Source organism: Fundulus heteroclitus, chromosome 21 (genome assembly GCF_011125445.2).
Source record: "Fundulus heteroclitus isolate FHET01 chromosome 21, MU-UCD_Fhet_4.1, whole genome shotgun sequence".
NCBI classification, from domain to species: domain Eukaryota; kingdom Metazoa; phylum Chordata; class Actinopteri; order Cyprinodontiformes; family Fundulidae; genus Fundulus; species Fundulus heteroclitus.
In genome coordinates this window covers 34,205,735-34,277,823 of record NC_046381.1, presented here as the reverse complement: position 1 = coordinate 34,277,823, position 72,089 = coordinate 34,205,735, and the positions used below count along the sequence as shown (strand labels likewise).

The 72,089-nt window shown below is 39.3% G+C and overlaps 2 protein-coding genes and 2 long non-coding RNA genes across 4 annotated transcripts; all 4 read right to left on the bottom strand.

The window, feature by feature from the left end:
* Positions 1-21,824: 21,824 nt before the first annotated feature.
* Positions 21,825-31,091, bottom strand: LOC105922376 (myelin-associated glycoprotein; the record flags this gene model as incomplete). The annotated part of the gene is made up of 7 exons (XM_036125780.1): positions 31,010-31,091; positions 30,352-30,433; positions 29,823-30,200; positions 28,646-28,945; positions 28,312-28,569; positions 22,071-22,370; positions 21,825-21,994 (listed from the first exon to the last, which is right to left on the bottom strand). Coding segments are annotated over exons 2-7 (1,470 nt in total), but the record flags the coding sequence as incomplete, so codon positions are not given.
* A 7,435-nt stretch (positions 31,092-38,526) lies between these two features.
* Positions 38,527-40,499, bottom strand: LOC118556832. Its single transcript, XR_004927407.1, has 3 exons — positions 40,424-40,499; positions 40,284-40,314; positions 38,527-38,912 (listed from the first exon to the last, which is right to left on the bottom strand). It is a non-coding gene; the product is annotated as an uncharacterized LOC118556832 (long non-coding RNA).
* Positions 40,500-41,164: 665 nt separating this feature from the next.
* Positions 41,165-63,156, bottom strand: LOC105922348 (vascular cell adhesion protein 1-like). Its single transcript, XM_036125203.1, has 6 exons — positions 62,943-63,156; positions 61,664-61,963; positions 61,369-61,587; positions 48,841-49,140; positions 48,519-48,764; positions 41,165-41,523 (listed from the first exon to the last, which is right to left on the bottom strand). The coding sequence occupies exons 1-6, from the start codon at positions 63,085-63,087 to the stop codon at positions 41,216-41,218; spliced, it is 1,518 nt and encodes a 505-aa protein (XP_035981096.1). The 5' UTR covers positions 63,088-63,156; the 3' UTR covers positions 41,165-41,215.
* Positions 50,930-51,970, bottom strand: LOC118556831. Its single transcript, XR_004927405.1, has 3 exons — positions 51,912-51,970; positions 51,256-51,337; positions 50,930-51,103 (listed from the first exon to the last, which is right to left on the bottom strand). It is a non-coding gene; the product is annotated as an uncharacterized LOC118556831 (long non-coding RNA).
* Positions 63,157-72,089: the final 8,933 nt, after the last annotated feature.

Sequence of the window (72,089 nt, the reverse complement as noted above, 5' to 3'; positions counted from 1 at the left end):
AAATATATCCTATTAAAAAGTGTTATTTAAGGTAACTTTAGCTAATCCTTTATTTGTCCCACGACGGGGAAAATTATAGGATTAAAGCAACAGGCAGATGCACACAACACAGACAAAATTACATAAGAATTGAAAGATATAAGAGGTTGATTAGGGGAAAAAACACTGAACATAACATTATTATTATTATTATTATTATTTAATTGTAATAATAAAATAAAAATCACAAAACCCGAAAGGTCAACAGTTTCATGATACATCAAGCTTAAATGTTAAAAGTATCGGTATCAGATCGATATTGGCGATACTGCCCCTGTATTTACTTGGTATCGGATCGATTAAAAATTCCTGGTATCGCACACCTCTAGCAAACACTACTCTGTTGATTCAGCACCTCACTTTGCAATAAGATTTGCATTTTAATGGTTCAATATGTGGCCACTGGTTCTAATTTAGTTTTAAAAAATCAGATGTTTGTATTAAACCGTCTTTTTTCCCAGATCTGGTGGATAAGTTGACTCTCTTTGTTGCTATTTTTCAGAAGCAATTCTTCTCAAACTGTAATTCATTATAGAAACCCACTTCTAATCAAAGAAGTCTTTCAACTAATTTGTTATTTTTTTTGCTTGTTTTTGCTTTTTTTCCCTTTTTAATTACTTTTTTCTTTTCTTTTTTACACAGCTATCCAAACCCCACTCTGCCTTTGCAGATCTTTGTGACAGAGTATTAAACAGGTCAACTGTTCTGGGCCCAGGAAAGAAGGAAAGAGCTGGAGCTCTGATCATTAATTTATAGGCAGGAATCCATCCATCCATCCATTTTCTTGCTCACTTAATCCCTCATGGGGTCGCGAGGGGTGCTGGTGCCTTTCTCCAGCATTTCAATGGGCGAGAGGCGCGGTACACCCTGGACAGGTTGCCACTATGTCGCAGGGCAGCACATAGAGAAACAGGAAAAACAACCATTCACACACACACTCACACCTAAGGAATATTTAGAGAGACCAATTAACCTAACAGTCATGTTTCTGGGCTGTGGCAGGAATCATTTCTCAAAATATTTTTATTTATGTGAAATATATTTTGGCCAAGACAAGTTTTTGTAAATTTCAAATTCCTTTTATCGTTGATGTCCACATTATTCGTTGTAAAAATATTTTTTCAATATTTTATCTTGCCTTTTTGTAAAACTGAAGATATTATACTCCATGTGTCTTTTGTACTATTTTAATTATTACCTAATGGTTTTCTGAAGTAATCCTTTTTTGTCTCCTTATGATTCCAACTACCTTGTTTTGCATAATTTTTGTACCAAACTCCAGAATTATGATTTTGTTTTTTTGCGGGCATTTTTAAGCGCACCCTTCCCCCTTTGTATCTATTTGATTGACATAAATCTTCAGTCTGGACATCATTTCTCTTTGTAATTCGGACCAAAGAGAGTAGCAGTAGCAGCGTATCGTAAATTCACTAAGAAAATTAATTTTTACTAAATTATATTTAAAACTGCGACTATTGAACTGCATGATGTATAATGCTTTCTCAAGAACAGTATCTAATTCAACATTGTATTGCTGTACAGTATAATAACTGTAATACCTTTCCTCATTTTACTGTATATAATTAAGTTATGTTCAGTAAAATTATCTATATCATATATTTTATAATTGATTAAGTCAATCTGTGTTTCCATAATTTGATGTCTATCAATATCAGGGTAGGTTGTTTGTATTGCTTGTGTGTTACCACTAGGTAGCCACAGGAGGGCGCAGTTGAGCTGAAGCTGAACAGGGTACTGTTCCACACCTGATCCTCATCACTATCAGCTGGAGTATAAGAGGAGCTGGCTGCAGGTCTTTCCATGCCTGAGTGTTCTCCTTTGTGGTTCCTCAAGCCTGAAGAAAACCGCTGATTCTTTCTGTTGCTCTTGTGCGTTTTCTGACCAGATCTGTTTTCTCTGGCCAAAGGTACCTCCTTTATTGGTTGCTGGCTTCCGTGGCAGGCCACTTGGATTTTCTTTGCAACTTCTCCTGCTCAATAACTTACCTGGAAATCAGACTAGGACCTGCAACCTCAAGGTTCCTTTGCCTCAGATCTTGTGCCCTGTCTGGTCTCCAGCACCACCACCACTACACCTAACTGACGTTTCAGCGTGGCCACCATTTTGGATGGGTCTCTCACGTGCCCCATATGCCCTATTTGTACCGAGGAAGCTGTTTGCCCATCTAAAAATCATATCTCCCTGAATTTTTACCCGATTTCCACACATTTGTTTTTTTACCAACGGCAGAGATGTGGTCCATCTGTTGGGTTTCTGCATTGTTCAGCAGGCTGTTTTGTGTTGCTGCTCAAATACTGTAGGTGAGAAGGGACGTTTAGGAGCCATGCTACATTTTTTCCATTCACACCCTTTAGTTCTGTTTTGAATGTTTAAAATGGATCCCAGCTCGAGTGACAGGCCATTACTTTTCTTTTTTTTTTTTTTTTTTTTTTTTGGTTTTTGTAACCAAATCAAGATACTCAGAGTCCTGATAGCAGTTTACTATCAACCAGAATTTATTAATATATTTCTGGAACAGAAATACATCACACCTCAGTATCCTTTAACATTTATTAATACACAATAATAAAACAATATTGTGGATAACGACCTTATAATGACATCCAGCGCTGCAATTCACAGAACAACTTAAAATCTTCAAGCAAAGGAGATAACTCCGGTAATTTTAATTTTCAGGAAATAGTGTCCTTCCCTTCTGGAGTATCTACTCAAAAAAAAATAAAAATAATAGTTCGCCCGTTCAGGAGTCCAACAAAAAGGGCTCTTAACTGTCCTTTCAAAAATAAAATAAAATAAAAGCTGGCCAACAAAATAAAACAAATTAGAGCTCTTTTTTAGGCAGTGTTCATGTGTATGTATTGCAGAGGGGAGTTGGGGGATGTGTCTGTGTGTTGCCTGCAGGATAATCGAGAAATTTCCAGACGTCCTCCGTGAGCAGCGGGGCACTTCAGCCTAGCACTCTCTCTCTCCCTCTCTCACCCGTGTCAACCGACCGCCATATCTTTGGTCTCTCTCTCTCCCTCTGTTGTGTCTCCATGACCGCCGCCACTAACAATGAAAAGTCACAGTTGTGAACTGGACGAGAACAGATGCGTTGCTCTGGTATCTCCTACGTTGCTTAAAGCCCGCGATTTTCACTCGGGGCAGCAAACCTCCAGACTGTCCATTAAAATATATATATATAGCAACGGAACAGCATAAAGAAATCAACATTTATAAAATCAAATAACACTGTTCCACAACATGGCTGGGATTAGCATTCCGTTACCTTTTTGCCACATTTAACAGACATATAAAACATTACATCCCTTCAAGAAATACATATCTTTAATTCGGCCATTAAACTCAGCCTTATTAACATTAATAACGTTACCCAGAACATGTTATTGCTCACCTAACAATGAAAAGTCACAGTTGTGAACTGGACGAGAACAGATGCGTTGCTCTGGTATCTCCTACGTTGCATAAAGCCCGCGATTTTCACTCGGGGCAGCAAACCGCCAGACTGTCGCAAAACTGTCGTAACATGTTGCAAACTGTCGCAACAGTGCAAAAAAAAAATGATGCACCTTGAACGCACCAAAGAGTAACTCTAGTTACCTCTGGGTTACATCCTCCCCCACTTAGACTGTGACGTCCCCGTCACTACTACTTGCCATAGCATGTACTACCCAGGCAAGTTGCTGCTGCAGAGACAAAAAGAAACAATGCAATAGTTCCTGCTGTGTGTGGGGATCTACACTGTGGTGTGTACAAAATGCTCTGCCACCTACTTGGTAGTCACTAAGGTAAGAAGGCGGTACCCTACGTCTCTGTGGTCTACCCTGTGGTGGAGTAGAATCAACCTCTGCATTACTTTCTGACAAAATTTGCTTGCTCTGAAATAAATTCAGGGGCTGCAGGATTCAGAGACTTATCAACTTGAGATACCGACTGTTCAGAGACTCCAGGCATCAAGTAATGGGACTCCACATTTATGTTGTCCTCCACAAAAGACAAAGCAGCCGCATCACTCACTTCCTCAGGTGTCTCCGGCACCTGAACCTGACTGCCCAGCACATCATTAACCTCCTCAGCCTCCCTCACAGCTGCAGGTAAAAACCCACAGGGAAGGAGCATGTCACTATGCAGAACCCTCTCTCTTCCTTCTCCATCTTCCGGTTTTACTACATAGACAGGGATACTCTCATCAGGCTGTTTGACAACGACATGAACAGTATATTCCCACTTGTCTGAGATTTTGTGCTTTTTCCTGAGACTCAGATTCCTCACCAAAACTCTGTCTCCTACTTCTAAGGGCAGAGCAGTCACTTTAGCCTCCCAGCGTCTTTTGTTCAACAGCTGTCGCTTTTCTGCATTTCTCGACGCCAGTTCATATGCATGCCTGAGTCTTTTCTTCAAATCTCTCACATACTGTGTGTGTGTCTTGGGATTGTGGCCTGGAGGGCTGATGCCAAAGCAAAGGTCAATGGGGAGACGTGGCTCCCTCCCAAACATGAGAAGAAAAGGAGCTTCCTTAGTCACATCATGCTTCGTACAATTATAAGCATGCACGAGAGGTCTGACATACTTCCTCCATTCCTCTTTCTTTTTCTCCTCCAGAGTTCCCAAAAGATCAAGCAGTGTTCGATTGAATCTTTCTACTGGATTCCCTCTCGGATGGTAGGGAGTTGTCCGAGATTTTGAGATTCCAGCATGCTTACAAAGCTCTGCAACAACCTCTGACTCAAAACAGGCACCCTGATCGCTATGCAGTCTGCGGGGGAAACCATAATGACTAATGAAATTCTCCCACAACACTGTAGCAACAGTCTTTGCTGTCTGATCTCTGGTTGGGTACGCCTGTGCATACTTTGTGTAGTGATCAGTTACTACTAGTATGTTCCGAGTGTCTCTTGAATCAGGTTCCAATGTCAAAAAATCAATGCAAACTAATTCCAAGGGAGCCGTGACCTTGATGTTAACCAGTTTGGATGCCTTTTGAACCCTAGACTTACGCCTCACACATCTTTCACAACTTTTGCATTTACTTTCGATGTATTTTGACATCTTCGGCCAGTAAAATCTAGCTCTGGCTAACTCCAATGTTCTTTCTATGCCCATGTGACCGACATCATCATGAACACCTTGGAAAGCCCTCTCTCTGTGACTACTGGGCATGACAAGCTGATTTTAAGCCTCACCCCTTTGGTTGAGAACTTTACGAAACAGTACACCATCTACCAAAAGTAACTTTGTCCTCTCCCTCAAAAGGAGAGCTACCTCTGGTTCCTCTGACCTTTTGTCTACTGCCTCAACATCTAACTCCGCTTCTAATATCTCAATAACTCTCCACAAGGTGGCATCTTCCCTTTGCAACATATGCCAATCCTCCATAGTCATTTCCGGCAAAGCTGAGTGACCCGGACCTGGGACTGGGTCTTCTAAATCCTCCGGAACAGCACTTTCATCACACAGAAGTGTCTCAACTGCTGGTACCCCATTTGCAGGATCTTGCTCATTTTGTGTGGCTGTATGGACATAGATGCTGTGACGCATACAAAGAGTTTGAATTGTCTCTTCATCTAAGAACTTGAAATCTTCAGTTGCCAGGTTAGCACGATCCATCATACTAGAGATTCTTCTGTCTATCTCTTGAGACTCTTCATCATCTTGAGACTGCTCCTGAGGTCTCCTAGAGAGCCCATCAGCATCAACATTCTGCTGACCACATTTGTAACGAATGTCAAAGTTGTACAATGACAAAGCAGCCAGCCACCTGTGGCTTGTGGCGTCCAGCTTTGCGCTTGTTAACACGTACGTTAACGGGTTATCTGTCATAACGGTGAAACTAGCCCCATACAAAAAGTCATGAAACTTCTCACTAACCGCCCATTTCAGGGCCAAAAACTCTAACTTATGCACAGGGTAGTTTTTCTCACTTTTGGACAGACCACGACTGGCATAAGCTACCACACGAGTTTGTCCGTCTTGAACTTGATATAGAGCTGCACCTAAACCCGTTGTGCTAGCGTCAGTGTGAAGCAAATATGGTAGCTGCCGGTTGGAAAAAGCAAGCACAGGTGCTGAGGTCAATTTTTCAATTATGAACTCAAATGCTGCTTGGCACGTAGGAGTCCAATCTGCTCCAAGAGGTTGTGACTGTTTCCGCAGCCAGTGTTTAGGGCCTTTGTGCCTGGGGGCTAAGTCACCTTTTAACAAATCATTTAAAGGTCTGACAATTTTAGCATAATCCCTGACAAAGCGCCGATAGTAACCAGTGAAACCTAGAAATGATCTGAGCTCTTTGGCTGTTTGAGGCCGAGGCCATTCTTTGACAGCTGCAACTTTGTCAGGGTCAGGCTGAATACCCTGAGCAGATATCACGTGGCCTAAGTATTTCACTGAGGTCTGGAAAAACTTGCATTTGGAAGGAGACAGTTTGAGACCAAAATCTGCAATACGTTTAAGAACTTTCATAAGTCTTTCCTCGTGTTCCTCCAGCGAGCTGGAGAATATTATGTGGTCGTCGAGGAAAGCAACAACCTCCTGAAGGTTAATGCCTTCCATCACCTTCTCCATAGTTCGCTGGAAGGTTGCTGGGGAGTTGGTCAGGCCCTATGGCATCCTTCTGAATTGCCATGTGCCAAAAGGAGTTGTGAATGCTGTCTTTGGTCGATCAGCTGTTTCAACCTCCAGCTGGTAATAGCCGCTCTTAAGGTCCAAGACAGTGAACCATTTTGAGCCCAATAACAGGGTGAATGTCTCCTCTATACGAGGCAATGGGTAAGCATCCTTTTTTGTTAAATTATTCAGTCTGCGGTAATCTACCACCATCCGCAACTCTCCATTTTTCTTTCTAACAAGAACAATTGGAGAGGCGTAGGGACTGTGTGATTCCTCTATGATGCCTGCGGCCAAAAGGTCTTGAAGATGCCTTTTCAAATCAGTAAAGTCGGCAGGTGAAACACGTCTGGTCCGCTCTTTGAATGGTTCATGTGGCTCTAGCTCTATCCGATGAGTGACTCCTGCTACACTTCCCACATCCAAATCATGTCTTGAAAATGCACTGGGGACTTCTTTATTTATTCTAGCCTCTATGTGCTCCTTTAACTGTGGGGGTATGGGGCTCTCATCAAAGTCAAGATGGAGAGTGTCTGCTACAGAACTGTTTTTCTCATTATGGGAGACCAGCAAAGACTGTACTTGCTGCTGAGGCACCTCCGAGTGGACGTTTGGATCGGCGGGAAGAACAGGCACCGCCCAATCAATGGCAGAACACTCAGCAATGACAGTCTTTGGATACAAGATGATGTCATGTTGAGAATCATTTTTGATGGCAAGCTTAAGCCTACTGTGGGATTCAGTTTTTACCTCAACTACCTGATCATAGACAATCAGGCCTCCTGGTGTGGGAAACTCCTCTGCACCGCTCACAAGAGCTTGGAAACCACCACTGCCAGGTTTAGTGTGACAGATGGCTTTCAATGTGTAAAGCATGCCGTGCTTCAGGCGTACGGGTACTTTGCTGCTGAGCGTCACACGCATGACTTTAGCATCTTTGTTTTGGGAATCAATCCGTTTATGACACTCTGCATATGCCATTTTCCAATTAGCCTGGATGGGCAAAACTTCAAGGAACTTTGGTCCACCCTGCTTTATGCATTCTTGTCTCATTGGGCATAGGATGTTTGTGCCAACTAAAAGTGGATACTTGGCATTGTATGACTGATCTGGGCTCACTAAAGCCAGAATGTGAAAATATTGGTCCGTGCCACACACATTTTTTGGAAACTGGACATCAACTTCCACATATCCCACATAAGGGACCTTCTGTCCGGCTGCGCCTTCGACAGCCAGTGCCCCTTTAACGGAGAATAACTGCCGGTGAGAAAGATACTTGGAATAAAATGAATGAGATATGATTGTAACTTGTGATCCTGTGTCAATAATGCAGTTGCACTGGATGCCATCCAGCCAGGCTTCACTGTCACAAAGTTCTCCCACAAGTCCGTCTGGAATGTCACTAATTTCTGTCACATTTGCGGGATGCATGGAATGACTCAAGACAGAGGAACTAGTTTGACAGCGAGCTCCTGCTTGTTCCACAGCAGGAGCCCCTACATGTTTAAAGGCAGGTGCGATTGGGGATGTGTTTGTGGTGAGCTTAATGGGCGTTGATTTTGTCTACTCTGATGTCTCTCACAAAGTTTATTTTGTACTAGCACAGCATTAGTGGGATTAGTGCATTGGGGTAGCATATGTGAGTCTTCACCACAGTTGTAACAGAACTTTCCAGTTCTTGTGAGAGTTTCAACAGGAACAGTTGAGACTGGGGGAGCTAGAGTGCTGCTTTTAGTTCTTTGGGGAAACCTCCACCCTGCTCTTTCATTTCTGAGTGAGGGGTCATTTTGAGCAGGAGTATTCTTCCGCAACTCAGCCTCAAGTTGTCTGACCCTCTCTTCAAGCTGCTCCCTAATAGGGTCTGACACTATGGGAACATTGGTGCTAGGAGGTGCGGCCTCAGCAGCAGCTAAATGTGCCTTAGTAATGACTTTGGTAGAGCTTCCCCCGGATTTTCTCCGCATTTCCTTTAGCTGGCTTTCTTTCTCGTAAGTTCTGAATAGCAGTTCTGAGAATGGGATATTCCTCTTGGGAGTGCCAGTCAGGGGTTCTTTTAGGTGCAATGTGGTTAGCAACGTGTCATCCCAACAGCCCCTGAGAAACTGCTTTAATAGCTGAGAGTCAGCATCTTGTTTGGTTACTCCATTACTTTCTACAACTTCTTGTAACAGCGTTTGAAGTCGACGCAGATAGTCGGATGCTCGCTCCCCACTGTTCTGATGGGTTTCTAAAAACTGAATATACAACTCCTCCCCTCCTGTTACATTGCCATAAGCCTTGTCTAATTCTTGTAAGTAGGCACTGGGTGAGGCTTGTGCTCCAATAGAGAGAGCCACTGTTAACGCAGGGGCTAATAAACTATCAAGCAGTGTGCGGCGCTGCTGTACATCTGGAATACTGGGGTCGTTTAGTACCTGCTTAATCCGGAGCCGCCACACACCATAGTCCACCTCAGGGGGGGGGCTTGGGGAAGTTACCTGAGAAAAGACGTAACTCTCTTGTAGTAGGAAGATGCACAGGTGTGTCGTGCTTCACAATGTGCTCTACTATGACTTTCTGAACATCTGCTGGCAAAGGGTTGATACGGAGAGAGTCATTAGGAGTCTGTTTACTACCACATGGCTGATTAGAACCACTGGAGACTACCACTCTTGGATTGTGAGAAGACTGTGCTTTGAGTACAGCAGCTGGGGTCGACGCTATTGGCCCCTTAGGATGATCAGTTTTTCCACAAATCTGAGTCGCTGCTACCTGATTCAAAGTAACAGAGCTGACATTATATACCGCAGCTAACTCATCCATTTGTTCCTTAAAATGGACTGTCATGTCACCAATAGCTTGGGCAAGGGGCACTAGACCATCTCTAAGTGGCTCACTATCTGGCTGCGGTGGACAGAACTCATCGATCTGGATAATCTCCCACCGTGAATCATGAACTACATGCTCATTGTCCAGTAACAGTGGAGTTATAGACTCACTGAACTGGCACAAGATGGTGTGACGAAGATTATCAATGGGCTGCACTCTAACAACATCATCTAATGTTGCAAAGGCCTCTTTTACTTCCAGTAGTCCCAATTTATCTGGATCACCCCTTATAATTACAGAGAACTCGGGGTCAAATCCATACATGTCACAAAACTCCATTGTTACCCTGAAATGGTTAAACTCTCAAAAATTTAACAGAAGAAAAAAAATGAATACGAGGTGGATGCACTTCTGGTCCCTGTTCGGGCGCCAATTTTTCTTATTTCTTTTGTTGTAACCAAATCAAGATACTCAGAGTCCTGATAGCAGTTTACTATCAACCAGAATTTATTAATATATTTCTGGAACAGAAATACATCACACCTCAGTATCCTTTAACATTTATTAATACACAATAATAAAACAATATTGTGGATAACGACCTTATAATGACATCCAGCGCTGCAATTCACAGAACAACTTAAAATCTTCAAGCAAAGGAGATAACTCCGGTAATTTTAATTTTCAGGAAATAGTGTCCTTCCCTTCTGGAGTATCTACTCAAAAAAAAAAAAAAAAATAGTTCACCCGTTCAGGAGTCCAACAAAAAGGGCTCTTAACTGTCCTTTCAAAAATAAAATGAAATAAAAGCTGGCCAGCAAAATAAAACAAATTAGAGCTCTTTTTTAGGCAGTGTTCATGTGTATGTATTGCAGAGGGGAGTTGGGGGATATGTCTGTGTGTTGCCTGCAGGATAATCGAGAAATTTCCAGACGTCCTCCGTGAGCAGCGGGGCACTTCAGCCTAGCACTCTCTCTCTCCCTCTCTCACCCATGTCAACCGACCGCCGTATCTTTGGTCTCTCTCTCTCCCTCTGTTGTGTCTCCGTGACCGCCGCCACTAACAATGAAAAGTCACAGTTGTGAACTGGACGAGAACAGATGCGTTGCTCTGGTATCTCCTACGTTACTTAAAGCCCGCGATTTTCACTCGGGGCAGCAAACCTCCAGACTGTCCATTAAAAAATATATATATATATAGCAACGGAACAGCATAAAGAAATCAACATTTATAAAATGAAATAACACTGTTCCACAACATGGCTGGGATTAGCATTCCGTTACCTTTTTGCCACATTTAACAGACATATAAAACATTACATCCCTTCAAGAAATACATATCTTTAATTCGGCCATTAAGCTCAGCCTTATTAACATTAATAACGTTACCCAGAACATGTTATTGCTCACCTAACAATGAAAAGTCACAGTTGTGAACTGGACGAGAACAGATACGTTGCTCTGGTATCTCCTACGTTGCTTAAAGCCCGCGATTTTCACTCGGGGCAGCAAACCGCCAGACTGTCGCAAAACTGTCGTAACTTGTTGCAAACTGTCGCAACAGTGCAAAAAAAAAAAAAACGATGCACCTTGAACGCACCAAAGAGTAACTCTAGTTACCTCTGGGTTACATCTTCATTTTGTTACAAGTGCTCTTGCTTCCTCCCCTATCCAGATGTGGTGTCCTGGACATTAAGTCATATTGCCCATATTGAAAATGATCACTGATAACATTGTGGACTAAATCTGTCAGAGGAAGTGTTCTCTTCCCAAAAAACAAAAACAGAAGAAGAGATGTCATCTCTGTTTGTGTGTTCTCTGACAAATTGTTGTTGAGTATCTGTGGGCTTTCTATCAGATAGTTTAATATATGTGGGAATGTAAGTGTGTACTCTTTAATAATGCTTCTCTTTAAAGTTCATACTATAAAGGTCACATTTGCAAAACCACATTTTCCACCCCCTGTGTGTTTTTACTCTAATGTCCTAAAATCCCTTCACAAGTTGTACCTTGCTTGGTGTAACACAGTTTTTTATGTCTCCCAGTCACAAAAAAAAACAAAACAACTCATGCTGACATTAAATGGTGTACGTCACTCCACTCATTGTCACCACTCAGATGTCTCTAGATAGTACTATATTGCATTCAGTAGCTACAATCGGTCTAGGCTTTAGCATGCAAGGAGTACCAACATTTACATTTAGTAACAACACCCGTCTACACACACAGCACTAAGTCACCATGTCACCAGGTGACTATAAACACATTCAAGTGCTGAGTGAATGCTTAGAAGAATTCAATACATGGATGTGCCAAAATTTTCTTCATCTGAATGAAAACAAAACTGAAGTAACAATTTTTGGATCAAAGAAGGAGCGATCAAGTGTTAGGATCTGGGTGTAGTGATGGACTCAGACCTGGGGTCCGTTTTTCGTATGTCGCTAACTCAGTTAGCAGGATTTCATTGTTGACGATTTGGCATGATCTTGGATCGTTTGGTTCTTCAAAAGACATCCTGCACTTGTTGTCATAGCAACATGTGCGCCAGCTTAAACCTGCTCCAGAGCAGGCTTATTTCATGTAAACAAGATTAGATCACGGCTGTATAAGCAGAGGAGAGGGAGAAGTCTGCCGTAGCCATGTCCATTTTTACGACAGCAACCTGTTGCGGAAGGTGCAAGAATAATTTGCAGAGTTTTTCAAATTAATCGCGTACTGCGCAATAGACAGGATCCTTTAGCGCAGCGCAACAGTGTAATTGTAGAGAGATCTTTCTTGGTGGCTGTTATAAACAGACAAACACATAATTTAACAGTGGCTTTTAAAGAGGAAAAAGTGGTGTTAGAGTCATAAATCTAAAATATTTAAGTTATTTGTATGATGGTTTGCTTTTTATTTTTATCCTATTCAGCAAGAAGATTTGTTCGGGCCATTTTATTGTGAAGTTTAGTTTACTTTGAAAGGCTTGCTTCCTGTCGAGCCGTATATTGTATTAGAAAAAAACTATGGATGGATTATCTAGCCACGGAGCAATACAGTTTTACCGTGTAAACTGTGGATGACTTGGAAAAGGAAAATTTTAATTTTTTATGGATAAAGATTTTCTTTTGTTAAAATTCCCAGTTTGCACGTGTCCTTTACTTCCCGTGTCTAAGGAATGACACTGAAATTTGGATCTCTTGACATAACAAGTGCCTTTTTAAAATAAAGTATAATAATTAAAGGCTACCATTTTGTAGAATATTCTTGTATTTCACTTTTACTTGTCCCCATGTTCTAGTGGGTCCCGTGGACGCTCTGATATAAAAGAACAAAGTAAATATGAGATTATTAAAATGCAAAAATTCATACTGTAGAAAGTGATAGAAACATCTACCATGGACAGTATTTACGCATTTAATTTGTCTGCTGTTTTTTGCCAGCCCTCTCTCCTGGCTTTAACAGATTTTTAGGTGTTTTAATTAATGACTCAAATTCGGCATAACCTTCCATTAAAAGCTCTTGTTCTGCTTGGGAGAAAAACTGTGGGCGTTCTTTGTCCATGCTGAACAGCCAATAGCAGCGTTGCTGATCATTGTTTCTACTATCGATACATTTCCCCTTTTAAACAAACGCATGAACGCGCAGTTGTCTTAGATAACTCAATCCAGCCATACTAATCGTAAACAACAGGTGTGTTCGAAGAACCCAATTAGCCGGATCAGGATTAGCCGGATGAAATCATCTTGGATGTCTCATTTGATCTTGGATGTTTTAAGCAACGTACGAAGAACGGGCCCCTGAACCTTCAAAAGCGTCTGAACACAATTACAAGGTCGGCCTTCTATCACCTGAAGAACATTTCCAGGATTAAAGGACAAATGTCTCAGCAGGATCTGGAAAAACTAATCCATGCATTTATTTTTAGTTGAATCGATTACTGCAACAGTGTTTTCACAGGTCTGCCTAAAAAGTGGATCAGACAGCTGTAGCTGATCCAGAACGCTGCTGCCTGCGTCCTCACTAAGACTAAGAAAGTAGAGAACATAACCCCAGTTCTAAAGTCCTTACACTGGCCCCCTGTATCTCAGAGAATAGACTTTAAAATACTACTTAGTCTATAAATTATTGAGGTCTTAGCATGAAAATACATTACAGACATAGCAAAAACAAACATTGTTTCTAATGTCAAATCAATTTTTTGGAATACTATGCCTGTTTACAAAAAAAAGGTAGTCTTTTGTTATGCAAATATGAAGACAAACCTCATAGGAGCATCAACTTTTGCATCTTAAACATGAAGGGTTTTATTAGGATTGCTTTGGCGAAAAATTTAACAAAAAGCCCTTATTGTTCATACATTTTACCTAAGTAGCTCAACCACACACCCCATTAGCAGAACCCCAAAGACCCTTCTGCAAACTTTCTGAAAATATGTATTTGTTCCAGTTACTCAGGACAGACAACTTAGCAGTTACAAAGTATATTCATGTTTTCTTCCTGCAGTGAGGTGAACAAACACTTATGTAGACAAATAAGAGAAAACCTCTATATAATGTGGATTAACAATAACTATGAGAGGAAAAGAAACATAATTTCTGTTTGCATCTGTGACAAGTGCACAGTAAAACAATATGGTAAAGTGAACAATAAGCTTCCACTCAGCCACTGCTGTTTAATCTCTCTGGATTTTTGTTTTTTTAATGGCCTAGTGTTGACACAGAGGGTTGAGAAATCTTAAAGAAAACTGTCAGCCCAGCCTCCCTCAACATCACTCCATAGTTAATCAAAAATTACAATCATGTGTCAGTAGAAAAAAGCCTGATAACATTAAATGCTTGTAGAAGATCCCTTATCCCTTAAAAACTTCTCATAATCCTCACAACCTTTTACAGCATCTAACTGCACGAGACAAAGAGAAAATTTTGTAAATGAGCAGCTGAAATTAAAAGATTTCAGACGTAGAGGAGGAGCATTCTAAGGCTGTCGGAGAAATCACACTCACTGTGTGAAATTTTGAAGTCTGCCTTTTAATATTAAAAGTTTATTAAGTACAGCATATTAATATTAATATATTTCTTACTGAACTTTACTTTTTCTTAAAAACAGCTTTGTTAATGACTTATAAATTCAGCATTTCTAACCATTACTTTTGATTGCTCAGAATGTGCAGAGAAATAAACTTGATGCTTGGGTTTTTGGTCAATTAAAATTCTTTAATCAATAAAATGAGCATGTAACATGAAAGGCAGAGAAGAATTTAAAAGCAGACAAACTTCCATGTATTATTATACAGTTGATTTTCGAGGAAGAGAGAACTTCTGCATTGTGTTTTACATGGCGACTCCAAAATCTGAACAATTACTATTGGTCATCCTTGTTGCACAATGCCTCTTGTTGCATTTACTGTACCGCACAGAAATAGGAAGTTAGTTACAATACTAGTAACAGCAAAGAAACTTTACAGCACATATAGTTCACACAATGCATTTTGTTACCCAGTTACTGTCTCAGTAAAAAGAAAGTCACTCTTTCAGTCTGCATGTGTTACATTTTAGGACATAACAGAAATGATCTGGTTCAGAAATAATTTAAAGCCACCTTAAAGAATGGAAAAATGCAACAGATTTACTGTGAATATTTCATGAACAAAAACAAATGCAAAATCGAAAAGCTGTGTATAGGGAAGTAAGTACACCCTGAGATTAAACAGCGTGGATGGAAAAAACTGCATCTACAAATTTAAGTAATTTTCTATCTGACCATGGCTTTGTTAGCATGAGGTATTTGTGCTAATGTGCTGCATTTAGTTTTGCCCATGCAATGTTACTGTACATAGTGACTAAAATCTCCTGCTTTGGTCTCTTTAACCAAGTTTATGGTCAGCTAGATGTTTACATAGTGCTAAGGTTATGTGGTTGTAAGACAAACCCAAATCATTACCACTCCATCGCCATGCTTAAACATTGATATAAGATATTTGTGCTGGGTTTAGATCTGACCATACAAGGTGCTGTGAAGTATAAGCAGTTTTTATAATTTCATCTAATTTTCCCAAAGTATGTAATTTCAGAAAAGTGTAAAAAAATATATATATAAAATTTAGCATACTAACTGAGCGGTAGCATCTGGAATTTTTGTGTTTTCACATTTTGGTTAGAGTAAACTGAATGGGAACAAGCCAGGGACTGTACATCATACACCAGATAGAGAAAATGGTCTGTACTTGTATAGCACTTTGTCAAGTCCTGAGAACCCCAAAGTGTTTTACACTAAATTTAGGCATTGACCCATTCACATGCTGATGGTGGCAACTATAGCCACAGCTATCTTGGGTTAGACTGACAGAAGTGGAGCTGCCACACAATTGCCGCCATGGGCCCTCTGACCACCAACAGCAGGTAATGCGGGTGAATTGTCTTGCCAAAGGACACAACTACTGAGACGGTCGGAGCTGAGTTTCAAACCGACAACCCTCTGGTTATTGCCCAAACTCCACTGTCGCTACAGAAAAGGGATATTTTTTAGCTATATTTGAAGCATCACGCATAAGACAATTGATCTGAATAATTTAAGCAGGCTGGTTGAATGGAAAAGGTTTTTACTGAAGATATATCAAATATATCATAGTAAGATGAAGAGTAAATAGTTCATTTGTCAGATTTTTTAAAGTACCTCCTACAAAGAAGGCTGTAAGTTTTCTGTTACATTGTTTGGCAAAAAAAATAACCAGAAAACAAAATTGTATATTGACAACTTGATAAAGGTCATGATCAGAGGTGGGCACAGCCATGCTAATCCTCAAACAGATAATTGTAGTGCTTACTTTTGTTTTATTGCATTACCGTTCACAATACGTTTTGCAGACCAGTTAGCATCCATTTTATTGGGTTTCAAAACCTGTAAGTATGATTAAAACGTTCAATATATTCATCTGCCGTTTACGTCACTGTCCTGGCTTTTGCTACACATCCACAAATACTTCTTTACACAACAGTAGTAGTAACGGCTACAGAAAAACACACATTGTTAATTGGTGGTTAGAGGGCCCATGGCGGCAATTGTGTGGCAGCTCCACTTCTGTGCTGTTTTCTTTGTACTTTCTTATTGTTATGATCTGGTCTTAATATTGTCAGCTCCCACTGCTCAAAGAGATGCCAATATCCACTACTTTTTCTCTGTATACAGTTTGCTGCTGTGTGACCTTAACCCTTTAATTAGTCTAACTAAGCTTTCTAGGTTTGTTACTGGCACCACATGATGAGGAAGGAGACTGAACTTGGAGCCTGGCTTTTGGGTTTCTGCATGGCTCAGCGGGACAACACTTCCATACAAAACAGCGGCTGGCTGACTGCCTAACCTATGGCACTCCTCAGGGACAGTTAACCAGCATGTCTAGGATAGGAAAACATGTTTCTACATAGCAATAATGATTTTTTATTGCTTTTAGATTCAAAATAGTGCACCATAAATGTAACAATATTGATTTATTAACCCAAAAAGTCAAGATTTCTTGCATGTTTGTTAAAGAGTCTGATGACAGGGGGAAAAAGGGACTGGAATTTCTCACACTGTTTCTGGCTTCCAGCTGTCACTGCCACATCCACTTATCAGTGACATGGAGCTTTTTCATTTATAAGGTAGATGTAATAGAGTTTGTTACCAGTTGGATAGAATATTATTTTTGATGCCTCCGCTGCCATGTTACTCTAAAACATTTATAGTAATTTATCCTGAAACAGCTATTCCCTCAAACATGCAGTGCTGTGCAGGTCTTTCATGTGCCGTGTGTGCGTGCAGTATCATGTCAGAAGATGCGTGACAAAGTCTGAGAGACAACCATCGGTTAGCAGCTAGCGCTATCCACTTCAGAGTTTCCTTATTTATCTTTTTGCTTATGACGGGCGTACACGGTACAATATTTTCAATCGTTGTACTCAGATACAGCTGAAACTGCAGGGTTTAAAAGTTCACTGCTCACAATATCTGTTCTCACACTGTATGGCCTGATGCGACCTGACTGTTCACACTGTACATCCAAAAACCACACGTCAGACTCAGCCCCGTAGAGAGATGCCGCTTGTCGGCCTCGTCTATCCGGAAGCCAAATGTAAACAGTAGAAGAAGAAAAAGACGGAAGTGTCGATGCTCACTGTTAAATATGAGGCTCACTAGAGCGAAATGCGCTGCCTTGGCAATTCTACAAGTCGCTCCTCCATAGTTTGACTCCATGTCACACGTAGTGCCGCCATGCTTCTCTCCACTCCGGTGTTTTTGTCAGAGAAGAAGAATTCCCTTGTTTGCACATGCGCAGAGCTTGAGGTTGGGGGAAGTCGGCTCATAGAAGCTCGTAGCTCTGCTTCAACATTAGGATGCGCTCATGATCACCTCACGAGGGCCAACTGAATCTCAAGATATTATGATTTTCATCCGACTGTACTATTCTTGATTGGGAGGTAGTCGAGAGACTAATCGGCCCTCGTTACCCCCTGTATACTAAATGATGCAGGACCCATGATGAAGCTGAAACTCAGCCCAATCCAAAAACTACTCCCACAACTGAAGAATCGTCCAAAAAGGGAAAAAAATCATATTCTGTATGCCCAGCTTTAGCTGAGCCCATCAATGGTCATGATTAATGATGAGGGAAAATGTACTTGTTACATGACAACGTCAGCTAAAACATACCCTAAAAGACATATCTTATGTGATAAGCATGCATGCTATAGACTTCAAGTTACGACATTTTATGAGAAAATGTGGCTTTGAATATCATTATTACATTATAAATGCACAGCTTCCACTGTCCCTGCTGATTCTTCAGAACACATGTGATGGTTTAATCAAACAGTTCTCAAATGATTTCACATTTTTCCCAGGACAGCCAGTTTCCCGGCTGGTTGGACAGGAAACTGCAAATTACATTGGCAACAACTGCAATATTAATCATTTTGGAAGATGACAACGTCCCAGGAACTTCATTTCAACCTGCTTCAATCGATAAACCCAATATTTTACAGCCGAAACATTGCTTGAAAACATTACGTTTTGTTGGACATTTTTCTGGACTTCTGTCTTCCGTCAGCCATGACTCATCCAGCCCGGTTGCCTCCAGTCATCACTCCACCCTAGATCACTTCCACCTGTTGCTCCTAATATAGGTTGAACTCAGTCCACCTGTCCACCAGCCTACATAAACCCTCCACAGTCTGCTCATCTCCGCTGGAATGTCTCCTCACTCTTTCTCTCTCACTCTGCCTCGCTCGTCCTCACCTAGTCCTGCCTACGGACTCTTCAAGTGCCAGTCTTGAGACAGCTCAGGGTCCGATCAGTTAGTGATACAGTGTACCGAAATGCTCTCGATATCCATCGAGCGGCTGCATTCCTTACCAAAGTCGTACTTACACATTTGAACAGATTTTTGAGTGCATTGTACCAAATAAAATTGATCAGTAATCATATATAAGGCGCACCAGATTATAGGGCGCACCATCAACTTTTGAGAAAGGATTTTAAGACGCGCCTTATAGTCCAAAAAATACAGTACTCAAAAAAACAACACAATCCCATTAATAGGGTTACTATGAAATGATATCAAAATCCTCAATGAGCAAATATAATACCACTTACTATTATTGTGTCTTTTTTTAAGGCTATAAGAGTTTTGATTTGTGCACCTGCAGCCATACAATCTTTTGCCAGGAGAGACAGCAATGGATTTTTAGATCATTTTCCCATCACTTTTACTGTTATCCTAATAAATACCACAAAATATTTTGATAAACTTAAGACCATTTTCCGCATCCCTAATAACTGACAAATCTATGTGCATTGAAAGAAGAGGTCTTGAGATAAAAACCATCTGAATTTTTTATCATAAACCATCCACTGCAAACTAAAAGTAAAAGTTTGTCATCACATAACAAAGGTTATTCTATTTTTTCTTGATTACACTGATCCTCTGGACTCTCAGTAGTGTGCGTTGAGTTGTTTTCTGGCTTAGTCAGTTTTACCTCTGTGTACACAGTCTCCTGCTCTTCATTGTTTTGCACCATTACAGAGGAAGTTTCAGGATTCTTTTTGCCAAAGGTTATTTCTCCATAATGCAGTTCTTCCTCTTGTTTCTTGACTGACATTTGGACATTGCTTGTTTGACTCTGAAACAATAAATGTGTCTTCATGCAGAGGCTGTCCAAAATTTGAAAGTAGTATGCACTGCAAAGCTGTAAATAAATGTTCAATATTTACCCACCTGAGTCAACTGAGGAGCTGAATGTTTGGCATTAAAGCACCTGGAAAACACAAATAACATCAGACAATAGAAGACAAGGCAAGTTTAACTGTATGACATCATTTATACTCAAAGCTATCAAATTATAAAAGACAGAATGAAAACAATGTAGCATAAAAATAAAGGCATAAACAAAAGATTTTAAAATACAGATGTTAAAGGCAAAAGAAAACCATTTTAAATAATTCATTCATTTTATCAAAAGTTACACTGCACAAAAACATTTTCAGTCAGACTTAAACGAACCAACAGTTTCTGCACATTTTAGGTTTACAGGGAGTTACGTCATTGCCACCTTTTTGCATTCCAGTTTCCCTCCGTCGGACAGTTGGAAAAAACATGGACGTTTGCAATGTTGTTAAAACAATAACGCTGTTCTAGGAGGTATTTTGTGCAAATATCCAGAAGTGAAGTATCCTGTCTGATAAACACTGAAAGGTAGCACCTGTACGACTGACTAAATGTTTTCTGGACATAGACCTACGAACCAGTTCCTTAACATTGGCCTCTGCGTTTCCCTCTAGATTTTTTTTTTCCTTCTTGCCTCTGTCCACTGTGTATGACTCACGCCTTCACTCTGATTACCTGTTTACCGTATTTGGGAGACTCTATGTTTGCCCCACTTTCTGTGGCTGTTTCCATCAGAATTCGCTTTAAGCCCCAGGTTCTAATTATCAGATCCAGAGCAAGCTCCTAGACCCAGAGATGATTGGCAGCTTTCAGTAATCTTCTCATCTCACAGATTACTGGTAACCGCTAACCTGTTTCTCCTTTTTTAAGTGGCTTTAGTGAGCACTTCCAGTTGTTTATTGCCTCACACCCGAACTTTAAATTGACTCTCCCCAGATGGATTTCATCCCCTGACACCGATAGTGACATACGGAAAACCAAAACAGAACAGCCGCCATCATGGATATAGCGAGATGTCAGTAAATTACTGATGTTGGCGTTCTTTTAAAGAATTACCCTTAGAGAGAGAGAGAGAGAGAGAGAGAGAGAGAGAGAGAGAGAGAGAGAGAGAGAGAAACTCAAAACAGCAAAAACATCGGCCGTAACATTGCAGTCTTCCAGGCCAGGCTTGCCTGTCAGCGGGTCTCTGCCGCTCCTGACAAGTCTAAGCAGAATTAAAATAAATTGTAAATTGAATCGTTGGGTAAATATGTATAAAAACTCTACACATGATTCGCAAAGCCCCAGGCTGGCCATGGTAAAGTGGCTATTGTTACTGATTGCTTCCTTGCTGCGAGCCGCCATTGTTGTTTGAATCCAAACAGTCACTTCTCTGATACATCACATCAACGAAAATCCTGCCCGGCGATCCTGATTGGCTCATCCATTTTATGTGGTATTGAAATCCCTCCCAAAAGCAGAGATTCCAGATGGATGTGTGGAGACGTGTGGAGCTCGGCAGAACTACATCCATCTGGCGAGAGTCGGGTTCCCCGAGCTTATTCTTTTAATAAAAATCCAGAAAACTCACCTGCTGTTAAGATTTCCTGTTACCATAGTTACAGATTGTTTTTAAAATGAATGCAGTCCACAACTACTGTAAACTACTCCTGTTGTACCACAGGATAAATCTCAAGTGAACCACCTTCACTCTGCAAAACTCCAGACAGAAAAAGTGGAATTTCCAACGGTCATATCACTTTGGTTGTAATAAAGTCACACTGAGGAGGGAACAATGTACACATGGATCTGAAACATAACATTTGGAAAATCTGACTTAATTTTAGCTTTTCACAAAAATGTCCGGTACTCACCAAAGAATAGCAAACAGACAGGCAAACACTAAACATCCCACTGGAATCGTTCCCCAATAAAGAGGCCCATACAGCGACCCTTAACGAAATAAACAGAATGTGCTGAATGAAATATGGTCTCAGATGGTTAGTTTAAATGTTTGAGGAAAATAGGTTCAATATAGTTAATAATTTACCTCTGACAGAAAAATAAATGACTGAAGATGTCTCATTTCCCAGATCATTCATGGCCATACAGTAGTATTCTCCTCCCTTAATGGCTCTGAATTTGAGAATATTTCCTACAAATACTTCTCCCTCTCTGCCGTTCCTGAACCAGGTGAAGCTGTAAACCTGCCCCACAGATACATTAATGGCTCCATGTTTGCTGTTCCTAAACCAGGTGAAGCTGGCAGGAGGCTTGGCTCTGCTGGAGCAGCTCAGCTCCACCCAGCTACCTGCTGACACCAAACCTGATAGACTGATGGATGCTGAGGTGTCTTTAGGAGCATCTGAGGAAAATGGGACACACATTAACTTTACTGATCAGAAACAGCTGAACCATGACGTGCTGACAGGATCACTTACATGAAACACTGAGAGTCACTTCTGTCTCTGCTGTCTTGTTTCCTCCATTCACAGGATATGTGGCAGAACAGCTGATGTTGTATCCATCATGTGTGTCTGACAGAGTGATGGTCTCCTGGATTTTAGTTGTAAAGGTTCCCTCTGTGTTGTTCTCTGTTTGTCTGTGAGAGTCTTGTTGGAGATTCCAGGTGAGTTCAGGAGGTGAGTGTGGACAGGGAGTCAAAGCTGAGCAGCTGATAGTGACAGACTGATGCTCCTTCAGATCAGCAGGGATGTTAATGCTGGGACTCCAAGGAGAATCTGAGGTTTAACATCAGACACACATTTAGCAAAGCAAAATACAATCATATGGAATAATCAGCACAACATTTGAAGCATGTTTCATTTTTCTTAACAGTTGGAAATATGTTTATTAGATTTTTCTTATAACCATACTTGAAACCAAAGGAAATATTTTGAAAATGCCTGTGATAAAAGGCCATTCCCGAAAAGAGAGAAAGAGAGAGACAGAGACAGAGAGCGAGATTAGGGCATCCCAGCATATATTATCATTTAAAGTTGCTAAACTTGCACACAGACACGTGACATCAGGTGCACAGGATTACAACATTTTAACCCGGCATTTTGAAGAAGTTACTCCAAGTTTAAAACCTCATGCTCTTGACTATTGAAGTAGGGGTGAACACAATGTCAAAATAAAAAGAGTTCTCATAGACCTTCAGAATGAAGACTGTAGCACCAAATGAGTCTGGTCAGGGAGTTACCTATGTCTCAAAAAAGTTTAAATTACCTTTTACACTGCACAGAAAATAGTCCACAAATGGAAGACAATCAAAACTACTTCCAACATACGTTGGTGTAGATTCTCAGTCATCTAGGTCATGATCTTTAAAAATAAAACAACTGGACTTCAATTCTGAAGCTGAAGATGTTTTACTTCCCATCCAGGAAGCGTTCTGAATTCAAAATATCTGGAGAGTGGAGTTCCAAGCTTTATAGCCCTGCATGCAAAGCCTCGTTAGAGCTTGGATTCGCATGTTGATTAACCTAGAATTGATCGTCCCTCGCAATGGCTCATCGTTTGCCTGGCTCACAGGAGAAATGTTGCGTTCACGTGTGGAGGTGTAAATTTGTGTGAAACTTGACAGGAATCAAACCTATTGATGAGCTGTAAGTTTTTGAAAGTTTAAACCTGAGCACTCCTCCTCTGTTTAAAGTTGTTTTTTCTCGTTTTACGTAGATGGCTTCCTTCACCCCTCTCAAACCATCTGTCTTCTCTGTCCAAAACGTGAATATTTTGGTCCTCAAAAGCATGTCCTTTGTTCTCACGGTGCAGGTGGACAGCTGAGTCCTGTCCTGAGGAGGTAGGTCTCCTGTGCCATTTATCTGTGGAGAGGTTGTTTGGTTTCTCCAATATAAAGATCAGAACATTCCTCACTGCATTGAACTGCATAAGCCACTCCGCTCATTTTAGGCTTGGATTTTTTGTCTTTAATAATAATAATAATAATAATAATAATAATACATCAAACTTATATATAGCTTTTTGGATACTCAAAGATGCTTTCCAAAAAAATTAATACATACAGAAATATACAAAAAAGTTTAAAAAGGTGGGTTTTGAGATGATATTTAAAGTTCTGTAATGAGTCTGAGTTCCTGATGGTTTGGGGCAGTGAGTTCCAAAGGGTGGTAGCAGCAAAGGCTCGGTTCCAAAGGTCCGGTGTTTAGTGCGGGTGATGGGTGTGAGGAGGTTTGTTAGAAATTATGAGATTACAGAGACTGGACTGCAAAATTGGTTGCCATGGAAATTACAGATAAACGGACTCTGGAGGCACAGAGTCCGACATACTTGGATTGGAAAGAATGATTGGGGAAAATGTGTCAGCAAAGACATGTCTGCATTATAGCGAGATCTTCTCCACCAATGTGATGAACAGAACACTGATATCATACTGGGCATGCCCCTGAATGGGTGTAACCCTACTTAATGTCTGTGTGAGGAATGAACGGGGCGCTCTGGCACCTGTTGCGTTGGGTTGTTGTAAGAGTCCAGTACTGAAGCTGTAAACATCCCTCTGCTTGTTAGATTAAATATGGTAAAATATAATTACGGTTTCAAGAGTCTTTTTATTACTACAGAAGTCTACAATAGAAACACCACATTATCAAATAAAAGAACCTGGGGTGACCGTAAACAGGTCAATTATTTAACAGGTTGGTGTCTGCAGAGCGGAGGGAGCAGAAGGGGCGGTGGGATTTCAGGAGATCAGTCAGATATGGAGGGGCCATATTATGAAGGGACTTGTTGGTGAGGAGAAGAAGCTTGTACTGGATATGGTATTGGACAGGGAGCCAGTGAAGGTGTTGGAGGACTGGGGTGATGTGATCTCTGGACCGGGTACGGGTGAGTAGGCGGGCAGCAGAGTTCTGTATGTCTTGTAATTTTTGGAGATGACTGAAAGGAAGACCATAGAGGAGGCTATTGCAGTAGTCGAGTCTGGAGGTGATGAAGGCATGTATGAGGATTTCAACTGCAGACTGGGAGAGGGATGAATGGAGGCGGGCGATATTGCGGAGGTGGAAGAAAGATGTTTTGGTGGTATGGCTGATACGAATGGAGGAGGAGGCAGAAACATTGTGACCATCAATAGTGATGCTGAAGTTTTGAACAGAAGGAAGGAGGGATTTTGGTCCGGTGATGAGTTCTATTTTGTTGCTATTCAGTTTTAGAAAATTATTGTCCATCCAGGTCTTAATGTCTGAGATGTGGTGGTTGATAGTAGACAATGACTGGGGTGATTGATTGTATTGATATGTAAAGTTGAGTGTCATCAGCATAACAGTGAAATTGGAGTCCATGATGGCAAATTACCTGTTTAAGGGGTAACACATAAATAACTAGAAAAATTTGCATTTCCTACGAAAATGCACTGTGAATGCAGATAGCTGAATGACTAAGCAAAAGATGCAGAAAATCTTTGAAGAAGAGAAAAAATAGCTGAAAAGCATTGAAGAAGTTGAAAAAGTTGAAGAAGTTAAAAAAGTTGAAGAATTTGAAAGAGTTGAAGAATTTGAACATGAAAGAACAAAGCTGAATGATTAGAAGAAGAAAAAACTGAGGGAATGGCACCAAACATTTCCTAACTCATTCTAAACACTGAATTGTTTAACAAAGCAGAAGTAGAACTTCAAACTTGAATATACTGTAGCCATATGTGGGCCTGCATTTCTAGGAGTATAAGGGGTTTCGCCCCCATTGAAAAGCATTGGATGTTTGACACCTCCTAACTTGGAGATGCTTTACGCGGCAAGGCCCAAATTTATTGTGGAGCATTCTGTATAAAGGAGGTACAGACTTTATAAAGCAGAAGTTTGTAGGACCTTCCTAGAGCTACATCCGGTTTGCAACATGCTAACCGTTAGCTGCTAACAGGGTTGTGTTCAGGATCACCGGGTCAGTTTGGTCCAAATCCTGTACTGGGAAGTGCCTCGAAAAGGGGTGCCAATACTTAATGTCACCAAACGTGACCAAAGTTCATGTGTCAGATCGGCCTCCTTTAGCAACTCAGCCTCACCACAGCTGGGCCCAAAACTCAATATTTGACCAAAATGGTGTGAAGCGCCATTCCCACGGGTGGGTGGTGCTGTGTTGGCCAATTGGGTCGTGTCTGGGCATCATGCCAGGTCCTGTTGGAAGCAAAGGCCCAATAGGAAAGCATGTGAAATCCAAAATGGGACAGAAAAGTGACACATAACTGATAATCACATGAAAATTTTTAAATGTTAAGAAGAAGTGACTGTGCGAATTTCAGATTCCTACATTAATCACAGCCACTGCAGTGGGTGTCGAAAGTTGCGATTTTATCCCAATGGAGTCTGTCCCTCTGGTCAGCAGAGTTCCGTCGTCATGGAAACTCACTCACACCTGCAGCTGACCATTCTACCGAAGTGCAGAGACTTTGCTCAGACTCTGCCTCATTGGAATAAAATGGAATACTTTGCCTCAAACAACGCTCCATATCTCCTGATCCGTAAATGGTAGAGACGTAATTTTTTCTCCGTTTATTTCGTAACGGATAGGACAACAAGACAAACTGTCAGTTTTTGCAGTAAATATTTTAATAAAGGCGTAAAAAATTATGATCTAAAGGGTATTTTTAAGGAATTTCAAAAATCCTCTAAAAACGGTCCCGAACAAATTGCTCTAGCTGAAAAAGTATAAGAGATATCAAAATAATTCTTTCACTGTGAGTATCAGCAGGCTTTTGAGGACTATGGAGCTCATTTTTCTGTTTGTACAAAAATCGGTGTAGGCACAGCGACGATGTAAAATAGTGGATCATGTGGAAAAATGCAGCTCGAAAGCATTTTCAGGATTTTGCACATTCGCTACTCCCGAACAAATTGTTCCTGCGGCAAAACCGTACCAGTTATCCAAAAAATTGGAGAAGTGGAGAAGGATGGTGTGGTTTATTGTATTGAAAGCAGCGGAGAGGTCAAGGAGAAGAAGGATGAACATGGAATCAGAGTCAGCGGCGACGAGGAGGTCATTGGTGACTTTGAGCAGGGCAGTTTCTGTGCTGTGGTGGGTACGGAATCCAGATTGAAAAGTTTCAAACATCTGAGAGGTGTGAAGGTGTTGGTTAAGTTGGGAGATGACTGAGCGTTCCAGGAAAGTGGAACCCCTGCCTTTCTGCTTCAAAATGTAAGAACAGCCCTTTTTGAAAAATATATAAAAATCAGAGCTCTACAGTTTTCAGATCCAGTCTGATTTTCTTCTTTTGGTGTGTTTTCTGTGCTTCACTGGCCAGTTTAAGTCCATAAGGTTTCTGCCTCTGTCTGCAAATCTTACAGTGATCAGGATTGAGGCCAGTTTTTTTCAGTAGGGGTATAATGGTGGAAAGTTTCAGGGGGGATGGGACAGAACCTGTGATAAGTGACGTGTTTGTGATATGAGTTATGAGAGGGACTAGGGTGAGAATACAGGTTTTAAGGAGGGGAGATGGAATGGGGTCAAGATGACAAGCGGAGAATTTCATGTTTATGAGAAGTTTGGTTGTGTCTGAGACAGACAGGGAAGAGAAAAATATAAAGGAGAAGAATGTAAGAGGGGAAACTGTAGGTACCAGTGGAGAAGTGGAGGAGGTGGATGTCAGCGACCTATGAATAGTTTAGATTTATGTTTGAAAAGATGTCAGGAAGTTATTGCACTTTTCTATTGTGAATTTAGGATGGACCAGCCTCTGTCTGAGGGTCCCATGGGGTTTGAAATGAATTGGGATCTTGTGTTTAGAGAAAACACTCCTGAATTTTCCAGAGACTACAGCAACATATGGGATGACAATGTTTTTACGGTTTCTTCTCCACGTTCTGTGATGTACAATATGGCTTTCCTTGCTGATTTGACAAAAGCCCAGTTAGGGTATCTGCAGGTTTGGAGAGCATCTTTGACTTGTTTCTGTTACTTGTTGTTCCTTCCTTTCCTAGTGGGGACATGTTAGGCTTGATGCTGTAAGGTTCTGATGAAAGTTTGTGTTCCAGTGGGTGGTGAGAATTAAAAAGAAGATATTGGTCTGTGTGAGTAGGTTTCCTGTAGACTTCAATGTTGAGGCTTCCATCTCTTTCTATGCTCATTAAGCAGTCCAAAGCTTCCTTTTCTTTAATTTGGGTTATGTTGGTTATCTAAAGAGTAAAATATTGATTTTTTTGGTTATTAGTGAGTAATTAGATCTACTTTTTCTAGAGATAAATAATAAAAATAAGATTAGGCATCAACATTTAAATATTTCTTCATAATGCCACTGAATAGCTATTGGGTGTGCTAATTATTTTACATGACCATATGTGTAGAATGCTGTTGTCAGAAAATGTTTGCTTTTGAGAAGTTTGCATATACTCACCTTCATCATTCATCAGGAAGTAACAGAAAAAACTAATGCTTTTTTTCAACTCTGGCATAATTCTCACTGGATATTTGACAACTCTCTCCCCAGATATTATAGTGCTCAATTAAATGTATTTTTTTTTTTTTGATAGCAACGATCACACCATCTGTCTTGAATAATGTTCAGGTTAGTTTTCTGTCACAGAATTAATTATGAATTGTGTTTGTGGTCATTGTTCTCTTGGAACATCCAGTTGCATCAACATTTCAACTTTTGAACATAGCAATTGTTTCAAACATTGCATTTATTGTTGTATGTGTCTTTCAATAAACTATCGTACAACTATCAATTACCTTTGATGCTAGCACAGACTGTTGATGATGCATCATCACCCAGATCATTTGTAGCCTCACAGTAATACTCTCCTCCCTCAGTAGCATTGAAGCTGTAAACCTGCCCCACATATACATTAATGGCTCCATGTTTGCTGTTCCTGAACCAGGTGAAGCTGGCAGGAGGCTTGGCTCTGCTGGAGCAGCTCAGCTCCACCCAGCTACCTGCTGACACCAAACCTGATGGACTGATGGATGCTGAGGTGTTTCTAGGAGCATCTGAGGAAAATGGGACACACATTAACTTTACTGATCAGAAACAGCTGAACCATGACGTGCTGACAGGATCACTTACATGAAACACTGAGAGTCACTTCTGTCTCTGCTGTCTTGCTTCCTCCATTCACAGGATATGTGGCAGAACAGCTGATGTTGTATCCATCATGTGTGTCTGACAGAGTGATGGTCTCCTGGATTTTAGTTGTAAAGGTTCCCTCTGTGTTTTTCTCTGTTTGTCTGTGAGAGTCTTGTTGGAGATTCCAGGTGAGTTCAGGAGGTGAGTGTGGACAGGGAGTCAAAGCTGAGCAGCTGATAGTGACAGACTGATGCTCCTTCAGATCAGCAGGGATGTTAATGCTGGGACTCCAAGGAGAATCTGGGAGTTTCACATTATACAGACAGTTTACAAAGTTAAACATACCATGTAAAATATTTACAATAAAGGCTTAACAGTCGCCAGTTGGTGTCAAATAGTTTACTTGTTGCAAACATTAGAAATATGTAGGTGCTCTTTGTAGTTGTTCAGTGTTACATTTCTTGTCATGAATATAATAAAACATCTGGAAAAAGGTTTCATAAACTGATTTTATCCCCAACACTGCAATAATAATAATAATTGTTTTGAATCAATGTTGATTTCACAATACCAAGCTTAAAAGTTAGCATCTTTTTTAAAATCATAGACACCATGTGTTGTTGTTGCTGAAAAGGGTTGTGCTACGATTCTACATTTGTCAACAGTTTAAATAATTAATATATATACTTTATGAACCAACTTTTCATTTACATAAATTAAATCCTAAAAGACAATCAATTACTCCTTTTTTCAGTAGTTTATATTATAATATTTAAATTTTACCAAAATGCTTCTTCTGACTCAAAATAGTATTAAAGTTGTAAAGTGTCTTAGCTCATTACTAAAGATAAATCACCAAAATACCAGCAGACAAATAAAAAAGATGGGCAGTAATGATATTAGCCATTTGATTTCTGTAATGCCAATGAAGATCTTTCCTTTGATATTTAAAAAGGAAATAACAATTATTGAAATACATTTTCAAAAAAATTGCAAAATAAATGTATATAGTTTTTAAACAAAATTATGCTTCTTTGAAATATTATCTTCTGAGAAATTAGCATTAGCATAGGCTTATTGGAGGAACAAAAATCATCCAGATATGTCAGAGGAGTAAATCATTCTGATTTACATTGAACCTCAGTATTATAGTATAATAAAACAAAACCTTTCTTACCTCTTACTTTTATCTGAACAGGCTCACAAGTAGCTGTTGCCCTAAATGGCCAGTTCTGAATTCGGAGGAAGTATTTGTCTGCATGACTTGTGCTTAAATCAGGAAACAGAGTGGTGCAGTTTTCCTCTTTCAGGTTTCCGATCATTTTCAGTGAATAGATGTTAACTGAGCCACTGCTGTTAAAAATGACAGGGCTTGGGTTGGCATTAAAATTTGTGGTGCCTCTCAACCAAACTCCATAAATACTTCTGGTCTTGTCATATCTGGAATCCGCTGAATTAAACCTGCATGGGATCTTCAAACAAGATCCACTCAGTGCTTCAATCTGCCCAGGTGTGTCAGCAAAGAGGACTGGATTGGGACAACCAGCCAAAGCACCTGTAAAAACGAACCAATGAACATAATTGGCAGCAAAATATGATGCAGCATCTTATAAAAAGATATTTTAAACCATATCAAGATCAAATATTTCAGACTAAAATTATTCATGTGACATCTTCAAATGAAAAGAAATAAACAAACAGCTCACTGGGAAGAAAGAAGACACTCAGTAACATGTTGACTGCCAGCACGTTCTCACACAGAGCTGCCATCAGACTCTGATCGTCCTCCTGGAAAGAAAGGTTTTCATAAAATCTGGACCTAAATAAATGCTGTTCAACATACAATATATATATAAACACTACCAGTCAAAGGTTTGGACTCTTCATCTCATTCAAGGATGCATCTTTATTTTTATTAACTGTGGAAACTCCTTCAAGGCTGTTGGAAAACCATCTCAGGCGACAACCTCATGAATCCCATTGAGAGAATGCCAAGAGTGACCAAAACAGTAATTACAACAAGCGGGGGTTATTTTAAAGAATATAAAATATGTTTTGAGTTTCTTCACAATTTTTTGTTTACAAAATAAAACTACATAGGTTTGCTTCATGGTTTTGATTTCTTCACCATGTATTGACAATATAGAAAGCAATAAAATTAAGGAAAAGCCATTGAATAATTAAACATATATATTTGCCTTTGTATATTTTAGAGTCATAAAAGTGAAAAAAGAAAGCAGAGAAGAAATTTTGTGCTTTGAGGTTGCTGAAAATCTCACTTCTACATTAGAACAAAAGTCCAAAGATCTGAAAATCAACTAAAAACTGTTACAATTAATTGATAAACTGAAGCAAATTACTTACTTTGAGCAAAACCTAGAACAGACGTAATCCACTATTTAAGTCAAAAATCCAGCAAATGAAGTGGTAACCCCAGCAGCTGCAAACAGACAAAAGGACAGCATAATATATTCAGGAGGAGCTAGTGATGATTTGTCCAAAGATACAGACTGAATCAGAACAGAAGTGAAAAAGGGAAGCAAGCGAAAAACTAATTAGAGGACAGGAACATAAAAGTAGAATGAATATGAGAATTGACCAACAAAACTAAAAAAAGTAAAATAAAAAGTATGAACACTTAGGCAAAAATTAGAAATTATCTGGGTTTTTTTTCTCTATAGGGAGTTCTAACGTGGTTTAGAAAACTTGACAGGCGTTTAAGGTAATTGTGGCCCTTTTTACACCAGCTCCACTCGACTCCACCTGCTGTGCGAGCATTTCAACTACAGTCTTTTTTTGTACCTCTTCTAGTAGTCTGACAGGAGCGGAGTACGTCTGAAGCTGGAATGGAATGTGAAGTGAGCAGACTGCTGTTCAATCGACTGACCAAGAACAAGGAGAAACAAGAAGGTTTTCACTGAGGAAGTGCAGAGAAAAGTTAAACTGAAGAGCGACAACATTATTATTATTAACGACCATGATGAATCGAGTAGATCAAACCCAAATACACTGTTTACAAACCATAAATCACGGCTCAAGGAAACGAGAAAAGAAAAAGGATTCTTCAGCTTTCTTAAGCATACGCAGACACATGCGCAGTAATTAATTACCTAAATAAGATGCACAAATTTAGTGAGGCTTCCTCTTATTATACACACACTTAAAGTTGTTAAGAACCCAGAACCTTCTTGCTGCAAGGCACCAGTGCTACCCACTGTGACACTGTACAGCCCAAAAGATACAGTGTTGCTATGTGTTTAAATACTGAATTTATATGACATTTTATTTAAAAAAAATAAATATTGTGACTAAATTAATACATCATTTTTTTTGGAATTTATGGGACACAATGCATCATGTTTTTTGCATCGTGTCAAATTGGTCTAACATTTCTGTCATAATAATCTTAAAAGGTCTTCAATTTAACTTTCTAAAAATATCAAGAACCCTATAAAGTGTCAAATGATTTATATTGAAATAAGTTAAATGCATGAACTTGGGATATTAGGATTGACCAATTTTAATGAAGTTGGTATGTAAATTTTCATGTGTATATCAAACATGTTAAGTTATTATCAAGATTTACACCATTTACGTCACATTTAATTTTGTTTGAAAAAGAGTAAGCAGAAGTATAAACTTTGATTACCGTACTCCACGTCTACAAAAATACTTTCAAAACCTAAATTCTCAACCACCCCCCACCCCCCACCCCACACCACATACATACACACACACAGACAATAAATTAAATAAGAACAAATAGGACATACATTAGGTCCATAGATGCATGCATACATAGATTAATCTGTTATATACTAGGGATGTTGTCATTCAATAACTATTCAGTATCAGATGATTCAACTATTGGATTATGAGGGTTTTTGTGTTGCAACTTATTTTTTTTTATATTCACGTCATATCCATTATTTCAAGTAAACAATTTTACCATTCACTGATGGCAAGCCAGAAGCAAACCCACCAAACATATTTTTGAATTTTACGTTCATACTTATCCATTGGTTCTACTATAAAAAAGTTGCCAATAGTTTGGAGCAACAACTAGCAGCTTTTTGTCCTCTAACCAGCAGTTGAAATGCATGAGATACTGGCAAATGTCTGTAGAAATACAATTTTGAACTAGGCAAATAATAAAAAATGTATCAAAACCGACACTCAGAATCAATAATCGATGTGATCTTGCTCATGCCAATTGTTTGAATCATTTGTCTTAAAAATATATGGCAATGTAAGTATATTGGTAAAGCACAATTAGTAAAAAAGTTTTACATGAATAAAAAAGGAAAAATAAAGACAGAATAAAAGCAAGTAAATACAGTAGGAATAAAACATTGGAAAATAAAAACATGAAATAAAAACATTACATTAGTTCAATGATCAAATATAGTTAAACGGTGTGTGCTTCCTTCCACTGTATTTAAAATTAAAAATATGATGTTCTATTAAAAGGATATTTGCAACAAACTGGGGATGTGGTCCCTCTCTTGAGGAAGGGTGAACAGAAGGTGTGTTCTAACTTTAGGGTGATCACACACCTTAGCATCCCTAGGGAGGACGATTCAGGGATCCTGGAGAGGAGGGTCTGTTGGATGGTTGAATCCTGGATTGATAAGGAGCGGTGTGGTTTTCATACTGGCCGTAGAACAGTGGACCAGCTCTACACCCTCTCCTGGGTCTTGGAGGGGTCATGTGAGTTCACCGAACCAGTTTACATTTTTGTGGACTTGTAGAGTCCACAAAAATGGAGACTTCTGTGGGTGGTGCTTTGGAAAGATGTTGTGCCAGACCCTCTTTCACAAGTTGTGCTGTCCTTGTACAAAGTTTGCCAGAGCTTGATCCCTATTTCCAGCAGTCAGTGTTCGTTTCCAGAGAGAGCTTGAAATCGTGATATTGGCTTGAAAAGCAAAGCCTGCTACATTCACGGTTACTCCATCTAGCTCTGCTCCAAAGTTTCTTGCTGCTCGAGGAGAGCATGTGGAATCATCATCATTACAAGCAGAATCCAAACCTAATTAGAGAGGATTACCAAGTTTCAAATTAAATGTTAAAATGACAAATCTGCTTCCTTATTTGGTCCAAAATAAGTTGTTTTCATCCGATATTTAAATGAAAGTTAATTTTATTGTGAATATAAAAAAAATGTATTTAACTTGTGGTTGACAATCTCTATTCAAACCATTTAAATTTGACAAGCCGGTGGTTGTTGAAGTTCTTTTTACTGTTTGCTACGATTGCAATTGTGGAACTTAACCCGACTGGAGCCAGACGGACCGGAACGGAGCAGAAAATTAGAGTTGTTCTGTATTTTGACAGTGAACAACAGGGAACGAGTCTGATGACGGTGATGTTTTGAGTAGTCACGGTAAATGTGGAACTGTTCTCACTAATTAAAATAACAAAGCAGTTGCTCGGTCGGTCAGACATTCACGTACCTGATCGGAACGGAACAGTCATGGAGGATGTGGAATCTGGGGCTAAATCTCAGCGTTAAGCCTCAACATATCTTACAAATGGCACATTAGTAGATGAGTATTAGGAAAGTTAAATTTGGAGAGATTATTTACAGTTCTAAAGATAATGTAAGATAAAAGATCAATCAACAGTTATGTTTTGTGACTTCAACTAGTATACACAATGAATTTTCTGAAATACACACACACAGGAACAGATGTTTACTTTTTTCTCATTCTGTGTCTGAGCTTCTGAAAAAAATACCCGACCTTCCTTATCTGTATTCTATTGTGTTTTAAATGATGCTACATTCACTAAAACATAAAAATAGGAAGACAACCCTTCCTAGTGGAAGCAACAATATTGTTCTCCTGAAATGTTGTTTATTATACAGTTGATTTTCTAAGAGAGAACTTCTGCAATATCTTTTACATGGTGATTCCAAAATCTTAATAATCACTATTGATAATCTTTGTAGTGCTACTCCTCGTAATGTATTTACTCTACCACAGAAATGGCAAGTCAAGACATTACTTGCAACAGCAAAGAAACTACGTTACAGTGTATAGTTCACACAATACATTTTGTTACACAGTTACTGGCTTAGTTAAAAGAAATTAGACGCTCTTTCAGTCTGGAAGATTTACACATCAAGACATAACATATTATTTACAGCCATCCTTAAGTATGGAAAAAAAACACAACATATTTACTGTAAATCCTTTTTTCTAAAAAGAATTGTGAAATTCAAAAGTCTAAGCAAATGAAGTACACCCTGAGATTAAACAGCATGAGAGGAAAAATTTGCAGCTTGAATTTGAAGTTGTCATTTTTTGTCTGACCATGGCTTTGTCGGCACGAGGTATTTGTGCTAATGTGCTGCATTTACCATAGTTTTGTTTATAGTTCATCTGAAGGGGTATCCACTGCTGGAAGGTTTTGGCAATAGTTTAAATCATTTTCATCTTGTGAAAGATGCTTTCTATATAGAATAGAGTTATAAATTGTTTAGAAATCACTTTATGCCCCCTTGAATGATTGGCAGCAACAATTGCTTTTCTAAGGTTACTGCTGATTTCGTCCCTCTTGAGTCTGAATTGTGTCTGCGATGTAATTACGCTTGGGTAGCATAACCAATGATGTTCTAAGACTAAAAGTCAAAAATCTTTCTCTAAAGTGTCTACAAACAACAGAGCAGGCAGAACAATCAATGATGGATAGAAAATAGCCTGAGACTGTAAACCAAACACAACTGTGAGGGGATCTTTTTAGCTGCATTTGAAGCATCACACAAGATAACCAATCAGAATTATTTAAGCAGGCAGGTTGAATGGAACAGGTTTGTATTCAATATTTTTCAAAGACATCATAGCAATATAAAGAGGTGACCTTCAGTTTATATTTCAGATAGTTATTATAAGTAGAGTTATTAGTAATATCATATTTATTGTCATTGAAACATACATTGAAACATACATTACAACGAAATTTGTTCTCTGCTTTTAACCCATCACCCTTGGGGAGCAGCGGGCTGCCATGTGCGGCGCCCGCGGAGCCGCACATGGCAGCCCTCATGGGTTGAGTAATCGTCTGGCAATCAGAAGGTTGTGGGTTCGATTCCAGCTTCCCCATGCCACATGTCGATGTGCCCCTGGGCAAGGCACTTAACCTCAAATTGCCTACCGGGCTGCGTCTCAGTGTACGGGGAGTGTTGGCCTAGTGGTTAGAGCAGTGCGCTTGCACTCAGAGAAGGATGCAAGTACTCGGTTCGATCCCCAGCGCCTGCACTCTGGGTCCCTGAGCAAGACCCTTGCTACAATTTAAGTTTGAATAACCTATTATTAAAATTATAACACCAAATTACAATTAATAATAATAATCATATTCAAACAGCTTCTGGCATAACAATCCCTTTCAACTATTGTCCTGATATCAGCTTTAGAGCTGATATCGTCCAGACAATACTTAACAGACAGAGAGTTATTTATTAAACATTAAATAAATTTAAACCGTGCATAATTGCACAACAATATATAGGCTGACTGTATGCTGAACGGGGTTATTCAGTCATTTGATTCAGGTGGTTGGGACCAAGGACACATATAAAGGTTGCAGGACACTGGCACTCGAGGACTGGAGTTTGACATCTCTTCACCTATTCCATTGTAGCCTTGGCTATAGATTAAAGTCATTATCTTGTTGGAGGATAAGCCTCTGCTCCAAAGTGTTCTGTGGCTTCTACCAGGTTTTCTTTATACATGACCTACTGTATTTAGCTCTTTCTATCACTATGAACGACTTTGCTGTTCCATTGCAAAAAGCATCCCCACAGCATATTTGCTACCAAATCCATTTGCCACAATGGGAAGCCTGTGCTCAGTGTGATGTACAGCTTTAGCTTTCAGTCATACAAAGCATGTTGCATGTTTAAAGAGTTTAATTCAGTTTAGGCTACATCAACATGGAGCTGACTGAGGCATCCCCACAGAAAAGTTTGAGCATAAAGGTGAAACCACACAAAGCCGAAGGAACCTGCATTGTAATATGTATGTCACGCCTGTGGGTGGCACGTTAATGCTGCAACCAGAGTAAAGAAAGTCACGTTGCACATGCGTGGGAAAGTGTTGTAGGAAAAAGAACAAGAAGACTTGCATTTGTTGCGGGGTCGGCACGGGTGATTTGAGCAACTGTATAGAAGATAGTTTTCAAACTCCAATTTATGCTGGCAGTCAAACTAAAGGAGCAGAAGGTGTTGGTGTAAAAATCCACATTAGATTGAAAAGCTTCTGCAACACAAAAGTACCTATGGCGATCACCATTACTGTTATAGTGAGGGAACACATGCCTGTTAAGGGAGAGTCAAGGTCTATGTTGGCTCGCATATCCAGGCATGCCAGTTTGTAGCCGATTAAGCAGACAAGGGACCCTTATTCGCTTTTTAAACAAAATGTAAAAACAAAACACAAAAACCCCACAAAACAATAAAATTACAAATATATTTTTTAAAGATCGACACATAATATTGTTTTATAGCATTAAAGAAAAAATGAAATATAACAGCAATGGAAAACAGAGTTTTCGTCCTGGCCGTGGAACACTGGACCAGCTCTACACCCTCAGCAGGATTCTGGAGGGGGCATGGAAGTTTGCCCAACCAGTCTACATGTGCTTTGTGGATCTGGAGAAGGCATTCGACCGTGTCCCCCGAGGGATCCTGTGGGGGGTACTCCGGGAGTATGGAGTACCGAGCCCTGTAATAAGGGCTGTCAGGTCTCTGTACAACCAGTGTCAGAGTCTGGTCCGCATTGCCGGCAGTAAGTCGGACTCGTTTCCGGTGAGAGTTGGACTCCGCCAAGGTTGCCCTTTGTCACCGATTCTGTTCATAACTTTTATGGACAGAATTTCTAGGCGCAGCCAAGGTGTTGAGGGGATCCGTTTTGGTGGCCTTAGGATTGCGTCTCTGCTATTCACGGATGACGTGGTCCTATTGGCTTCATCAGGGCGTGATCTACAGCTCTCACTGGAGCGGTTCGCAGCCGAGTACGAAGTGGCCGGGATGAAAATCAGTGCCTCCAAATCCGAGACCATGGTCTTGAGCTGGAAAAGGGTAGAGTGCCTTCTCCGGGTTGGGGAGGATGTGTTACCCCTAGTGGAGGAGTTCAAGTATCTTGGGGTCTTGTTCATGAATGAGGGGAAGATGGAGCGGGAGATCGACAGGCGGATTGGTGCAGCGTCTGCTGTGAAGCGGGTGCTGTACCGATCCGTTGTGGTGAAGAGAGAGCTGAGCCAAAAGGCGAAGCTCTCGATTTACCGGTCGATCTACGTTCCTACCCTCATCTATGGTCACGAGCTTTGGGTCGTGACCGAAAGAACGAGATCCTGGATACAAGCTGCCGAAATGAGTTTTCTCAGTAGTGTGTCTGGGCTCTCCCTTAGAGATAGGGTGAGGAGCTCAGTCATCCGGGGAGGACTCAGAGCAGAGCCGCTGCTCCTCCACGTCGAGAGGAGCCAGTTGAGGTGGCTCGGGCATCTGGTTAGGATGTCTCCTGGACGCCTCCCTGGTGAGGTGTTCCGGGCACGTCCCATCGGGAGGAGGCCCAGAGGGAAGACCCAGGACACGCTGGAGGGACTATGTCTCCTGGCTGGCCTGGGAAAGCCTTGGGATTCCTCCTGAGGAGCTGGCCCAAGTGGCCGGGGAGAGGGACGTCTGGGCCTCCCTACTGAAGCTGCTACCCCCGCGACCCGACCCCAGATAAGCGGAAGAAGACGGACGGACAGACGGACGGACAGCAATGGGTGGATGGCATACAAACTGATGTGTAACATGTAAATGTAAAGAGTAAACTGTGTAAATTAAAATAGTTTACATTTTTCAGAAAAGGTATTTATGTATTACCAACAAATTGCATACATAATTACAATCTAAGATGGTAAAGTGAAACCAGAAATCACCCTGAAACTGTGTAAAATATATTACATTAAGTCTTAAATGTGCCAGTTATGTCAAGTAAATTCAATATTTTCTTGATGCATTTAATCTAATATTCCAGAATGAGCTCCAGTGTTGAAACATATTTTTGTACAAGTTTGTGATGCAATGGGGGGAGATGAAACTCAAAAATCTAGAACAATATGAAGAAAAGAATGGATTAGTAGTGCTTCAGTGCTTTGGCATTGCCCCTTTAATAAGTAGGACTTCCAATGACAGCAAACTTGACATCTTCCTTGTACTTCTGGGTCATGCTGCCTTCGTCCTGTTGGGATTGTTGACATATTCTGGTTCTTCTTTCTTCTCCTGACATGAAACAAAAAGAAACGTATTGTTGTTCTGCAGCATATTGAGGCTGATACAGGTTTAGGGGGAAATATGAAACCTTTAGATAATGGGGATGTTTTCTCCATTTATTCACACATGACTGAACCAAATGATGTTACTTCTGCACTGCCTGAGGAAACAACATAAACATGTTTTTCAAAAACACTGATGCTACAGTCCATGGATGTCACTGAGTCTATTTTAGTGGCGCTAAACCAGCCTAAAACATTCATAATCGCACCTAAAACTCTGGTAATTAGATATATATTCATACAAGTAATCAATGCAGAGATGTAGGGGAGTCCAGGTATAGTTGCAACATGGATGGAGTTGTAACACCATCAACCTCACCAGTCAGGGATTAAATATGATTCATATTGACATTTCACTATTTAATAAGTTACTCCTCGATCTCATGATTGAAAAGGCTTTAAAGAGCATGTGCTGATTGTATTGAGGAACAAAATGGACATTGACCAACCTAAAGACTGTTTGGTACTCAATAGGCAACAGATTATGACTTAGACTCAATCAAATATAGTGTGTTTGGCAAACTTTAATCCAATTTCCCAGGATCATGTCCTAACAAGAAAAACTGTGAAGCAGTCATGGGCAGAGAAAAACCTTAGAAGTTTGCCTGTAGATATTTTAAAAGAAACATCTGATCACATCTTAAGGAAAATAAAGTTTGTCAGATCAGTGGTAAAGAGACATGGGATCTGCCATGTAGCAATGAGCAGATGGCTCAAAGATCCAGTGATTTCTGAGAGTAGGTTAACAGAGCAACCTCATCTGACTTCTGCACCTTCTCTTTAAGTCACCTAGAAACCCCTCCTCTACTCTAATTGATCTACTACAACTCCTCTATGATTCATATCCTAAGCCTATGATGTGGTCAGGATGAGCAAAGAACCTGAGGGTTGCTTCCAGCTCAGAAAGCTCACTTTTCAGCAATTTCTGTAATCCAGACCAAAGTGATAGAGTTATGAAGGAAAATTGGAAATACTCAAAATACACTGGTAAAAAAGAATTGGGAAGAAGAGGAACAGGAAAGAGGATCAAAGGTCATGAAAAAATGTAACAGGAGAAAATAAAGGGGTGCAGGTATCAGATGAATAACAACCTGCAAAAACAAGTTATTAGCCAACACTAAAGATTCAAAGGCCTAAAATGACAAAAGCTGGTTGGCCTTGTTGAGCAGTTTAGCCAGTAAAAGCCAAAAAAGGTGTGTGAAAAATGTGTCCATGCAGATGTTGGACCTAATAAACCTTCTCCTCGGGGTTACCAAAATTGTGATACTGAGTAATAATATAAACACACAGCCACAACCAATGAGTGTATCTAGCTTACCTCTTGTGGTTTGTTGGAGAGTCTGATCCAGCTGAAAGAAGCAGAGATAAGGTTGATGAATATTAAACTCCAAACAGCAATATGTAACAGAGACCAGCAGGTCTACAGCTGTGAGTTACCAACTTAGAAAAGGCTCTTACATCTCAAGGATGATGATTGTACTGCAGAGAATTATAACTCCCAGCATCACTAATATAATGTGGATCCAGGCTGCAGACGCTTTGGTACCTTCAACAAGACAATGAGCTCAATTTTTCATGTATGGAGAATGTTTGGGTTTTAATCATAAATTTGCTGTTTGTCAGTCATTTAAATAAATGATATTTTGCTAATTTGTTGGTTTATTTTATAAACCCCAATATGAACAGATGCGGTAATTCTTCATAAATACAATAAAGTCTGTAGCATCACACATTTAAAGCTAAATTTATTCACCTGAAATTTACCCAGGGTGACTTTTGTTTAAGAACATTGTTGATGCAACAAGTTTTTACCACAATATTCTAAGATTTTTGTGACATGAATTGTTCTTCATTTCTTCATTATTTTAATATCTTTAATATTTTTTGAAAAGAAGAACAAATAAATACATAAAGCAGAATTTACCTTTTATATCGAGACTGCTCATTGATGATGTCTGATGACCCAGATCATTTGTAGCCACACAGTAATACTCTCCTCCCTCAGTCACTCTGAAGCTGTAGAATTCCCCTGAAGCTACTTTTCTTGCTCCCTCTCTGCCGTTCCTGAACCAGGTGAAGCTGGCAGGAGGCTTGGCTCTGCTGGAGCAGCTCAGCTCCACCCAGCTACCTGCTGACACCAAATCTGATGGACTGATGGATGCTGAGGTGTTTCTAGGAGCATCTGAAGAAAATGGGACACACATTAACTTTACTGATCAGAAACAGCTGAACCATGACGTGCTGACAGGATCACTTACATGAAACACTGAGAGTCACTTCTGTCTCTGCTGTCTTGTTTCCTCCATTCACAGGATATGTGGCAGAACAGCTGATGTTGTATCCATCATGTGTTTCTGACAGAGTGATGGTCTCCTGGATTTTAGTTGTAAAGGTTCCCTCTGTGTTTTTCTCTGTTTGTCTGTGAGAGTCTTGTTGGAGATTCCAGGTGAGTTCAGGAGGTGAGTGTGGACAGGGAGTCAAAGCTGAGCAGCTGATAGTGACAGACTGATGCTCCTTCAGATCAGCAGGGATGTTAATGCTGGGACTCCAAGGAGAATCTGAGAGTTTCACATTAGATATACATTTAAAATACAATGATATTGAATAATCAGTATAAACTGTGAAGCCTGTGATTTTTTTAACAGCTGGAGATATGTTTATTTAATATTTATTTTAATCATAATTGAAACAAAAAAGGATCTGTTAAAATGTTTATACAAATGCTATCCCTGGTAAGAGATAGGTTAGGACACCCTAATATTTTTTAACAATTAAAATGGCTAAAATTGCACACAGGCACATTACATCAGATACACAGCATTACAACATTATAACCCACTATTTTCAGAGGTTATGCCTCAGTTTAAAACCTCCTGACTATTGAAGTGCGAGTGAACACAATGTCAAATAAAAAGAGCTGTCTGAGGCCTTTCAGAATGAATGACAATCAAAACTACTACCAACATACTTAGGTCTGGCGGTCTAAGGAAACTCACACTTAGAGCGGACCAAAAAAAATGGCTAACGGGGCCTGCTGTTGTAAAGTTTGTACAATCACAAAGCGACTGCACAAAGCGACTGCACATTTAATAACTGTTTAAAACATGAAGCCTAGACCCTGGTTTGCCAGAGAGAACACAGGCAAACACCAGGTGAGACAAGATCTCACTTATTTTGACACTAAAATATCTTTATTATAAACTGTTCATCCATTATCTATACCAGTTTAAATGTGCAGGGTCGCCGGGGAGGGCTAGTCCCTATCTCCTGTGTCATTTTGCCAGAGGCCGGCTACACCCTAGGCAGGTCCAGTCCATCATAGCGGTAAACACCAAACAAAGCAATCAACAAACCAAACCTGCTACTAGCTGTGATGCATGGATGTGGCTGTGTCATGGTTAGGGGATACTTTGCTGCAGCAGGACGCTGCCAGATGAGCATCATAGGATCAATCAATTCTGATGATGAAATGTGGGTCAAATTTGCCTCAGACTGATATCACATTCTGGTAGATGGCTACAAGGAGAAAGCTATTTCAGTCTCTGACGGTAACCTTTTAGAGGATAGGTTGTCCTAATGTTTTTCTCAGCCAAAAAAACTACTTTGGTAGATGTCTTGTTTTAAAGAGTGAAAAATTTATGTTTTCTTCATTTTTCTAGTGATAACATTAGACATCAACATTTTAACATTTCTTTATAATACCACTGAATATTTATTGGATGTTTTCATTTTTTTTGTCATGCCATTTAGACGTGACAAACTGCAACTCCCAGCATGCAACACAGTTGGGACGGCCCTAATGGAGACCTTTTCTTGTCACCGTGGAGCTGAGATATAGAAAGCGCGGCAGACTATTATTATTCTTTCGGGCAGCCGTGCTGTGTTGAGAAGACGTTCAGCTGACTCCTGCATGCGGACCCGCAAGTGGCCTATGATTCGATTCTTGGTTGGCCCAAGCATACGCATCAGATCGCCATCTTGGGTGAGCCACTGAGTAGCCCGAGGCTGTTGTGAAGTCACACTAGCTGATTAGCTACCGTTAGCCGAGTGCTACCCTGAAGTCGGACTAGAACGTGTTAGTAGCTAACCGTGCATGAACACTGCTAGCAGCTAGTTTTCCAAGAAGCGTTCCCCATCATGGTTTCAGGCCTGTTTTGGTACACCAGATTTGCTACCTCAGAGCTATTTAGTCAGTGTTCTTTCAATGCTGACATGTTGATTGTGATGGTTAATGTTGATGTCAATAAGATTCCTAATCAATTGTGAATTGTACATTGCTACCTCTCAATCAATTTTATTTTCATTGTTTTCTTTTTATGTTCTATTTAGTAGTGAATAGTATTTTCTAGTATTTTATTAAGCAGAATTATCAGTTTAATAAATAACGACTTGTGAAATCGTAGATGTTTGTGCTTATTTTGAGTCAGAAATGTAATGGTCTCTAAGAGTTACCAAATGATCTCCTTTTGAGTTAATAACTGAATAAATAGAGATATTTTCATTGGCTTGTGATGAAGGAGTAAGGATTAAAACTCCAGTTGCAATTATAATTCAAGTTATCAATGTTTGCTGGACAAGTCTAACCAGTCAACAATTGGTTAGATAACCCTTTTCCGGTCTAAGTTCATAACTTAACATAATTAACATAATTAATAAAGCAATTGTTAGTGCTAATCATTACAGGCTTATAACCCTTGATCACAACGATTTGAATAATTTTTTGCTATAGCTATCCTTTGATTTGAATGATATATTATTATATTATAATTGCCAATTATAATTAGTAATAATCTTCATACTCAAACAGGTGTAATTGCATAACATTTTACATGATGTATGTATAGAATCTTGTGTCAGGAGATCGACGTTGTTCAGAAATGTACATATACTCATTATCAGCATTATCCATTTCTATGCTGAGAATTGTCAGCTCTATCTGCCTTTGAAGCAGGGTGACAGCTTCTCGGTAAAAGCCCCGCTGGACTGTCTGGAAGACATTAAAGCTTGTCTAGCCTTGAACTTTTTAAATGTTAACAATAGGAAAAGTGAGGTAATATTGTTTGGACCCAGTCACTCCTGTGACCCTAGTACTGTTGATTTGGGACCCTGACACCATATTTTAAACCAAGTGTCATTGATTTGGGTTTTAAGTTAGACAGTGATTTTGAATTAGATGGACAGATCAGAGCAGTTGTTGGATTATCTTTTTAATTACTTAAGGCAGCTGGGAAAATTTAAATCCTTTCTGTCAAGACAACTCCTTGAAACAGTAATCACAGCTTTTATATCATCCAGCCTGGATTATTGTAACGGACTCTGTGTTGGAGTGAATCAGTCTTTGCTTTCTCGTCTACAGCTGGTTGAAAATGCTGATGCGCGTCTTTTGACAGGTACTCCAAATACAGAGCATATTACCCCTATTCTGGCCTCACTCCATTGGCTTAAAGTACATTTTAGAAGTTTTTTTAAAATTCTTATTTTTGTTATGTGTTTGAATAACTTAGCTCGATCATACCTTTGCCCAGAAATGGTGTATTTTCTTTTAGTTTATGATAGGCTTGAACTTTGGTGGTTCCTGGGTTGATCCTTTGTCAATCTTGAAAAATGTTGAGGTTAGTTTTATCCATCACAAAACTAATTACAAATTCTGATTACAGTCATTGTTCTATTGGAACAAACAGCTGTGTCAACATTTCAACATCTAATTTTAGGTGAAGTTTCTGAATTTGGTGGTAGCCTTCAGTTTCCTTTATCCAATAACTTTTTTTTTTGATGCACCAGCAGAACTGACAGCAAACCTGCCCCAGAGCATACTGGTACCAACACCAGTTGGTACCAGTATGCTTGGTTAGTACAGTGCTTGGTTAGTACAGTGTTCCTAGGCTAAAGATCTTCACCTTGACTCCTCCAAAACATACTTCTTTGATATTGTAGCTAAACTTCTCAGTCTTTTTCCCCTTTGACCATAACACCCTTCTCCAAAAGGCATTTGGCTTGGGCAATTGGGGCAGCTGCAGATTTTAGGCAAGCTTGCCAATTGTTAAGATTGGAACATACAATTCTTCATTGTACAGCATGCTCCTTTTCTATGTTGATATTAAATTTTGTATTCTGTGGATAGTGACAATGGTGTATGTTCTTTTAGTTTATGATAGGCTTGAACTTTGGTGGTTCCTGGGTTGATCTTTAACATCCTAACTGATTTTCTGTTGTAGCACACTGACAGTTCGCTTGAATAACTGAAAATTTGACTCAACTTTGAGTTCAAAAAGGACAAATAATGCCAAACACATGAGATAGCCATTTTTTTGGATTAAAAACTAACATTACGCTTCTTAAACAGCCATGACCTCAACACAATTGAAAATTCAGGAACCATACTTACTTATACTTATCAGCCGTCATCTGTCTGCCTGCCATTAACCAGTTCAACCCATCACTCCTGCTGTGAGCAACCAATCATCTGTTCTGCATGTTACCTGCTCACCCTGGACTCTAGCTTGCCATCTTCTCTCCTTTGTTATTTTATTTACAATAAACTTTTTTAAAGCACTACATCACGTTTGGCTTGAATATCGGGTTCTTTAGATGCACATTACAATCACATGGTCTTTGTTATGGGAAATCCACACACAAGTGCTTCATTTAAAAATAAAGCCATAACAAAGAGTAAAACACAGATAACACATAATAAGCCAACAGGGCATGATGATTTGATCGGAAAACCTTTGCATGCAACCAGAATGAGCTACTAGCGTAGAAAGTCATAGTACGTGACTAGGCCCCTTTATCAACTTAGAAATGTTTTTCTGTTGAGACCAAGATTAAAAACTTTTAAAACGCAGATATTCACATCACAAATCATCATATACAGTGGTGTGAAAAAGTGTTTGGCCCCTTCCTCATTTCCTGTTCCTTTGCATGTTTGTCACACTTAATTGTTTCGGAACATCAAACCAATTTAAACAATAGTCAAGGACAACACAAGTAAACACAAAATGTAATTTGTAAATGAAGGTGTTTATTATTAAAGGTGAAAAAAAATCCAAACCATCATTGTCAGGACTCAGTCAGCAGAGCCATGCTGCTTGCTGGCTCTGCCACTGCTTTCTCCTCAGGTGTTTCTGGTTGACTGGTGGGCGGGGCGCGCACACCAGGGATTGGTTCAGCAGCATCTCGCCACGCTTTAAGAGCGACGTGCGGACAGCTGATGAACGCCAGAGTGTTATCAGTCGATGTATGACTTCAGGCCATTATTCTCTCCTCGAGATATTCTCCGTCGCGCTAACTGTTACCCTTTGTGTCTCCCAGGTCCCCTCCTGCGTGCTCGCGTCTCCTCTGAAAGATCCTCCCGAGCATTACTCTCGTACCGAGTCATCCTCCCGAGTTCACCACCTACCTCGAGCCTGTCTGGTTTCCTCTGCTGTCCCGGATCTCTGGATCGGCGGCGCTGCTCGGACCTTCCTCTGCCTACGCCCCCTGGTCTCTGGATTAGCTGTCACCAACAGGCTGAGTCCTAACTGCCCTCCCCCTGTCCGGTTGCCGCGTCCGGGTGGTAAGCTTACGTCTCCCAGGTCGTTTCCTCTGTGGTCCTTAACTTTCTGACCGTCTTCCTTTCCCTTTCAGTTGTTTCGGATCCCGATCCGTCGTGCCCTCGTCCGCCTCGAGCGTCATCCCCTTCACCTCCAACAATAAAATCTTTGAATTTGATCTCTGCCTCCGAGTGTAATTCTGCATGTGGGCCAAACACTTAAAGCCAAACATGACAATCATGGCCCTGTGTGAAAAAGTGATTGCCCCCTAAACCTAATAACTGGTTGGGCCACCCTTAGCAGCAACAACTGCAACCAAGCGTTAACGTGCAGTTAGGCTTTTACAGCGTCCTGGAGGAATTTTGGCCCACTCATCTTTGCAGAATTGTCCTAATTCAGTTACATTAGAGGGTTTTCGAGCATGAATGGCCTTTTTAAGGTCATACCACAACATCTCAATAGGATTCAGGTCAGGACTTTGGCTAGGCCACTCCAAAGTCTTCATTTTGTTTTTCTTCAGCCATTCAGTGGTGGACTTGCTGGTGTGTTTAGGGTCATTGTCCTGCTGCAGAACCAAAGTTCATTTCAGCTTGAGTACACAAACAGATGGTCGGACATTCTCCTTCAGGATCTCTTGGTAGACAGCAGAATACATTGTTCCTTTTATCACGGCAAGTCTTCCAGGTCCTGAAGCAGCAAAACAGCCCCAGACCATCACACTACCACCACCATATTTTACTGTTGGTATAATGTTCTTTTTCTGAAATGCAGTGTTCCTTCTACGCCAGATATACTTGGACACACACCTTCCAAAGAGTTCCACGTTTGTCTCATTGGTCCACAGAATGTTGTCCCAAAAGTCTTGGGGATCATCAAGATGTGTTTTGGAGAAATTGAGACGAGCTTTGATGTTCTTTTTGCTCAGCAGTGGTTTTCTCCTTGGAACTCTGCCATGCAGGCCATTTTTGCCCAGTCTTTTCCTGATGGAGGAGGCATGAATGCTGACCTTAACTGAGGCAAGTGAGGCCTGCAGTTCTTTGGACGTTGTTGTGGGTGACCTCTTGGAAGAGTTGTTGCTGCGCTCTTGGGGTCATTTTGGGTGGCCGGCCACTCCTGGGAAGGTTCACCAGTGTTCCATGTCTTCGCCATTTGTGGATAATGGCTCTCACTGTGGTTCGCTGGATTCCCAAAGCTTTGGAAATGGCTTTATAACCCTTTCCAGACTGATAGATCTCAATTACTTTCTTTCTCAATTGTTCCTGAATTTCTTTGGGTCTCGGTATGATATGTAGCTTTTAAGGATCTTCTGGTGGACCTTACTGTGTCAAGCAGCTCCTATTTAAGTGATGCCTTAATTGTGAACAGGTGTGGCAATAATCAGGCCTGGGTGTGTCTAGAGAAATTGAACTCAGGTGTGGACAACCACAGTTATAGTATGTTTTAACAAGGGGGGCAATCACTTTTTCACACAGGGCCATGATGGTTTGGATTTTTTTCACCTTTAATAATAAACACCTTCATTTACAAATTGCATTTTGTGTTTACTTGTGTTGTCCTTGACTATTGTTCAAATTGGTTTGATGTTCCGCAACAATTAAGTGTGACAAACATGCAAAGGAACAGGAAATGAGGAAGGGGGCAAACACTTTTTTACACAACTGTAGCGTCTTCAGTGTCATTACCCACCAATATGACCTTATTTCCTTACAGGGGGAGCCCGTAAGCAAATTCATTCGGTGCGCAATAGAAAATGTTTTTTTTTTTCTTCTTTTTTTTTGTTTTTTAAGCGCTTGTGTGCATAACCTCACACTGTAAAATTTTGGAGTGAGTAATATCTAAATCAAAATCAGCCACTCGATCAAAATCTTAAGTAAAGGTTTTAAGTAAAAATTACATTTATCCTGATGATGGCTAAATGTAAACTACTAATCAACCATGTATATAATAATCTCAGTCCTAGCAAATGCTGAATGCATTGTTGTATGTGTCTTTCTACAAACTATCGTGCAATAAAATATTACCTTTGATTCTAACACAGACTCTTGATGATGTAGCATTACCCAGATCATTTGTAGCTACACAGTGATACTCTCCTCCTTCTCTAATGTAGAATTTGTGAACTTCTCCTTCAGCCACTTTTATACTGTTCCAGAACCAGGTGAAGCTGGCAGGAGGCTTGGCTCTGCTGGAGCAGCTCAGCTCCACCCAGCTACCTGCTGACACCAAACCTGATGGACTGATGGATGCTGAGGTGTTTCTAGGAGCATCTGAGGAAAATGGGACACACATTAACTTTACTGATCAGAAACAGCTGAACCATGACGTGCTGACAGGATCACTTACATGAAACACTGAGAGTCACTTCTGTCTCTGCTGTCTTGCTTCCTCCATTCACAGGATATGTGGCAGAACAGATGATGTTGTATCCATCATGTGTGTCTGACAGAGTGATGGTCTCCTGGATTTTAGTTGTAAAGGTTCCCTCTTTGTTGTTCTCTGTTTGTCTGTGAGAGTCTTGTTGGAGACTCCAGGTGAGTTCAGGAGGTGAGTCTGGACAGGGAGTCAAAGCTGAGCAGCTGATAGTGACAGACTGATGCTCCTTCAGATCAGCAGGGATGTTAATGCTGGGACTCCAAGGAGAATCTGGGGGTTTAAATTATACAGTAACAAAGTGAAAAATATTATGTCAAATATTTACAATAAAAGCTTAACAGTTGCCAGTTGGTGGCAAATATATAGTTTACTTGTTGCAAACATTAGAAATATGTAGATACTCTTTGTAGTTGTACAGTGTAATGTTTTTGTCATGAATATTAAAAAAACATCTGGAAAAGTTTCTTAAACTTCCCAACACAGCGATAAATCTTGTTTTAAATCAATATTGATTTCACAATAACAAGCTAATGTATCAAGGTTAAACGTTTGGATGTTTTTTTAAACCCTACATACCATGTTTTGTTGTTGCTGAAAAGGTTTGTGCTAAGATTCTACATTTGTCAACTGTTTAAATATTTCAAACAGTTAACTTTTTATTTACATAAAATTATCCTAAAAGACAATGAATTTGTAACGTTTCTGGCACTGGAGCTGCTGATTGCAATCAGCACACCTGCGTTTTTCTCAGCCCTAACTGCTTAAAAGCTCTGCTACTCGCAGCCTTCAGTGCCAGAACGTCTCTAGCCATACGGTGAGCGATTCCAGCCTTGTTTTTGAATTCCTGTCTGCCTCTCGACCTGTTTCTGCCTCTGTTTTTGGAAACCAGTCTGCCCCCTTTGGATTTGTCTGCCTGCCTGGGTTCTGCCTGTCAGCCTCAGAGATCTGGATTGCCTCTCCGTGTTCTGACCCCAGCCTGTCTGTGAGTTAACGAGATCGCCTGCCTCCCTGTCTGTCTGTGCTTTTTTTGGATTTTGGACCTGGACCTGGATCTGGACGCTCTGTTGGACTCTCCCTTGGAAACCTCTGCCTGGAACAAACGGATATCCCCCTCGACAAAGACCCGGACTGGACCTGGATTAAGAGCCCTGGATAACCCCCTCTCGGACCCCATCGACATTCAGGAGTCAGAGCTCTGCCCTCAGCACGGCCAGGTTAGTGACCCTACTTCTCTCTCACCTACCTGTCAACATCTGCTGGTCACTAACCTACGACTCTGCCTTCAGGAGTTGCCAGTCGCAGAGTGCGAGCCGTGCCAGGGGACCGTGCCGCCAGCATCAAAATAAAGACTGTTAAAGTTTTGTACTCACTTATTTTCGAGTATTTCTTGGGTCCATCCAAATTCATTACAGAATTACACTTTTTTTTTTTTTTTTTTTTTCATGGCATTTTAATTTTACCAAAACTTTTTTTTTCCCTTCACAGCTCTAGTGGCTTGCTTTTTAACTCAGGAAGGAGGGTGGAAGAGGGGGAGAGACCTGCAGCAAAGAACCATGGGTTGGAGTTGAACCCAGGTCGACCACATCGAGGACTAAGGTCTCTCTACATGGGCCGCGCTACCCGCTGTGACACCAGCGCACCCATCTAAATGCTTCTTTTGGTTGAAAGTAGTATTAAAGTTTAAAAGTGGCGTAGCCAGATTCGGGTTTAACCTTAAACATTTGGAGCTCATCACTAAAGATAAATTGGCAAACTACCAGCAGACATATAAAAGCAATGGGCAGTAATTATATTAGCCATTTGATTTCTGTATTTTAAAAGGAAAGAAAACATAATAAAGCAAAAACTTTCTTACCTCTTACTTTTATCTGAACAGGCTCACAAAGAGCTGTTGCCCTAAACGGCCAGTTCTGAATTCGGAGGAAGTATTTGTCTGTATGACTGGTGCTTAAATCAGGAAACAGAGTGGTGCAGTTTTCTTCTGTCAGGTTTCCGATCATTTTCAGTGAATATATGTTAACTGACCCACTGCTGTTAAAAATGACAGGGCTTGGGTTGGCATCAAAATATATGGTGCCTCTCAACCAAACTCCATAAATACTTCTGGTCCTGTTATATCTGGAATCCGTTGAATTAAAGCTGCATGGCAGTAGCAAACAAGATCCACTCAGTGCTTCAATCTGCCCAGGTGTGTCAGCAAAGAGGACTGGATTGGGACAACCAGCCAAAGCACCTGTAAAAACAGACCAATGAACATAATTGGCAGCAAAATCAGCTGCAGCATGTTATAAGAAGACCTTTTAAACCAAATAAAGATCAAATATTTCAGACCAAAAAGTATTCATGTGACATCTCCAAATGAAAAGACATAAACAAACAGCTCACTGGGAAGAAAGAAGACACTCAGTAACATGTTGACTGCCAGCACGTTCTCACACAGAGCTGCCATCAGACTCTGATCGTCCTCCTGGAAAGCAAAGTTTTCATAAAATGCTGTTCAACATATATATATATATATATATATATATATATATATATGTATATATATACGCTACCAGTCATTCTCATTCAAGGATTCATCTTTATTTTTATTAACTTTGGAAACTCCTTCAAAGCTGTTGGAAAACCATCTCAGGCGACAACCTCATGAATCCCATTGAGAGAATGCCAAGAGTGACCAAAACAGTAATTAAAACAAGCGGGGGTTATTTTAAAGAATATAAAATATGTTTTGATTTTTTTTGCATTTTTTTTGTTTACAAAATAAAACTACATAGGTTTGCTTCATGGTTTTGATTACTTCACCATGTGTTGACAATATAGAAAGCAATAAAATTAAAGATAAACAATTGAATAATTAAACATATATATTTGCCTTTGTATATTTTAGAGACATAAAAGTGAAAAAAGTAAGCAGAGAAGAAACTTTGTGCTTTGAGGTTGCTGAAAATCTCACTTCTACATTAGAACAAAAGTCCAAAGATCTGAAAATGAACTAAAAACTGTTACAATTAATTGATAAACTGAAGAAAATTACTTACTTTGAGCAAAACCTAGAACAGATGTAATCCAATATTAAGTCAAAAATCCAGCAAATGAAATGGTGACCCCCAGCAGCTGCAAGCAGACAAAAGGACAGCATAATATATTCAGGAGGAGCTAGTGATGATTTGTCCAAAGATACAGACTGAATCAGAGCAGAAGTGAAAAAGGGAAGCAAGTGAAAAACTAATCAGAGGACAAGAGCATAAAAGTAGAATGAATATGAGAATTGACCAACAAAACTAAAAAAAGTAAAATAAAAAGTATGAACACTTAGGCAAAAATTAGAAATAATCTGTTTTTTTTTCTCTATAGGGAGTTCTAACGTGGTTTAGAGAACTTGCCAGGCGTTTCAGGGACTTGTGGCCTTTTTACACCAGCTCCACTCGTCTCCGCCTGCTGTGCGAGCATTTCAACTACAGTCTTTTTTTGTACCTCTTCTAGTAGTCTGACAGGAGCGGAGTACGTCTGAAGCTGGACTGGAATGTGAAGTGAGCAGACTGCTGTTCAATCGACTGATCAAGAACAAGGAGAAACAAGAAGGTTTTCACTGAGGAAGTGCAGAGAAAAGTTAAACTGAAGAGCCACAACATTATTATTATTAATGACCACGATGAAGGTAGGTCAAACCCAAATACACTATTTACAATCCATAAATCACGGCTCAAGGAAACAAGAAAAGAACAAGGATTCTTCAGCTTTCTGTAGTATACGCAGACACGCGTGTTGTATTTAATTACCTAAATAAGATGCACATATTTAGTGAGGCTTTCTCTCATTTTACACTCACTGAACGTTAGTAATTTTGTCTCTAAAGAGTGTTTGGTTCAGCAGGTTGTTCAGGCCCTATTGAACCAATGTGTGTGTGTGTGTGTGGGGGGGGGGGGAGGTGGGAGACAGAAAGCAATTGTCCACTGCAGCAGACTGTCTGCAGCAGATCAGAAAACTCTTCTGGACCTACGCAGAATGAATATCCAATACTCAACCTATAAAAAAAAAAATCACTGTGGTCAAAAGTTCAGTTTTGTGCTTTAAATTCGTTATCATCAAAAACTTCCCTGTAAAGCCCTAAATTTTAACTCCATGAGACGAACTTTGAAGCAGATCAGTCGCTTCTTCCCTCTCTGCCCACACCTGTGCAGGCAGAGGCAGAGATAAGCTGTGCCTTATTTTATTATTAGTTCAGGCTGACCTTATCCAGATGTTTATCCCAGTGGATTATTGTTACCTTAAAAAATATTCAGACTTTTCTCACATTCACAATACAAACATTGTTTGTATTTTTATTTATTTTTTATTCATGTTTTGTTCATGTTGATTTATTTACTTTTCGTTCTTTACCATTTTTTGCCCATTTCTTTAAAGTGTCAATGTTACACAGCAATGCTTCACAGCATACAGACAAACAATGTGAGCGTCCTGAAATCCAAAATGGATAACCAATAAAAACACAATAAAAAACACTGAACTGTAGAAATGAATATACTGAATTTACGACCCTCTGTTGGGATGTTAAAGGTTCAAAATATGGTATCAGAAAAATACTGAACAAGCCTGGCATGTTGTGAAGGGCTGCCAGAATAAATCATTAAGAATGATTCAATTCTTAATGATTAGCTTTGTAAGGAGGCACATCACTGATCCTCCTTTACAAAATATCTATTGCCTTTGTTTCAAATGATCTCTATGCTGTGAGAAGTTTTTTTTTTTTATTATTATTATCATACCTTTATTTCTACAGGCAAGTCATTAAGAACAAGTTCTTATTTACAAAGGCAGCCTGGCAAGTGGAGTAACCACTTAGGAAAAAGGAAGTAGGGCTAAAATGAATACAATACATTAGTAATACATACATAAAATGCAATTTAAAACAGAACAGGCAACCCAAAAATGACTATGTAGGGAAGCAACTGCAAGTGTCTGTGAACAAGGATGATATAATTGTTTTAAAGGATGAAATGGAGATTAGTATATCCAGTTTAAGAATATTTTGCAGAGCGTTCCAGTCACAAGCGGCAGCAGATTGAAAAGAAGCAAGACCAAGGGAAGTGTTGGTTTTGGGAATACGTAATTGTAGATGAAGTGATGACCGGGTTTTATGTGACAGGCTTTGGCTGCAGCAGGTGACCTAAATAAGGTGGTGAGCGGCCGAGAAGGGTCTTGTAAATGAAGATGAACCAGTGAATGTTGCGTTGATTTTGAAGGGAGGGTCAGTTGACAGATGGTAAAAACTGGAGTGGACTTGCAATCAATCCAATATATAGTGTCTCCATAGTCTAAAATGGGTAGAAAGGTCATTTGGATAAGAGTAAGTTTCGCAGAAGTGGTGAAGGAAGAACAGTTTCTGTAAAGGAAGCCAAGCTTGGCCTTGACTTTAGATTGCTGCTTTGAAATGTGAATGGAGAAAGAAAGTGACGTTTCCAACCAGATGTCCTAGTATTTATATGCAGTGACTTGTTCTAAAAAAAAAACTTACAGGTGGAGATGTTAAGTGCAGGAGGAGGTGTAGTACCCTTACGGTAAAACCACATGATTTTTGTTTTAAGGGTACTAAGAGTGAATTTGAGTTGTTTAAGAGATTGCTGTAGTTGGAAAAAACCAGGCTAGCCTGAACAGCATCAGGTGAGGACCCCATGGCGTAAAGGATTGTATCATCAGCATATAAGTGAAAGAGAGAATGAGTTTGGTTGTTAGTTATGACAAGTCTTTTAGGTGGGAATAACATCTTTGGCAGTTCTTAATTCCAGCTTTTTTCCGTTTTAGGCTCATAGCAAACATTGAACTATATTTACCCTTTGTGTATCTGGAGAAAGTTATTCATGCTTTTATAACTTCCTGCTTTGACTATTTAAATTCCCTGTAAGCCTTTTCTGGACCACCCTTTCCTCCACTGCCTACAACTACCCAGAACGAGGCAGCTCATCTTTCAACAGGCACTAAAATGCAAGAACACTTCACTTCAGTCCTGGCTTCTCGCCATTTTGCTTGCAATCCATTTCGCAATCAATCTTCTCCTTTTCACCTTTTACACTTGAATTGATGGTACCCCTCATTTAATGAATGAAAAATCCACAATGATCACAGAAATAAATTTAATCTGACAAAAGTAATAATAAATAAAAATTGTATGAAAATGAACAACATGTTGTCACCATGTCGTTTAGTGACATAGTGTGTACCACATTCAACATGAACCAGAGGAAGCAAAGAAAATAATTGTCTCAGGAAATTAGAAAGAAAATTATAGACAAGCATGTTAAAGGTAAAGGCTGCAGCTAACCTCCCTGGATATGACCGCAGGAGGAAAATTTATGAGAAATCAAGGAGACAGATAATACGAATGGTAACAAAAGATCCTAGAAAATCTTCTAAAGAGATTAAAGGTGAACTTCAAGCTCAAGGAACATCAGTGTCAGATTGCACCATTCAGTGTTGTTTGAGCAAAAGTGGACTTAATGGGAGACGACCAAAGAGGACACTGTTGTTGAAAACAAATTATTAAAAAAGCCAGACTGGATTTTGTCAAACTACATGTTGACAAGCCACAAAGCTTCTGGGAGAATTCCTATGGACAGATAAGAGAAAAATTCAACTTTTTGCCAAGGCACATCAGCTCTCTGTTCACAGATGGGAAAATGAAGCATATCAAGAAATGAATTGAAACAGACCCATGGGGCTGCATCATTTGAAGGATTGTAAATAAACAAATTTTTTTCCAAATGCAGGCCTTAAAACTTGGGGGTTATTTCAGAAAGCGGGTTCTGTGAAAACCGAGTATGCCGAGTATGAGTCCCCTGTTAACCCTGAGTCATCTGTTCCAGAGAGATGGGATCTGAAACTCTTAGTTAAATCGTCTCAGTAAATGACACTGTGAACATAACCTGCCCTATGGGAGGTTTTCTTTAAGAAACCCAGAGTTTTTACCAGTGTCCTTCAACACAGAGAAAGCTGTTAGACATGGATTAACCATTTATTCAGAATCAGATTGATATCAAAGCCCAAATTCATAGATTGTATGTAGTTTAACACATAATCACTTTTTAAATGAATTCAATTATGTGTAAACATATGATGTGTTAATCTATGAAATCATGTATTATACATTTTTTTAATCAAAGACTTCTTCTGAAATATTGAGCTGCATCATTTTCTTTTAATATGTATTACAGAGGCAAACTTTGTAATATAAAATTAATTCATTTTGTCTACAGCAAGTCAATTGGAAGACTCACAAATATCTAATCTTCTTCTCTCTGCTGTTACCTTCAGGGGTCGCCACAGTGAATCATCTGTCTCCAACTGTCCCTGTCCTCTGCCTCATCCCCTCTCAAGCCATCTAACTTCATATCCTCTTTAACTAAATCCATAAATCTCCTCTTTGATCTTCCTCTGGGTCTCGTTCCTGATCCTGTCTATCCTTGGTACTCCCAAAGAGAACTTAAGCATCTTCATCTCTGCTACCTTCAGCTCATGTCTTTTCCTCAGAGCCACTGTCTCTGTATGTCCCAGCATTGCTGGTCTCAACACCATCTTGTGCACCTCACCCCGTAATTCCACATCCTCCACTCCTGTATGTGTCCCCTCTGTGTCAGACCGCCTCTGTGAGAAAGTGAAAAGCAAAGCCTGCTACATCCGTGGTTACTCAATCTTAATCTGCTCCAAAGTTTCTTGCCACCCAAGGAGAACATGTGCGATCATCATCATTACAAGCAGAATCCAAACCTAATTGGAGAGGACTACCAAGTTTCAAATCAAATGTTAAAATGACAAATCTGCTTCCTTATTTGGTAAGAAATAAGTTGTTTTCATCCGATATTTAAATAATAGTAAATTGTATTCTGAATATTGAAAATAATGTATTAAATTTGTGGTTGACAATCTCTATTAAAACCATTTAAATTTGACAAGTCAGAGGTTGTTGATGTTCTTTTTACTGTTTGCTACGATTGTAATTGTGGAGCTTAACCCGACTGGAGCCAGACGGACCGGAACGGAGCAGAAAATTAGAGTTGTTCTGTATTTTGACAGTGAACAACAGTGAGCGAGTCTGCTGACGGTGATGTTTTGAGTAGTCACGGTAAATGTGGAACTGTTCTCATTAATTAAAATAACAAAGCAGTTGCTCGGTCGGTCAGACATTCACGTACTGATCGGAACGGAACAGTCATGGAGGATGTGGAATCTGGGGCTAAATCTCAGCGCTAAGCCTCAACATATCTTATCTAAATGGCACGTTATTAGATGTTTGAAAGTTAAATTTGGAGAGATTATTTACAGTTAAATTCAACTAGTATACACAATGAAATTTTTTAAACACACACACACGGGCACAGATGTTTATTTTTTTTCCTCATTCTGTGTCTGAGCTTCAGAAAAAATACCTGAACTTCCTTATCTGTATTCTATTGTGTTTTAAATTATGCTACATTCACTAAACCTTGAAAATAGGAAGACAACCCTTCCTACTGAAAAAGAAAACATTAGCAACAATATTGTTCTCCTGATATGTTGTTTATTAAACAGTTGATTTTATAAGAAGTGAGAAGTTTTGCATTGTCATTTACATGGTGATTCTAAAATCTGAATAATCACTTTTGATCATCTTTGTAGTGCTACTCCTCGTAATGTATTTACCGTACCACAGAGTCAAGACATTACTCGAAACAACAAAGAAACTATGTTACAGTGTATAGTTCACACAATACATTTTGTTACACAGTTACTGTCTTAGTTAAAAGAAAGTAGACGCTCTTTCAGTCTGGAAGCTTTGCAAATCTAGACATAACGTATATTATTTACAGCCATCCTAAAGTACACAACAACATATTTACTGTGAATATTTTATTTAAATTAAAAAGCTGTGTAAGCAACTTAAGTACACCCTGAGATTAAACAGCATGAAGGGAAAAGAATTACAGCTTGAATTTGAAGTTGTCATTTTCTATATGACCATAGCTTTGTTTGGACGAGGTATTTGTGCTAATGTGCTGCATTTACAGTAGTTTTGCCTGTGAAATGGTGATAGTAATGACCAAAATGTGCAGCTTTGGTCTTTTCAACCGGGATTATGTTTATAGAGTGCCAAGGTCGTGTGGTTGTAAGCCAAACCCAAATCATCACCACTCCATCGCCATGCTTAAACTTTGATATGAGATATTTGTGCTTGGTTTGGATTTGACCATAATTTGGTTAAATTTTTCCAAAAGCATGTGATTTCAGGAAAGAGTCAGAAACATAAACATTTAACATACTGAGGTTTGTTGAGTCTGAGAGGTAGCTTTTAGAATTTTTTGGCCTCTCTAAATTCTCTTTAGGTGTAAGTTTGTGCGAGAATGGTTGTTTGTCCTTTCTGTCTCTGTGTTGCCCTGCGATGGACTGGCGACCTGTCCAGGGTGTACCCCGCTTCTTGCCTATTGACAGCTGGAAATAGGCACCAGGACCCCTTACAACCCCAACAGGGATAAGTGTGGTGTTGGGTAGGACACTTAACATTGTTTTATAGCATTAAAGATAAAAGGAAATATAACTGTCACGATTTAGGTTTTGTTTTGGTTTATGTTTGTTCTTTGCTTTATATAGATCCGTTCTGTTCTGTTTTCTCCCAGGTATTTGCCAGCTCACCTCTTAGTCACTCCCCTTCTCCAGTCACCATCCAATCAGCTTCAGTTTACTTCCAGTCACTTCCCCTCCCCTGATTAGCTCCACCCATTCCAGTAATTAGAATCACTCGATTCACCTGCTCACTCCCCTACTTATACCTGCCTCTGCCCCCTGCAATCTGCCAGATCAATTCAAGCCTTTTGGTGAGTCTTACCCAGCGTTCTTTTCTGATAGTCCTGAGAATATTGACCCAATCTGCCTTTTTGACTTCTGAGCCTGCCTGATCCCTGAACCTGTTTTTCCTGCCCTGTCTTACTGCCTACTCGTTTTGCCGACCTGATTCTGCCTTTGGATTATCTGAGCTTGCCTGATCCCTGTCTGTATTCCTGCCTGTTTTAGACTGCCATTTTTTGACCACCGAGCCTGCTTATCCCTGTCTGATCTATTTTTTGAGCTTTATTAAAGCCTTTTCATTTACCTCGCTTATTTGGTTTGAATACTGGTTCTCTCTAGTTCATGACAATAGCATGTAAATGTAAAGATGTAACTAGTAAATTAGAATAGTTTATTTTTTTTTAGAAAATGTATTTATATTTTAGAAAGCAAATATAATGCATACATAATTAAAATCTAAGATGGTGAAATAAAATTAGAACTCAACCTGACGCTGTGTAAAATATATTACATTAAGTCTTAAATGTGGCAGTTATGTCAAGTAAATTCAATATTTCCTTGATCCATTTAGTCTAATATTCCAGAATGAGCTCCAGTGTTGAAACATATTTTTGTACCAATTGGTTGATTTCAAAGGAAGGAGATGCTACTCAAAAAATTTGAAGAATCTGAAGAAAACATGGATTAGTAATTTGGGTGCTTGAGTGCTTTGGTATTGCCCCTTTAATAAGTAGGACTTCCTTGTACTTCTGGGTCATGCTGCCTTCGTCCTGTTGGGGTTGTTGACATATTCTGGTTCTTCTTTCTTCTCCTGACATAAAAAAAAAGAAACGTATTGTTGTTCTGCAGCTGATTGAGGCTTATACAGGTTTAGAGGGAAATATGGAACTTTTACTTCTGCACTGCCTAAGGAAACAACATAAACATGTTTTTCAAAAACACTGATGCTACAGTCCATGGATGTCACTGAGTATATTTTAGTGGCGCTAAAACCAACCTAAAACATTCATAATCTCACCTACAACTCTGGTAATTGAATATATATTCATACAAGTAATCAATGCAGAGATGTAGGGGAGTCCAGGTATAGTTGCAACATGGATGGAGTTGTAACACCATCAACCTCACCAGTCAGGGATGAAATATGACTAATATTGACATTTCACTATTTAATAAGTTACTCCTCGATCTCATGATTAAAAAGGCTTTAAAGAGCATATCCTGATTTTATTGAGGAACAAAATGGATATTGAGCAACCTAAAGACTGTTTGGTACTCAATAAGCAACAGATTATGATCAAATATAGTGTGTTTGGCAATATATATATATATATAGCTTGATTGATATACATGGTGAGTGGTAACATTGTATTTTAGTGTTGCAATGATTACCTTACATAAAACTAAGAAAAATGTCCTAAAACTGTAAAGCAGGAATGGTCAGAGAAAAAAACAACATAGAGGTTTGCCTGCAGATGTTTTAAAAGAAACATCTGATCCCTTTTTAAGGAAAATAAAGTTTGTCAGATCAGTGGCAAAGGCACATGGGATCTGCCATGTAGCAATGAGCAGATAACTCAAACATCCAGTGATTTATGAGGGTAGGTTACCAGAGCAACCTCATCTGACTGCTGCATTTTCTTAAGTAACCTAGAAACCCCTCCTCTACTCTAATTGATCTACTCCGACTCTTCTATGATTCATATCCTTAGCATATGATGTGCCCCAGTAATTTCTATAATCCACGCCAAAGTAAACAATTGGCAGTTAAGAATAAAAATCTGAAACACTTACCAATACACTGGTAAAAAAATTACTGGAAAAAGGAAGCAAGCTCATAAAAAAAGAATATAACAGGATAAATAGCCGGTTGGCCTTGTTGAGCAGTTTAGGCAGTAAAAGCCAAAAAAGGTGTGTGAAAAATGTGTCCATGCAGATGTTGGACCAAATAAACCTTCTCCTCGGGGCTACCAACATTGTGATTCTGAGTAATAATATAAACACACAGTCACAACCAATGAGTGTATCTAGCTTACCTCTTGTGGTTTGTTGGAGAGTCTGATCCAGCTGAAAGAAGTAGAGATAAGGTTGATGAATATTAAACTCCAAACAGCAATATGTAACAGAGACCAGCAGGTCTACAGCTGTGAGTTACCAACTTAGAAAAGGCTCTTACATCTCAAGGATGATGATTGTACTGCAGAGAATTATAACACCCAGCATCACTAATATAATGTGGATCCAGGCTGCAGATGCTTTGGTACCTTCAACAAGACAATGAGCTCAATTTTTCATGTAAGGAGAATGTTTGGGTTTTAATCATAATTCTTTAATTCTGCTATTTGCCAGTAATTCAATTATGAAATGATCTTCTGCTAATTTTATAAAGCCCAATCTGAACAGATGCAGTAATTCTTCATAAATACAATGAAGTATGTAGCATCACACATTTAGAGCTAAATTTATTCACCTAAAATGTACCCAGGGTGACTTTTTTTTCTAAGAAAACTGTTTATACAAGTTTTTACAGCAATATTTTAAGATTTTTGTAATACAAATCTTTAATTGTTCTTAATTTCTTCATTATTTTAATATCCTTAATTTTTCAAAAGAAGAATAAATAAAACATAAAGCAGAATTTACGTTTTATATCAAGACGGATCACTGATGATCTCTGATCACCCAGATCATTTGTAGCCACACAGTAATACTCTCCTCCCTCAGTAGCATTGAAGCTGTAAACCTGCCCCACAGATACATTAAAGGCTCCATGTCTGCTGTTCCAGAACCAGGTGAAGCTGGCAGGAGGCTTGGCTCTGCTGGAGCAGCTCAGCTCCACCCAGCTACCTGCTGACACCAAACCTGATGGACTGATGGATGCTGAGGTGTTTCTAGGAGCATCTGAGGAAAATGGGACACACATTAACTTTACTGATCAGAAACAGCTGAACCATGACGTGCTGACAGGATCACTTACATGAAACACTGAGAGTCACTTCTGTCTCTGCTGTCTTGCTTCCTCCATTCACAGGATATGTGGCAGAACATCTGATGTTGTATCCATCATGTGTGTCTGACAGAGTGATGGTCTCCTGGATTTTAGTTGTAAAGGTTCCCTCTGTGTTTTTCTCTGTTTGTCTGTGAGAGTCTTGTTGGAGACTCCAGGTGAGTTCAGGAGGTGAGTGTGGACAGGGAGTCAAAGCTGAGCAGCTGATAGTGACAGACTGATGCTCCTTCAGATCAGCAGGGATGTTAATGCTGGGACTCCAAGGAGAATCTGAGAGTTCAGATTATACAGACAGTTTACAAAGTTAAACATGCTATGTAAAATATTTACAATAAAGGCTCAACAGTTGCCAGTTGGTGGCAAATATATTGTTTACTTGTTGCAAGCATGAGAAATATGTAGATACTCTATGTAGTTGTTCAGTCGAAGAAAAGTTTCCTAAACTGATTTTATTCACAACACAGTGATAACTCTTGTTTTTAATCAATGCTGATTTCACACATTGATGTATCATACCAAGCCAATGTATCAACATTAAAAGTTAAGATCTTTTTTTGAAATCATAGACACCATCTTTTGTTGTTGCTGAAAACGTTGTTGCTAAGATTCTATTATTTTTTTTTTTGATTCTAAATTTTTCAATAGTTTAAATGTTTAAAATTATGAACCAACTTTACAATTACATAAAAAATCCTAAGAGACAATGAATTGCTCTTTCTTTTTTTTCCACTAGTTTATATTTCTAATATTGACATTTTTATCAAAATGCTTATTCTGACAGTATGGTATTAAAGCTGTAAATTGGCTTAGCCAGATTAGGGTTCAACCTTAAACACTTGGAGCTCATCACGAAAGATACATTACCAAAATACCAGCAGAAATATAAAAAAATATGGGCAGTAATTATATAAGCCATTTGATTTCTGTACTGCCAATGAAGATATTTCATTTGTTTAAAAAGGAAATAATTATTGAAATACATTTTCAAAGAAATTGCAAAATAAACACAAAACAATAAAAATACATTTATAAATCCATACATTTTTTGACCCGCTTAATCCCTCATATATTTTTTTAAATGGCACTTTGAAATTGTTTTATTATCTTCTGAGAAATGAATAAGAATCATTTTCCATTATCATAAGCTTATTGGAGGAACAAAAAACATCCAAATGTATCAGAGGTGTAAATCATTCTGAAATACATTAAAACTCAGTATCATAGTATAATAAAACAAAAACTTTATTACCTCTTACTTTTATCTGAACAGGCTCACAAACAGCCGTTGACATAAACGGCCAGTTCTGAATTCGGAGGAAGTATGTGTCTGTATGACTGGTGTTTAAATCAGGAAACAGAGTGGTGCAGTTTTCCTCTTTCAGGTTTCCGATCATTTTCAGTGAATAGATGTTAACTGAGCCACTGCTGTTAAAAATGACAGGGCTTGGGGTGGCATGATATAAATAACTTCCTCTCAACCAAACGCCATAAATACTTCTGGTCTTGTCATATCTGGAATCCGTTGAACTAAACCTGCATGGCAGTAATAAACAAGATCCACTCAGTGCTTCAATCTGCCCAGGTGTGTCAGCAAAGAGGACTGGATTGGGACAATCAGCCAAAGCACCTGTAAAAACGGACCAATGAACATAATTGGCAGCAAAATCTGATGCATCATGTTTTAAGAAGATCTTTTAAACCAGATCAAGATCAAATATTTCAGACTAAAAATTATTCATGTGACATCTCCAAATGAAAAGACATAAACAAACAGCTCACTGGGAAGAAAGAAGACACTCAGTAACATGTTGACTGCCAGCACGTTCTCACACAGAGCTGCCATCAGATTCTGAACGTCCTCCTGGAAAGAAAAGTTTTCATAAAATCTGGTCCTAAATAAATGCTGTTCAACATACAATATATATATATATATATATATATATATATATATATATATATATATATATATATATATATATATATATATATATATATAATGTATATACGCTACCAGTCAAAGGTTTGGACTCTCCATCTCATTCAAGGATTCATCTTTATTTTTATTAACTGTGGAAACTCCTTCAAGGCTGTTGGAAAACAATCTAGGCGACAACCTCATGAATCCCATTGAGAGAATGCCAGGAGTCACCAAAACAGTAATTAGAACAAACGGGGGGCCTTTTTAATGATTATAAAATATGTTTTGAGTTTCTTAACAATTTTTTGTTTTTCAACATAAAACTACATAGTTTTGCTTCATAGTTTTGAGTTCTTCACCATGTATTGAATATATATAGAAAGCAATAAAATTAAGGAAAACCCATTGAATGATTCAACATATATATTTGCCTTTGTATATTTTAGAGACATAAAAGTGAAGAAAGAAAGCAGAGAAGAAATTTTGCTCTTTGAGGTTGCTGAAAGTCTCATTTCTACATCAGAATAAAAGTCCAAAGCGGATCTGAAAATCAACTAAAAACAATTACAATTAATGGATAAACTGAAGCAATTTACTTACTTTGAGCAAAACCTAGAACAGACGTAATCCACTATTTATGTCAAACTTCCAATGAATGAAGCGTTGACCCCAGTAGCTGCAAGCAGACAAAAGGACAGCATAATATATTCAGGTGGAGCTAGTGATGATTTGTCCAAAGATACAGACTGAATCAGAACAGAAGTGAAAAAGGGAAGCAAGTGAAAAACTAATCAGAGGACAAGAGCATAAAAGTAGAATGAATATGAGAATTGACCAACAAAACTAATACAAAAGTAAAATAAAAAGTATGAACACTTAGACAGAAATCAGAAATAACCATTTTTTTTTCTAACGTGGTTTAGAGAACTTGCCAGGCGTTTAAGGGACTTGTGGCCCTTTTTACACCAGCTCCATTCGGCTCCACCTGCTGTGCGAGCATTTCAACTACAGTCTTTTTTTGTACCTCTTCTAGTAGTCTGACAGGAGCGGAGTACGTCTGAAGCTGGACTGGAATGTGATGTGAGCAGACTGTTGTTCAATCGACTGACCAAGAACAAGGAGAGACAAGAAGGTTTTCACTGAGGAAGAGCGGAGAAAAGTTAAACTGAAGAGCGACAACATTATTATTATTAATGACCACGATGAAGGTAGGTCAAACCCAAATACACAAATTTTGGGTTTATACTGAGACATGCGTGTTGTATTTAATTACCTAAATAAGATGCACAGATTCACTGAGGCTTTCTCTCATTTTACACTCACTGAACGTTATTAATTTTGTCTCTAAAGAGTGTTTGGTTTAGCAGGTTGTTCAGCCCCTATTGAACTAATGTGTGGGGGGGGGGGGGGAGGTGGGAGACAGAAAGCAATTGTCCACTGCAGCAGACTGTCTGCAGCAGATCAGAAAACTCTTCTGGACCTGCGCAGCATGAATATCCAATACTCAACCTATAAAAAAAAAATTTCACTGTGGTCAAAAGTCCACCGTTTTGTGCTTTAAATTCGTTATCATCAAAAACTTCCCTGTAAAGCCCTAAATCTTAACTCCATGAGACGAACTTTGAAGCAGATCAGTCGCTTCTTCCCTCTCTGCCCACACCTGTGCAGGCAGAGGCAGAGATAAGATGTGCCTTATTTTATTATTAGTTCAGGCTGACCTTATCCAGATGTTTATCCCAGTGGATTATTGTACCCTTAAAAAATATTCACAATTTTCTCACATTTACAATACAAACATTGTTTGTATTTTTATTTATTTTTTATTCATGTTTTGTTCATAGTGATTTATTTACTTTTCGTTCTTTACCATTTTTTGCCCATTTCTTTAAAGTGTCAATGTTACACAGCAATGCTTCACAGCATACAGACAAACAATGTGAGCGTCCTGAAATCCAAAATGGATAACCAATAAAAACACAATAAAAAACACTGAACTGTAGAAATGAATATACTGAATTTACGACCCTCTGTTGGGATGTTAAAGGTTCAAAACATGCCATCAGAAAAATACTGAACAAGCCTGGCATGTTGTGAAGGGCTGCCAGAATAAATCATTAAGAATGATTCAATTCTTAATGATTAGCTTTGTAAGGAGGCACGTCACTGATCCTCCTCACAAAATATCTATCGCCTTTGTTTCAAATTAAGTTTTTTTTCTTATTATAGACAAGCATAAAGGCTGCAGCCTTTATGCTTGTCTATACTAATTAGTGGACACATCTTGATTTATCATGTGCCTATGGTCACATTATTTTCAGTCTTTTTTACTAAAATTTTTGTCTAGGCCTGTTTCATTAGCTTATTTTTTTTAATCATTCTGTTAAAGCATGGTTGAAAAGCATGCTTCAACAGAATGTTGTTCATTTTCATACAATTTTTATTTATTATTACTTTTGTCATATTCAGTTTATTTCTGTAACTATTGTGGGTTTTTCATTCGTTACACGAAGGGGTACCATCAATTCTGTCCCCATGTGTAAAAGGTAAAAAGGAGAAAATTGATTGCAAAATGGATTGCAAGCAAAATGACGAGAAGCCAGGACTGAAGTGAAGTATTGTTGCATTTTAGTGCCTGTTGAAAGATGAGCTGCCTCGTTCTGGGTAGTTGTAGGCAGTGGAGGAAAGGGTGGTCCAGAAAAGGCTTACAGGGCATTTAAATAGTCAAAACAGGAAGTTATAAAAGCATGAATAACTTTCTCCAGACACACAAAGGGTAAATATAGTTCAATGTTTGCTATGAGCCTAAACCGGAAAAAGCTGGAATTAAGAACTGCAGTGATGTTTTTCCCACCTAAAAGAATTGTCAAAACTAACAACCAAACCATGCAGTTGGTAATTCTCTCTTTCACTTATATGCTGATGATATGATCCTTTACGTCATGGGGTCTTCACCTGATGATGTTTAGGCTACCCTGCCTTTTCCAACTACAGTAGTAGTTGAAAGTGAATTTCTCCAATGTGAGATCAATAAAGACTATCTTATCTTATCTTCAGTGTTGGACAAGCTACTTGTCCAGTGTAGAGAGCTAAGCTATCAGTTACTCAACAATAACTTAAGCTTCACTACACAAAAGCTACCACTTATAGAAATATAGCAAGCTAAGTTACACAAATGTGTTAAAAGTAGCTTAACTACATCAGAAGCTACTTAACGTTGTACCAACCAAAATTGAGTCTGATACACTGGTTAAAACATTTATTAAAGATCAGCCAAGGACCTAACACAGTGTAGACATTGCTTTATGAGCAGCATAATAAAATACAAACTGAAGTAATTACTGCTAGAAATAAAACAAAAATGTTATTTGCCTAGTACAGTACCCAGTACTATATGAAACAAACTACTGTTATTAGAACCAAATTAAAGGTATTGTGTAGTGTTCTCACTCTGCTTGTTCACTAAATGTTGAAAAGAAATTAAAAGCTAAATAAAATAAACCAGGTCACTTAATAAAGCTGCATTTTCTGTATGCTTTGTATTTATATTCATATGATAATATTTTCATAATTAATAATAACATTTCTGTTAAAGATTTCATTTATCTTCTGCACCAAGGGCATAAGTAGGGAGAACAAGCAGAGTGAGTTTTGTGTAATATCAGACTTTATTATTGAACTAAGCAGGATTTAGACAGGATCAGAAAGGAAGGTGCATCTTCTTTCTGCCTTTCCCCAATGATCAGGGACCTCCTGGTTGTGTCTGGTGCTGCAGTGTTCTTATTGGGTAAAACACCTTTAAATCTAGTGGCTGAGCACATAAAAGACAACCTCCTGAGTCCTGATAATATAATATGCAAAAAACGCCACCAAACGTTATTAACGCCACCGCACGTATTTTACACGAGCGCGCGTTTTTTACGTCACCGCGCGTTCTGGCTGGAAACGCGCGGGGACGTAAAAAACGCTCGCTCGCGTAAAATACGGGTTGGAACAGCGCGTTATTGTACGGATGATAATATGCCTAATCGGCTTGCCATAAGTTCCACTGCCGTACGCATGCGCATGTTTCGATAGATACAGACAGGAGAGGCAAAGTAGAAGCTCGCGCATGAACATGTCCAACCAACAACTCAATTTCATTGTTCACTCTGAATGTTGTTTCACAATAGCAAACCTGGTTTCATTTCTTAGTTATGTCCTAGATTTTGTAGCGTTTGTGGACGCTACGTCGCTACTTGATCAAAAAAATCACGTCACTACAGGAAAGTTACTTGATTCATAAAGCAGCGACGCTACGGTCAAGCTACTGGAAAATGTAGTTTAACTAATAGCTTCGCTACATGTAGCGGCGCTACTGCCCATCACTGAATGTTGTCTCGTCATATGTGCTTATCTCGTGCAGAGGTTTTTTTGATATCTCAAACTGGATCCTGGTTAAGGATAAAGCGTCAAATATGCCTTTTTTTCTCTCCCTCCCCAAATGTGGCTCCTATCTTTCCACAGAGTTAAAGGCAGCGCCCTGTGGAAACCGCGTCAGGCAGGGTCCTCGGCAGCAAGGCCTCAATCAATCTTTCCTCCGAAATGTTTGTGATGTTTGTGATGGACTGTTGTACTGGAGCTGTAATTTCCTTCTGGGATTATTAAAGTATTTCTGATTCTGATTCAACTGTATTTCTTTTTTCACAGAGCCAAACTAGTGATGTTCAATTGTCACCCATTAAAACAAAAGAAGAACTTTATTATGGAGAAGTAAAGTTTTACAAAAAGAAACCTCAAAGTTCCTCTGTGCCGGTACAGGATAATGAATGTCAGGAGACCGTGTACGCAGAGGTGAAAGTGTCTAAACCAGAAAAGAACTCAGCATAGAATGCTGAGTTGTTTTGCATTCACGGACTAAAGTTTTGGTCCGTGAGGCAGACACACTGTCTACTTTTGAGACTAATCTTAAAACTTTCCTTTTTGACAAAGCTTATAGTTAGAGTGGCTCTAGTTACCCTAAGCTACCTCTATAGTTATGCTGCTGTAGGCTTAGGCTACTGAAGGACATCAGGGCCTATTTTTCTCACTCTACTGATTTCTACTGTTCTCCAGTTTTGCATTGCATTACATCAGGGGTGTCAAGCTCCGGTCCTCGAGGGCCGGTGTCCTGAAACTTTTAGAGGTTCCCTGGTACCACACACCTGAATCAAATGGCACAATTAGCTCCTTAGTATGCAGTCAGGTTCTTCAGAGTCCTGCTAATTAACCGATTATTTGACTCAGGCGTGTCGGACCAGGGACACATCTCAAAGTTGCAGGACACCGGCCCTTGAGGACTGGACTTTGACACCTGTGCATTACATTAAAATGACTATTGCCATTTCAGCTTTAAACTTTTTGCTCTCTCTCTTTTTCTTCATAGTAGGTACACCTGGTCTGACGTTCTGTTAGCTGTGACATCATCCAGGGAAGACAAATCACCCGCTATTACCATCTAATGTAGAACAGATTACTGGATCAATGTGTGCTTCTGTGCTTTTTTGTCACACTCCAGGCCTGGGTGCAGGGCCGGGTTTTCTCTCTCTCTCTTCTCTGCAGGGTGTGACGGGCAGGTGCTTCTCATCACAGCTAATTAGAGCCCTTCTTAAGGAGCAGAGGCCAGGAGGAGGGCGTCAGGGTGTAGACAGCCAAACGCGTCGGTGGAGATCGTGCCCGGGTTGGAGAGGAGGATTACGAGCGGAAGGAGAAGTTGGTAGGAGCTGAGAATTGTTTGGCGGATTGCATAAACTGTACATTGAATGTAGCTTTATGGCTTCCACATCAGGTGGAAATAGTGGAGAAGAAATGGAGTGGATGATGTCTAGGTCTGCAAGGAGAAAGCGAGAAATGAGGCAAAGACAGGAAAGAGATAGAAGTTGGTCAGATGGGAGTGAGATTAGAGAGGAAAGAAGTAAAAAGACAAAAACAAATACAAGCCCGGGAAAACAAGTGCAGGGAGAGAGAGCAAATGGGGAGGAGGAGTGGAAAGTTACAGTCGAGTTCAAAGAAGAGGGAGGACATTTACATCCGGTTAAACTAACTAAAGCAATAGAGAAAGAAATTGGACAAATCAAGTCAGCCAGGATTATGAATAATAGAAAGATATTAATTTATGCTGTTAGTAAAAAACAACAAGAACAGATTCTCAAAATGACAAATTTGGTAGGTTAGAGAGTCAAAACATTCATCCCTGGCGCAGCTGCAAGATTAAGAGGAGTGATTACAGGTGTTCCAATTGACATGACAGTTGATGAAATCAAACAAGAGATTAAAGGAGGCAAAGTTGTTGAAGCTACAAGGATAAAACATAAAAGGGATGGAGTTGTTAAAGACACCATGGCAGTAATATTGCAGTTTGAGAATGTTGTACCAGAATCTGTGCAGATCGGATACATAAACTTCAGGGTTAGAGAATACATTCCCAATCCAATAAGATGTTTTATTTGTCAGAGAATGGGTCATGTAGCTAAGGAATGCAAAGGGAAAATAAGGTGTGCAAGATGTGGAGGTTCGCATGAGTATGGAAAATGTGAGAAAGACGCCAAAGTTAAATGCTGTAATTGTGGAGGAGAACACAGTGCAGCATATGGTGGGTGCATAGTACAGAGGGAAGCAAGGCAAGCACAAAGAATAAAAATAACAGAGAAGGTGTCATATGCTGAGGCATTAAGGAAAGTTAGAAAAGAAAGTATAAATAACTTGGGAAATAAAGAAACAATTCAAGAAGTTTTAAATCAGGAAAATAAATCACAAAGAAAGGAAAAGCAAACCATTGTCAGTTCAACAGATGAAAGTAATGTATGTAAACACAAATGTAATGTGGATAAAAATACAATGGTGGTGAAAAAAGATAATTTTGTGGCATTTATCTGTCACATTATAAATGTTACAGTGCAAATGAAGAAGAAAAGTGATAAAATCAAAACGGTTTGTAGAAGCAGCAGGAAGGTTTCTAGACATGAAAGAGGTCCAAGCAGACCAAATACACAAACTTCTGAGTACAGTTGGAAATGATCAAGAAAAGGATTAAAAAAAAAAAAAAAAAAAAAAAAAAAAAAAAAAAAAAAAAAAAATGGTCATACATATTCTTCAATGGAATGCTAGGAGTCTTATAGTAAATGGTCAAGAATTAAAAAAATATACACATAAATTAGAAATAGTTCCAGATGTTATTTGTGTTCAGGAAACTTGGTTAAAACCATCTTTGGATTTTAAAATTCCCGGTTACAGTTCTGTAAGAAGAGATAGGAGAAACAACAGTAATGGAGGAGGTTGTGCAACTTTCATTAAAGATGGATTGGCATATAGAGAACATCAAGTTCCTGGGCAGTATGAATGTGCAAGTGTAGAAATATTTAATTTGGAAAAAATTGGTAATATTAGGATTTTCAACTACTATAATCCATGTAAAAAGTTGGAAAGTGAGGTATTTAATAAAATTTCAGGATCAATAACGAGAAGAGAAGTTTGGTGTGGGGATTTCAATGCACATAATAGCCTATGGGGAAGCAGACAGACGGATAATAATGGTAAAATAGTGGAAGAAGTAATGGATGAAAGGTCACTGGTGTGTCTTAATAATGGACAAGGAACAAGAATTGACATATATAAAGGTACTTTATCATGTCTTGACTTAACATTAGTATCCAATTCGATAGTTAGTTCTTGTAATTGGGGTGTGAGGGAAGAATCCACAATAGGAAGTGATCACTATCCTGTTAGTACAATCATTAAAGATAATTTATTTAAACAAGATGAATTAAAAATAACAAGATGGTGTTTTAATAAAGCTAAGTGGCAAATTTTTAACACAATATGTGAGCAAACAAGTCATTTAGTAACATTAAAAGGTAATATAGATGAGTGTACTAAACAGGTAACGGAACATATACTTAATGCTGCAGAAATAAGTATTCCAAAAACAATTATTAAAGGGAAGAAAAAAATTGTGCCATGGTGGAATGAGGATTGTAGCAGAGTGATTAAAGAACGAAATAAAGCTTTTAAAAATCTACAGAAAAATTTAACAGGAGAAAATCTTATTAAATATAAGAAGAAAAGGGCAGAGGCTCGTAAAATAATCAAAGAGGCTAAGAAGGAAACTTGGAGAAATTATTGTTCTTCCATAGGAGCAGAAGTAAAACTACAAAATGTTTGGAAAATGTTTAAGAAAATGGGTGGGAATAGAAGTCAAGTTAAAATTCCAGCATTGGTTAGAGGTCAAGAAATTGTGGTATTAAATAAAGATAAGGCAGATGTTTTGGGTGAGGCTTTTGCAGCAGTGCATAGTGGGGAGCATTTAGGAAATATACATAGAAATCAAAAAGAACAAAAATTAAAAGAATATAATGATATTTATAAAAAGAAAGATAGATCGGTTTCAGCATTAGATGAAGAAATGAGTATGAATGAAATAAAAACAGTTATTAAAGATACTGGATATTCAGCTCCAGGGGAGGA

Bases quoted from the DNA above. Each gene is read 5' to 3' on its own strand.
- LOC105922348 (XM_036125203.1), bottom strand. From the start codon at position 63,087: ATGATCGGAAACCTGAAAGAGGAAAACTGCACCACTCTGTTTCCTGAT. The intron at 48,765-48,840 runs GTAAGTGATCCT...CATTTTCCTCAG, and splicing joins AGTGACTCTCAGTGTTTCAT to ATGCTCCTAGAAACACCTCA. The intron at 41,524-48,518 runs GTAATATTTTAT...TGAAACTCTCAG, and splicing joins AGTCTGTGTTAGAATCAAAG to ATTCTCCTTGGAGTCCCAGC.